This window comes from Cetorhinus maximus, chromosome 8 (assembly GCF_964194155.1).
Source record: "Cetorhinus maximus chromosome 8, sCetMax3.hap1.1, whole genome shotgun sequence".
Lineage (NCBI taxonomy): Eukaryota > Metazoa > Chordata > Chondrichthyes > Lamniformes > Cetorhinidae > Cetorhinus > Cetorhinus maximus.
This window is the reverse complement of record NC_135886.1, coordinates 34,538,839-34,607,475: the sequence shown is the minus strand read 5'-3', so window position 1 is coordinate 34,607,475 and position 68,637 is coordinate 34,538,839. Positions and strand designations below refer to the sequence as shown.

General features: G+C 39.0%; 1 protein-coding gene across 2 annotated transcripts; it reads left to right on the top strand.

Moving 5' to 3' along the window:
• The first annotated feature begins 8,713 nt into the window (after positions 1–8,713).
• Positions 8,714–57,227, top strand: LOC144683549 (ADP-ribosylation factor-like protein 8A). 2 transcript variants are annotated; one of them, XM_078546669.1, is made up of 7 exons: positions 8,714–9,200; positions 25,456–25,536; positions 27,021–27,094; positions 27,733–27,826; positions 41,541–41,608; positions 46,731–46,801; positions 55,279–57,227. In XM_078546669.1, the coding sequence occupies exons 1-7, from the start codon at positions 9,078–9,080 to the stop codon at positions 55,326–55,328; spliced, it is 561 nt and encodes a 186-aa protein (XP_078402795.1). In that variant the 5' UTR covers positions 8,714–9,077; the 3' UTR covers positions 55,329–57,227. The 2 variants fall into 2 exon arrangements, with proteins under 2 accessions (XP_078402795.1, XP_078402796.1); XM_078546670.1 differs by lacking the exon at positions 8,714–9,200 and adding an exon at positions 9,595–9,645.
• The last annotated feature ends 11,410 nt before the right edge of the window (positions 57,228–68,637 follow it).

The window sequence follows — 68,637 nt, the reverse complement described above, 5'->3', positions numbered from 1 at the left end:
CATACCACTCCATGCATCTGAATGGAGAGCCAAACAGCGAGTTGCCATTTTCGCAAAGCTAACAGCGGAAATGGCAAGTTTTCTATTTTCATGTTTAATCACCCTCGCCTAAAATTGCTGTGACACTTGCACTTCAATAACAGCAGCACCATTAGCCTCACAGTTAGCCTGGCAGCAATTCTTGGTGGGGGCCATCGTGATTAGTCTTGCCCATCACAATGGGCAGCCCAGAACCTCTTATTGCCTGAGCTGACAGAAGAAAGTAACATGAAATTCCTTATGATCTTTATGGTAATCTGGTGTGTAATATGCCTTTAAGACAAATGTTGTAATGTAAGATCACATGATCTTGATGCCCAATAGCAGAGCAGCATGGGCTACCTCTGTAGTGAGTAGTCTTCAGTTAGAGTCTGAAGAGTAAAGATGGAGTTTTGAGTTGTAAGCACACAAGCGTAGCTGCTGAGTTCCTTTTGTAAATAAACAAAATGTGTTTCTTCTAAGAATGGTCTACCGGTCTTCTCTGTCCTGGTACCAACTCAGTCACCCCGAAACAAGTGTGCAACCTGGATCCTTTAGCCCCAACGAACCAGGGCACTGGACCCAACAAACTGGTGACAAGAGTAAAAAGCAAGAAAAGACACACAAGGACAAGGTAAAAAAGCAAGAAAGAACAAAGGAAATCAGAAGAACTGAAATCAGGCCGTATCTCGCATGGTAATTGTAAGGAAAGAAAAATTTCCTTCCTGATCTTCGAAGCAATCCCCTCAGAGCATGCTGCAATTTGGAAGAGTGGAGCTTTTTGATCCAACATTGGACGACTGGCCTCATTATGTTGAATGCCCCACGTTCTTCTTCCAGGTGAATGACATTGCAGGGGAGGAAAAGAAGTGCGCAAACCTCTTATCCACGTGTGGGAGTAAGACATATGGATTAATTTGAAATTTGTTGTCACCCAGTGCCCCAGATTCGAAAAGTTTTGATGACTTAGTTAACCTCGTAAAGAATCATTGCCGGCCCAAGCCATTGGTGACTATGCAACAGGTCAAATTTAACTCAAGGAATAGAGCTGCGGGGGAGACATTTGATTCTAATGTGGCAAGTCTGAAAATATTGAATATTGCGAGTTTGGTACATCTATCAATGATATGCTTAGAGATCGTTTGGTGTGCGGCATAAATGAAGATGCAATTCAGAAGATTTAGATTTTCAGAAGGCATTGGAAATCACTCTGGCAATGAAAGGTGTAGTGTGAGACTCGAAAGCCATATAAGGAGTGCAAAATGGTGCCATCCATCACGTTGGGCGGGGAGCCTCAGCCAAAAAGAGCGTGAACGTACAAAGCTTTACTCAGAATCGGGAAGCAGTCATCACTAGCAGTCAAATTAAAAGAGATAACTTAGCAGCAAAAACATGGCATAATAGTGACAGAGGTGGAAGCAGACAACCTTGTAATGAATCACAGTTTAAAAAGATCTAATGTTTTTCTGTCATCGAAATGGACACCTCATGGGACATTGTAAAGGTAGAATCAGGCAGACTTTCAGACAAAAGCAAAAACCCAATAAGATTAACAGCGTTGAAAAGTTTGAAGTAATAGATTCTGATATTTAATTGTTATATAATTTAAACATAGGAAAAACAGAACCTATCTATGTAACCATGAGAGTGCATGAGAGGACTATCAGAATGGAGCTGGATACAGGTGCAGCCACTACGGTGATAGGTAAGCATACTTTTAAATACCTGAATCATGGGGAACGTAAACTAAATTTGGAAGGAACTGAAGCCAAATTGAAAACTTACACGGGAGAAGACATACAAGTCAAGGGCGTATGTAAAGTCACAATTCACGACGGACGTCAGTGAAATTACCCTTAATGGTGGTAGCAGCCAAGAGACCTAGTCTCCTCGGACAAAGCTGGCTGAAAGAAATTAAATTGGATGGACTGAAATCCTCCAACTGAGAACTAATGGGCGATCAGAGCTACTACAAAAATATGCCTTAGTTTTCAAGGGCGAACTTGAAAAGATTGAGGGGCTACAAGCAAAAATTAATGTAGATCCAAAGACACCAAGATTTATGAAGACAAGACCAGTACCTTATGCAATGCGGGAGAAGGTAGACGCCGAACTGGACAGATTAGAAAAGCTGGGAGTGATACAACCAGTGCAGTTTTCAGAGTGGGCAGCACCAATTGTACCTGTTCTCAAACCTGAACGAAGTATTTGAATTTATGGGGACTACAAATTAACAGTCAATAAAGTGGCTAAGTTGGACAGACACCCCATACCAAAAATTGAAGACTTGTACACTAAACTGGCAGGTGGAACTGCCTACACGAAGCTTGATATGAGTCATGCCTATCAACAATTGGAATTAGAGAAGGTCTCATAGAGGTTTGTCACCATTAATACACATAAAGGCTTGTACCAATACACCCATTTACCTTTTGTCGTATCTTCAGCTTGTGCCAAAATCCAAAGAACCATGGAAAGTTTACTACAGGGATTGCCCCACATTGTAGTTTATTTGGATGATGTTCTCGTGATTGGACTCACTGAAAAAGAACATTTGATGAACTTGGAGGAAGTTTTGAAACGTTTTTCGTAAGGTTGGAGTGAGGTTGAAAAAAGAAAAGTGCACATTCCAAGCAAAAGAGGTAACGTACATAGGTCACAATGTAGATTCTCAAGGCCTACATCCAGTTGAATAAAAAGTGAAAGCAATTAAAGAAGCACCAGCGCCAAAGAATACATCCGAACTGAAATCATTCTTGGGGATGATCAATTACAATAGATGCTTCTTGCCTAATTTGTCGACAGAACTGGCACCATTGTATTACTTCACAGAATCACAGAATCACAGTGCAGAAGAGGCCCTTTGGCCCATCGAGTCTGCACCGACACGTGAGAAACACCTGACCTACCTACCTAATCCCACTTACCGGCACTTGACCCATAGCCTTGAATGTTATGACGTGCCAAATACTCATCCAGCTACTTTTTAAAGTATGTGAGGCAACCCGCCTCCACCACCCTCCCAGGCAGTGCATTCCAGACCGTCACCACCCTCTGGGTAAAAAAGTTTTTCCTCACATCCCCCCTAAACCTCCTGCCCCTCACCTTGAACTTATGCCCCCTTGTGACTGACCCTTCAACTAAGGGGAACAGCTGCTCCCTATCCACCCTGTCCATGCCCCTCATAATCTTGTACACCTCGACCAGGTCGCCCCTCAGTCTTCTCTGCTCCAATGAAAACAACCCAAATCTATCCAACCTGTCTTCATAACTTAAATGTTTCATCCCAAGCAACATCCTGGTGAATCTCCTCTGCACCCCCTCCAGTGCAATCACATCCTTCCTATAATGTGGCGACCAGAACTGCACACAGTACTCCAGCTGTGGCCTCACCAAAGTTCTATACAACTCCAACATGACCTCCCTACATTTGTATTCTATGCCTCGCTTGATAAAGGCAAGTGTCCCATATGCATTTTTCACCGCCCCACTAACATGCCCCTCTGCCTTCAGAGATCTATAGATACTCACGCCAAGGTCCCTTTGTTCCTCAGAACTTCCTAGTGCCATGCCATTCATTTAATACTTCCCTGTCAAATTATTCCTTCTAAAGTGTATCACCTCACACTTTTCAGGGTTAAATTCCATCTGCCACTTACCTGCCCATTTGACCGTCCCGTCTATATCTTCTTGTAGCCCAAGACACTCAACCTCACTGTTAACCACCCGGTCAATCTTTGTGTCATCCACAAACTTACTAATCCTACCCCCGACATAGTCATCTATGTCATTTATATAAATGACAAATAATAGGGGACCGAGCACAGATCCCTGTGGTATGCCACTGGACACTGGCTTCCAGTCACTAAAGCATCCTTCTGTCATCACCCTTTGCCTCCTACAACTAAGCCAATTTTGAATCCACCTTATCAAATTACCCTGTATCCCATGTGCCTTTGCCTTCTTTAAAAGTCTCCCATGTGGGACCTTGTCAAAGGCTTTGTTGAAATCCATATAAACTACAAGGCTATGGGTCAAGTGCCGGTAAGTGGGATTAGGTAGGTAGGTCAGGTGTTTCTCACGTGTCGGTGCAGACTCGATGGGCCAAAGGGCCTCTTCTGCACTGTGATTCTGTGATTCTGTGAAGTAATACAATGGTGCCAGTTCTGTCGACAAATTAGGCAAGAAGCATCTATTGTAATTGATCATCCCCAAGAATGATTTCAGTTCGGATGTATTCTTTGGCGCTGGTGCTTCTTTAATTGCTTTCACCTGCACCACCCTCATCTAGACATCTGGTCACGTCCTCAAAAAATTCAATCAAATTTGTTAGGCATGACCTCCCTCTGACAAAGCCATGCCGACTATCCATGATCAAACCTTGCCTCTCCAAATGGAGATAAATATTCTCCTTCAGAAATTTCTCTAATAGTTTCCCTACCACTGACGTGAGACTCACTGGCCTGTAGTTCCCTGGCTTATCTCTACAACCCTTCTTAAATAACGGAACCACATTAGCTGTTCTCTAGTCCTCTGGCACCTCCCCCTGAGAGGAATTAAAAATTTGGGCCAGAGCCCCTGCGATCTCCTCTCTTGCCTCCCTCAGCAGTCTGGGACACAAATCATCTGGACTTGGAAATTTGTCCACTTTTAAGCCTGCCAACACCTCCAATACCTTGTCACTCCCTATATCAATTTGCTTAAGAACCTCACAATCTCTCTCCCAGAGTTCAATACCTTCATCCTCATTCTTTTGGGTGAAGACAGACGTGAAGTATTCATTCAACACTCTAGCGATGTCCTCTGGCTTCACCTATAGATTGCCCCCTTGGTCCCTTATGGGCCCTAGTCTTTCCCTGGTTAGCCTCTTCCCATTGATATACTTATAGAATATCTTGGGATTTTCCCTTCTTTTACCAGCTAAAGCTTTCTCATATACCCTCTTTGCTCTCCTAATTGCTTTCTTAAGCTCCACCCTGCACTTTCTGTACTCCACTAATGCCTCTGCTGATTTGCTTCCCTTGTACCTGCTAAAAGCCTCTCTTTTCCTTCTCATCGTATCCTGAATATCTCTGGTCATCCATGGTTCTCTGGGCTTGTTACGCCTTCCTATCACCCTAGAGGGAACATGTTGAGCCTGTACCCTCCCCATTTCCTTTTTGAACACCTCCCACTGTTCCTCTGTAGATTTCCCCACAAGTAACTGTTCCCAGTCTATCTTGGCCAGATCCTGCCTTATTTTGCTAAAGTCCACTCTCCCCCAGTCCAAGACATTTTTTTGCAACTTGTCGATTTCTTTGTCCATAACAAACTTAAACTGTACCATGTTGTGATCGCTATCACTAAAATGCTCGCCCACCACCACCTCAGCCACCTGTCTGGCTTCATTCCCCAGAAATAGGTCCAGCAATGCACCGTCCCTTGTTGGACCTTCTACATATTGACCTAAAAAGTTCTCCTGTACACATTTCAAGAAATCCACTCCATCCAAGCCCTTAACACTATATCTATCCCAATTAATATTGGGAAAGTTGAAATCACCTAATATAATTACCCTATTGTTATTGTTTTTACATTCCTCCACAAATTGTGCACATATTTGCTCCTCAATTTCCTGCTGACTATCTGGGGGTCTATAATAAATACCTAATAATGTGGTTGCTCCTTTTTTATTCCTAAGATCTACCCACAAAGCTTCATTCGATGCCCCCTCCAAGATATCATCTCTCCTTACTGCAGTAATGGACTCCTTAACTAATAATGCAACACCTCCTCCTCTTTTACCCCCTCCCCTGTCTCACCTGAAGATTCTATATCCCGGAATATTGAGCTGCCAATCCTGCCCTTCCCTCAACCACATCTCAGCAATGGCTACTATATCACAATTCCACAAGTCAATCCTCACCCTTAACTCATCCATTTTACCTGTAATACTCCTGGCATTAAAGTAAAGACTATCCAGCCTTGCCTTACTCCCTTGAAGCTTATTCAGCCGTACTCCCCCTGACTTGATTGTTTTACTGTATTATGATGTGTCCCTATTCTGCTAACTTGCTCAAGAAAAATCAGCGATAGTCTTGGCAAACACCATAGAAAGAAGCTTTCGCAAAAGTGAAACAGTTGTTGCAATTATCTACACTTCTGGTACATTTTGACCCAAAAAAAGAGTTGGTATTAATGTGTGACACATCTCCCTAATGGAGTGGGAACAGTTCTTTCCCAGCGAATGGATGATGGATCAGAACGACCTGTAGAATATGTATCGAGAACACTCAATACTGCAGAAAAAGGGTACTCTCAAATAGAAAAAGAAGGCCTGTCAACCATTTTTGGTGTTAAGAAGTTTCACCAATATGTACATGGTCATCATATCGGACTACAAGCCATTATTAGGAATATTCAGCGAAGACAAGGCTATACCCCCATAGCCTCAGCAAGAGTACAAAGATGGGCATTAATCTTGGCAGCGTATGAGCATACTTTCATTCATAGACCCGGGAGTTGAATTGCAAATGCAGATGCACTCAGTCGTTTGCCTATGCAAGTAAAAGTTGAGGATCTTCCAATTCCTCAAGAATTCGTTTTGTTATTGAACTTCCTGGACTCATCACCGATATGTGCTAGACAGATTAAAGATACAAAAAATCGAGACCCAGTCTTATCCAAAGTGCGAAGTCAAGTTCATGGTTGATCACAAGAACAAGAATTTGATTAACTGAAACATATTTCCCGAGAAGATATGAAATAACAAGCCAGGAAGGTATCTTATTGTGGGGAGCACAAGTGATTATTTCCCCAAAAAGATGAAAGCCATTGTTATCTAACTTCACAGTGCACATCCTGGAATTTCCAAAATGAAGGCCATAGCACACATGGAAAACCTACTGAGAAGTTGTATGCAGTGTCAGCAAGTGCAAAAATTACCTGCAACAGCTCCGTTACACCCCTGGGAGACGGCAGGAAGGCCATGGGTGCGAGTACACATTGACTATGTGGGATCTTTTATGGGAACAATGTTTCTACTTATTGTTGATGCACATTCAAAATGGATGGACATATATGAAGTGAGGTTCCTGACATCTTCTGCTACAATAGACAAGCCATGCCAACATTTTCCAATCAACGGACTACCTGAAGTGGCTGTATCAGAAAATGGAACAGTATTCACAAGTGCTGAATTTCACCAATTTATCAGCCTCAATGGTATTATTCATGTGAAAACTTCACCATACCACCCTTTTTCAAATGGACTGGCTGAGAGAGAAGCACAGATGTTCAAATCTGGTATGAAGAAATTGTCTGGAGATTCTATAGTGACTAAATTAGCACATTTTCTTTTCCATATAGAACCACCCCTCATACAACAGCAGGTGTCACACCTGCGGAATTGTTGATTAAGTGCCATCTCTGATTGAGATTGAGCCTAATTATGCCAAACTTGTGGGGGAAGGTGGAAAGAAGTCAGGGAAGTCAGAAAATTGGTCATGACTATCACAGTCATGACAGGATGTTTAACGCAGAAGAGTAACTATTTGTGAAAAATTTTAGAGAAAGACCAACATGGTTGTTTGGTGAAATAAGTGCAGTAACAGGACATTTTTCTGACCATGTGAAAGAGGAAGATTGAGTCATAAGGAGACATGCGTATCATATAAGAGGAGAAACAAAATAACCAGAAATTATTCCACCAGTGTTCGTGACTGATTCAGTATCTCCTGCTGAAAGAACTCAACTCGTGACTGATTCAGCATCTCCTGCTGAAAGAACTCAGCTAAATATAGATGTGTCCGAAGGGCCGAATGTACCTGAAAGAGTTGAAGAAACAGATTTGCAGGTACCTACTGAAGAACCAGATGCTCAGACGACTACATGGAGGGAAGTTCGGGATCAAACATCAGGAGCTGTAGAGCTGAGACGCTCTACATGCATAAGGAAAGCCCCAGAAAGACTGACTTTGTAAATTATTTAGCTGTGTGAATAATTTGGTATTTTGAGAAAAATTGTAAAATGTATTTCTGAGTAAAAGGGGAGGGATGTAGTAATCTGATGTGTAATAAACGTTTAAGACAAACATTGTAGTGTAAGGTCACATGATTTTGATACCCAATAGCAGAGTAGCGCGAGCTACCTCTGTAGTGAGTAGCCTTCAGTTAGATAAAAACAAAAAACTACTGCGGATGCTGGAAATCCAAAACAAAAACAGAATTACCTGGAAAAACTCAGCAGGTCTGGCAGCATCGGTGGAGAAGAAAAGAGTTGACGTTTCGAGTCCACATGACCCTTCAACAGAACCATAGCCTTCAGTTAGAGCCTGAAGAGTAAAGACAGAGTTTTGAGTTGTAAGCACACAAGTGTAGCTGCTGAGTTCCTTTTGTAAATAAACAAAATGTGTTTCTTCTAAGAATGGTCTACCGATCCTCTCCGATCGCCCCAAAACAACCCGGATCCTTTAGCCCCAACAAACCAGGGCACTGGATCCAACAATCTTGACATTTTCTCATGCAGCAGCTCTTGCTGCGTTGACAGGATAAACCTGACTTACTCTATCACTGGCAAGTGGCAGGAAAGTAAATAATTGAACCCCAGTTGGGACTGGGCTGAGGCTTTGCGCAGTGAATGGCCCTGTCCCACCCTGAGGTGGATGGGCTGTTCCCACTCCTCCAGGACAGGGGGCGCCAGGGATCGCGGGAGGAGGCGGGCGGTGTGTTTACAGGAGTCGGGCTCGGGGAGCCAGGTTCCCTCTTGCTGGTGTGTGTGTGTGTGTTGTGTTCTGTGTGGGTGGAGGGGGAAGGAAGCCTCTTTGATTTCTCTCCCTGTCTCCCCGTGCCCCAGCTTCTTGTGAAGCTCCGGATTGAGGAAGCAGCGAGTGCGGGAGGAAGCGGCCTTCTGGCTGGAGCTCCTTTTTCAAATAACAGAGTCGTCAAGACAGCCTCTCCTCCCTCCACCACCCCCCCCCCCCTCCCCACCTTCCTCCTCCTCACACCCTCCCCCCCAACCCCTAACCCCTTCCCCTCCCTCAGCCCCCCCCCAGCAACAGGAAAACGCAGGGAGAAGGGAAGATGTTGGCCCTTTTCAACAAGCTGCTGGACTGGTTCAAGTCCCTCTTCTGGAAGGAGGAGATGGAGCTGACCCTGGTGGGGCTGCAGTACTCGGGCAAGACGACGTTTGTCAATGTGATAGCGGTAAGAGTGTCAGCAAAATAATACATGTTCGCAGAGGGCAGGGAGGTGCTGCCGGAAAACCCGATAGAAATCAGCCCAGTTCAATTGTATTATGTTTGAGCAATCACTTATTTATACTAGTCTTTTTTTTAAAAAAAAGAAACGAACGTTAAAAATAAAAACGATTCCCAGCAGTTTTTGAAGATTTTTTTGCAATGTTGGCAACACTTGCCTTGTTTTATTTCAGCGATTGAAAATGTGCATTTGCATTTAGTTTTTTTTTTGTTAGAAAAGATGGTGCTTTATTTGAGGAAAAAAAAACACATACACAATTCTGCGCATGATCCGCACCTCCAGCTTTAACTTCCTGACTAGTTTCTTAACCCTCTGCGGCCTGTCCGTACGTTCAGCTAACATTGCCTTGTTGTACATGCCCTGTGGTTTTAATTTCCTTCTCATTCCCTGGGTGAGTGTTATGAAGATGTTTGCTGGTTCGCAGTGAACATGTAATGCTTGTAATCTCTCTAAACAATGCACACAACGAAAATATGGAACGTTTAACATATTTGAAAAACAAATAAAGGTAATTCATAGAGGGCTTTGAGAGAGCGAGAGAGAGAATTAGCTCCTTTTAGGGTTACACCCTGGTTGTGAGTATTCATGGATCATCTGATGATAATAATATATCCAAACAGAGGTTTGTTTTACTAAAATGAAAACACCCTGCAATGTTTTACATAGTCTAATTGTTGAGTATCTTTTAGTGCAGATTTGATTGGCATGTTGTATAAATGAATTTCATTTCAATAGATATATGATATATAGATATCCGATATAGATATACATAATAGATATATAGATGCAATTTAGTTGCATCATATGACAAGTCAATAAGGGTTATATGACCCTGAGCCTACTTTATCTAAGTACTGTGTTTGTACAGCTCTTTGTGGTGACAAAACAATCCTATTTGGAATAGAAAAAGAGAACATGAGCCACGTCATTATTATAACAGTGATCTTTAATCTGTTTAGATTTCTCTCTCATTCCAGCGATACAACTTCATAGAACGTTCATTATAAAGAACTGGATTTCCTGTGACAGGAGCCAATGGAGAATACATTATTTTGTAACCTGGGTTCTCTGAGTCTTGACACCAACTGTCTCTCCCAATCCCAGAGGAGCCACATGTACTCCTTGCACAGGATATTTTTTCTGTCTGTCTTGCTTCCTCCTTGAGTAGAGTTGTGGTCTTCTACTGTTCTGACTGCAACTCTGTCTTTGCTTTCTTTCTCTCCTCCCATCCTACCCTTGCACATTGAGGAACAGGGAAGAGGAAAAAAATGGCCTGTAGTGCTGTTGAAATGGTTTTGCAATATCTTCAGGATATTTTTAGCCCAAGGCTAATCACTTTTAAAACTCAATGTAAGAAATAACTGAATCAAAAGGGGAAAACTCACTCAATTGCTGGGTTACTAATTTCAAACTATAACAAATATCTTTGTGCCTCCCCTTATGCTAAATCCCAGTTTTCTTTTCAAATAGATCATTAGTTGCTACTTGAAAAAAAATGCCCCTCTCCACGAGCACTAATTGCCCTTCAGTATATCATTCAAGTTTCATGTAAAGCTCAATTTGTGAATAGCTTGCAGACTCTCAGAGCTTTGGTAGGGGTAATTACAGTCTATCCTAATTCTGATTTTGCCTGATGTCTGGTATTTTCCCTATCCCTTAACATAGCTGAGATCTACCAGCTCAGCACAGATTGTGTGTGGAACATAGCATCTTCCTGTCTAATGACTCAATTCCACACTGGTATAGTTGTACATTTGAACCCACAGGAAAGCTGGCTGTTGGGCCTGTCTGTCAAGTTTAGAGATGAGGAGGGGTGGCGTTGGGAGGGTAGTTAAATCAAAGAGGTTGGAGTGGATGCTCTTTGCTAACAGAACTCGCTGATATTGGAATAAGTTTACTTTCTGCCTGTGATTTTACTTATAAAAATAAAATATATCACACTAATCAGAGTGCCCCCACTCATATTTTGATATAAACAGAGTATAGATGGAGGATTGTCCTTAAGATCATATGGTCTAGTTTGTAAAGAGAAAGACTATATTAAAATTGTTGATTCATGTCAGTATGTTATTTTCACTTTCTCTTAATTGAAAGGTACTCTCTTTAGAACCCTTCAGCTAAGCTTTTACTAGCAAAAGGAAGTTTTCACATAACTTATATGGATAATCATCTTGAGTAGATGGAAGGATACTGTTGACGAAGAATAAATTATATGTTGAAAATACTTATGTTATTACCCACCCATGAGGCCACCTTTCACTTAACAGCTGCGTTGTTAATCAGTAAAATTTGTTTGTAATCTTACACTAATGAAATGTTTTTACATTATTGGCTGTTGATATGTAAATTAGCCAGTAGAATATGCTGCAATGTTAATTATGAAAGTTAACCAAATATTTGATTTAATATAGTTTTCCTATTGTGCAAATTGTTTTTGGCCGCAGTCATGTTGGTTTTGTCCTTGTACAACTTGTATTTGGTGTTTATACTTAATTCAGAGCTTTTTGTGGAGGATAAACCCACATTTTACTAATTTATGTACTGTCATTGACATCACTATGAAGCTGTGTTTCTGATATCAAAACCTTTTAATTTTATAGTTTTTGAAGTTGTTCTTCATTTGGATGGTCCTTTTTTAGTAAACATGTTGCCTGATTATGATACTGAATTATGTATACCTGGAAGATTCTACCTTTCATCCCTAATCTCCATGGTGCTACAGTTGTATATTGGCTTTGCTTTCCTACAGCCAGGTAGCTTTTAAGAATTATGATCTAGTTTCGTACACACTGTGGCCACTTGGATGATGCACCAGATGGCTGTCTGCTCTTATAAAACCATACCCTAATGTGAGCAACTGATTTCAGGAAGTGAGGAGTGAAGGTTAGAAGAAGCACAACCATTTTATTATTTGTGGGATGTTTCAAACCACCTGACTGTTCTTTACTGCTCTGTTATACAGAGAGGTATTTAGCCCTGTTGCACTAAATAGAAGAGTGAGAGTTCCTTTTGTAATTCATCTTTTGAATGCTGATATCCTGCGATGTTTTGTACACTTTATACCACAAAACTCATTTACTGTAAGGCCTGTACAATTTTGCAAGGCTAACAAATAGCTGTAGTAAATACAGAGCTACAGCACAGAAGCAGGCTGAGAAAGTGGGGTGACCTCATGGATGACTTCATCCGTACCGGGAATTAAGGGAATTGAACCCATGCTGTTGGCGTCACTCTGCATCACAGACCAGCCGTCCAGCCAGCTGAGCTAACCAACCCCCAAAATATAAAATATAAAATACTAGATCAGTAGCTGAAGCAGCTATATATCGTGCTTTTTACATTCATGCTGCATTCCAAAGAGCATCACAGAAAACAATTTATTTTGCAAGTGCAGACAGTATGTGCACAGCAAGGTCCCAATATCAATTGAGATGAAGGACAAGTAAATCTCTCTTTACAGTTTGTGTGATGGATAAATGTCTGCCAAGGCACCAGGGCAACTTCCCTGCTTCTATTTAAATGGTGCTGTGGGATATTTTGCACTGCTTGAGCAGGTAAGCTGGGCTTCTCAACCAAACTTTTGAATGCTGATATTCACCAATGCAGCATTCTTTGAGTGCTGTAATGAAGTGTTTGGCTGGGTTATATGCTAAAGTATGTGAGTGAGGCAGGAGCCGACAATCTTTAAAGTCAAGTCGATCCTTTGGCCTTGAATTGTAGCTAACAGACAGCCTGCTTAACTTTTGTGGAAAACAGCATGATGTCGTTTGAGCTCTTTGATTGGATTGCTAGCTCTTTTTAAACCTACTCCCACCACCCCTTAACCATATTACTGAACACTTAATGGGGAATCAGGTTAGAGCTGGGTGCAAGATTACTTCCCACAATCAAAGCATCTATTCAGTTGCACTTAGAATATACAGTATCTTGATACTTAAACTGGTTAATTAGTGTCTATTGTTGTGGTAGCCTTTTTAACTGAAATTCCCAGCTGAAAAGTCAAAGCTCAAAGTGCAAGGTTGAACAAAAGAAGAGAGAAGACGAGATAAATTGAATAGATGTAATTAGATGACATCAAGCTTGATGTAGGTTAACTGGTTGAATGGGTGATATTTTTTCACATCCCACAGCTTGAACAGTTTGCAATGTAATTTGACTGTTCAGGCATTCTGCAAATTATTGCTGCTGGTACAGGAGCTATTGCTGCTGGTACAGGAGCTATTTTATATTAGAGCTTAGCATTAGCTGAAATAAGTCCATATTTTTTCAAGCAATATTTACCACAATTGTTTTCTAAATGATTTACTTCACATGACTCAAATGTCTTGACGGAACATGTCATGTGAGCTGACATAAAGCAGAAGTAGAATCTCCTTCACCAGAAAACAACAGTTGCTAAGTTTCTGCACACTTAGTTTTTAAAATGTTAGAGATTGTATTCATCAAATTATATTTGATAGATAATTATATTTGACACTGGTTTTATAATTTGTATTACATTTGTACAAATTACCAAATATTTTAGGTTTCTGAGAATGGGCGCTCCAACTCCCAACTATTGGGTTGGAAGGTCACTTTGGGTGTGTGCGCAAGAAAGAATAATCTTCACCTCGCGTGTGTATCGTTCTTCCTTGCCCCATTGCTTTTTCTATTCAACATTGTGACGTTTTGTTTGAGTTTTGGCCACCTTTCCACAGGTAGGGAAAACAGTGTTAATAAATAAATGGACAAGTGTGTCATAGGGAGGTCAACACAATATAGCCCCTTGTACAAAATTAAGGAAATAATTATATGGCTGGTGAAAGAAGTTGCAGATTCAGATTTGATTGCAATACAAATACTAAAGTGACAGGAAAATACCAGCTTGCCTCATATGAAACTCAGTTGCAATATGTGATCCCCTATGCTCCCTACTTACCAACCACTGTATAATCTTTTGAGGCAAAACAAAACAGATTTTAAAAGTGCACCGTTTCAGAAAAAGAGAATTGTGACAAATTCCCCTCTAGCACTTTTAAGACAATTGAAACTAGGCCCAGGACACCAAAGTGAGTGATGCATGTAGAAACAGAAGTAGACCATTCAGCCCTTCAGCCTGTTGAATTAAATCGTGGCTGACCCATATCTTAACTCCATCTATGTGCCTTGGTTCCGTAACCTTTAATACCCTTGCCTAACAAAAGGCAGTTGACCTCAGTTTTGAAGTTTCCAATTCACCACAACAGCTTTATGGGGGAGAGTTCCAAATTTTCACTACCTTTTGTGTGAAGTGCTTTGTGCCATTGTCCCTGAACAACCTAACTTAATTTTAAGGTTATGTATTCATAAGGTTATGTGTTCTAGGCTTCTACCACCTGCTGAAACTGGTGAAAAATTACAGCCTCAGTAGAGATCACTGCTTGGGGTCGCATCCTACCAATTTGAGTACCCATTATCCGTATTCTTTGTTTCCTGCCTTCTAAGTAATTTCCTATCCAAGCCAATAGGTTGCCTCCAACTCCATGCTACTCAGTTTTTGCTAAGCCTCTTAAATCTTGTCAAATGTTAATTATATGGACTTCAAAATGCCATGCATAATCACTCCCTTATTCACCATGTTAGTTACTTCCTTCCGCAAACTATTGTGTTGCTATGCTGCTCTTCCAGTGTTTCAGACCTATTTGTTGATTGTAGAAATTAGCTTGCAAGACGCATAAATAAATGATCAAGTATTACACAACTGGGTGACTCGTTTTCCTGTCCCCTCCTAGCAGCGAAAAACTTCACCCCTAAGGTGCCAGCACTGAACACAGCCTGGCTAAAGACAGGCTCTTGCCATGTTGGAAATCGTAGGCCAACAGAATCCCCTTGCTACAAGGTTTGGAAACTGATTGTTTTTAGACTGTGCCACTGGTTCTCTATCAACTAAGCTGTATTATGCAATAGTGCACTGCAGATTCTTGGTTTATCTGGTGTTGAAGCATGTGGCAGCGAAGATGCTGCTGATGGACTATCCGGAAAAAGGTGTAGGGCTCTGCATGTATTCCAGACTCACCCCAATCTATGAGGGGCCCTAAAGAATGGTAACTTATTTTTGGATGCCTTTTTTATATTGTGAAAAACGTCCGGTATTGTGTCCGGTCAGAAGGAGAAATCCTTGGTTAGTGAAGAACAAGTATGCGACTTGCATAAATCAATCCCTTTGATTAGATTTTGTATCTTCATTTGCAGTAATCTGCATGCCTGACAGATTTCCCCCCGAATAATATGCTAATCAGGACAATCTGGAGTAGTTAAGGCATCATGCTTTAAGCCCTGAATTGGCTCGGAATATAAAAGCGAGTTAAATGTGCAGCCAGTTTATTAATGAGTAAATCATCCAGCACTTTGTGTTGAGGTAGCGAGATGGCATGAGTTGCGAGTAGCCACAAATTGTTGGACTATTTGAGCTATTGCATTATCACTTCCCAATGAGTTTCAAGAAATTGTTACATTTGCACTGTTAGAATGCAATAACTAGGTTCGTTAGACATGACTTTGATGATAAATGTTTTGCATCACTGAACATCCCACCTACCTTTTGTATGCAGCAAGTAGTTAGTACTGGTATTTAATGGCACGATTTTGATGACAATAGTTATGTTATTATAATGAAGCCTAACCTTGGTGCCCAGAAAGGGTACAATTGAAACTTTGGAGTCTCACTCCAGGTAGTAAATTGTTCCTAGAGGTTTTTAAATTTAATTGTTTTTCTTTTTTCTCTCCATGCAGTCTTTCTTTACCTCTTTATTTCCTTTTATCTAATTCACCCTTTTCCCTTATCCATCATTCCTCTTTCTTTCTCTATCCTTAAACTTCATTGGCGAAGGAGAGATAGACTCTTCCTGTCGTTTAGTCTTGCCACCCTGTTATCTGTTCAAACTTCCAGTAATTTGTGGCACAAACATTTTCCTAGTTGGAGAGCAAGGAAAAACATCTCTCAAACTGGGCGTGCTGTGAGGTACCTTTTTCTCGTAAATTCTGTATTTCTTAATTGAACACTTGGTTTACTTCAAAAACAAATGCAGCTACATTTAATTATAGCATGCAATTCTGAGATACTGCATTGCTACGGTTTCCCTTGATGACTACATTCAGCACATGGCAATCAAGATTATTCCAGGTGGAAGTAAATGACCTTATTAAAAATTATTGCTTGGGTTTGGACTTTTAGAATTGCCATGTAATTAAGATATTAAATATCAAAATCAACATGTATAGAAATCAAAAGTTGAGTGTCCAAAGGCACCTGCAGGCATACAAACACATTAATTAGGAGCAGGATTAGGCCACTTGGCACAAGAAGCATTAATGTATTTGTATATTGTGGAATATATATAATTGGGTATAGTTAATATGGCAGTCTTGTCTGCTGTGTTTATTAGAAGCAAGAAAGCACAACATTCTGTGACCTCTAATTTTCCAAACTCCATAAATCCCGATTCTGTTCTTTCTGCTTTGTTGGCTGAAAATCTCTTGCCTCAAGTTTTTACTTGACCTTCCTTTCCTACTCTTTCCCCTGCATCCCTCTTGGTTGCAAAGGAGCTTTTCCCAAATGGCATATGAGTCTTAAATTACTATGTATCATATGTTTTAATAAAATATCTCAACGTAAAGCTGCTGCAAGTTGATATTAAAATATAGGCCCAAGATCTCTAAGGTCCATTTTTTCTTAATAAAAATTAGTGTTTCTGCATTAGGTTTTGAGCAGAAGAGCTCATTTTGTTTAAGTAGTCATATAAAATGAAAAATTAGAGGTTACAACCTGAGAATTCTGTTAATACTTTAATAAACTGTATCATTGTAGCGTTACCACTTGAGTTATTGACTGTGGGTATCAAAATACTACAGCAAAATGCCACGAGCCAGTATGCTTTAATACTGTGCAATAAGTTTTTTGCAAGCTGCTCTTAATTCATCATAAATTGCTTCCACCACTGACAGATCCATAACCACCAGTACCTCTCCAGTGTGAGACAACTCCAAACTCTCTGCAGACACCAGTCCTGAAGGACAAAATCTATAATGTGCTGCTGAGTAGCTTTTCTTGAGCAGATTTGTTGTAAAAATTTCACATGCTCATCATTGTGATTTACTAATTTCCTAATTACAACACAAAAAAGGATTAGTACATTGACTGGACAAAGTGCCAAATTTTTGAATTGTACTTAAATCTATCCTCTGGTAGAGATAATCAAATATTGTGCTTGTTTTGGGGGTTTTCTTTTGTAATGATCAGGAACCCAATCTTAGCATCAAGCACTTGCAGGTCACCTATAGGATAACTAGCTGCCGAGTAAAACTCCCCCTACCCTGTCCATAACTACGTTCCAGCCTGCTACACTAATATATTGTTTTTCATTTGCTACATTGACGATCTAGAGATAAGGCAGCCAGATAGTACCAAGTTAGGCATTTAGGGGCTGGCCCATGCCCATGAGGAACTGGATTCAAACCACTGAAAAATGTTTATAGGCTGTAGACAGCGAAGACCTTTTCAGGTCTCAGCTGGATTTGAATTCAGTCCGAGATCAAAGTATCTTCCCCTCTGCATCACTTCGTTCCCTGTTTTGCTTTCTAAATTGTATAATATTTCAGTACCCTGATTTGCATTTTAGTAAAGATGGTATTGGAAACAGTGAAGCTGAGTGATGACTCCTTGAATATGTAATTTGTTCACATTAGCATTAAATATTAACACCATCTCGTTAAATGCAACTTTTCCAATTCTCTATACACTAGAGTATAATGTATCCAGCTTTCTTTCTGGTGCTAAATAAATGGTTCAGACAATTTATAAAACCATCAGTTTATGAAATTTCATAAGGCATTGCTCATATTGTGCATTTAAATGTAATAAAGTGTGAGAAGAAATTCCAGTGTTTGAATTAGTTGATGCTGCATTTGTAGTAAAATTTCTCCTGGAACTAATTGTTCAGTTAATCTTTTAAAATAGATTTCAGGACCACACTCCCTACCCCCAATGCTTCTACCTCCCAGGAATTTGTAACATGAGTTTTAGTATCCTTCCATCTAGATAGGTTGAAATGGATACAGTACATTTGCATTGCAGCCCTTCACACATACTCCCTTCCCAGACCACCAGAGATTGGACAGATGGATTTATCATCTGCTCCCTCCCTTTTCCAGTTAGTTGGATGTATGCCCTGCCAAGGAATATATATGCTTCTTCCTCTCTCTTCGACTCTACTCTTTCTTCCCCCTAATTGTCAAGGATTAAACATATAAAATGAAATGCTTAAAATGTATAACTGTTGTTTGGTGTAGTAGTAGTAAGAGTCTTAATGGCGTGGAAAGCCAGGCCACTAGATATGTGAAAATAGCTTTCCTTTTCTCTGCATATAGAGGCACCAGCTTAATGCAAATGAGACTAACTGGACCTTTTCAAAGCAATGCAAAAAACTCAATTCAGTTGCGTTCGAGCCTAACCTTTTCTTTAATCACGATCGACTTGTAATTAAGGCCTGTGCAGCAATTTTCCAACATTAGTTCCAAAGTAATTGTGGAAATTTGTAGAAAGTGGAAAGAATGTATGATAACAGGAAAAACCATAAGACATAGGAGCAGAAATTAGGCCATTCGGCCTGTCGGGTCTGCTCCGCCATTCAATCATGGCTGATAAGTTTCTCAACCCCATTCTCCCACCTTCTCCTGGTAACCTTTGATCCCCTTACCAGTCAAGAACCTATCTATCTTGGTCTTAAATACACTCAATGACCTGGCCTCCACAGCCTTCTGTGGCAATGAATTCCATAGATTCACCACTCTCTGGCTAAAGAAGTTTCTCCTCATCTCTGTTCTAAAAGGTCTTCCCTTTACTCTGAGGCTGTGCCCTCGGGTCCTAGCCTCTCCTACTAATGGAAACATCTTCCCCACGTCCACTCTATCCAGGCCTTTCAGTATTCTGTAAGTTTCAATCAGATCCCCCCTCATCCTTCTAAACTCCATCGAGTATAGACCCAGAGTCCTCAAACGTTCCTCTTATGTTAAGCCTTTCATTCCTGGGATCATTCTCGTGAACCTCCTCTTGACCCCCTCCAGGGCCAGCACATCCTTCCTGAGATACGGGGACAAAATTGCTCACAATATTCTAAATGTGGCCTGACCAGAGCCTTATAAAGCCTCAGCAGCATATCCCTGCTTTTATATTCTAGTCCTCGAAATAAATGCCAACATTGCATTTGCTTTCCTAACTACCGACTCAACCTGCAAGTTAACCTTAAGAGGATCCTGGACTAGGACTCCCAAGTTCCTTTTGCAGTCCAGATTTCTGAATTCTCTCCCCATTTAGAAAATAGTCTATGCCTCTATTCTTCCTACCAAAGTGCATGACCTCACACTTCCCCACGTTGTATTCCATCTACCACTTCTTTGCCCATTCTCCTAACCTGTCTAAATCCTTCTGCAGCCTCCCGCCTCCTCAATACTACCTATCCCTCCACCTATCTTTGTATCATCTGCAAACTTAGCCAGAATGCCCTCAATTCCTTCATCTAGATCATTAATGTATAAAGTGAAGTTGTGGTCCCAACACTGACCATCATCCATACCCAGTTGACCATGTTGTGTATCTTGACAGCTTGTGTTTATGTAGCACCATTTTTAATATAGCAAAGATGCTTTACGACGAGGAGAGGGAGGAAAAAATAAAGAAGCAGTATGGAAATAGACAGAGAATCATTATGTAGGAGTTAGGACAGGTGATCCAAAGTTTGAGTTCTAAGAAGGTTTATATAGGTGGAGGCAGAAGTAGAAAAGCAATGGAGATTAAGGAGAGAATTCTGGATGGTAGGCCTAGAACTGGAAATTCTGCCACCAAAAATCATGCGCGGGGGGAAATCTATGAAACTTCAAGAATTGGAAGACCAGAAGATGTAGACTCAGCACGAATCTGGATGCGATTCTGATACAGGTTTGGAAGAGGCCATGGAGAGATTTGAAGCATGCATGAGCATTCTGAATTTTGTGTCAGTGAATACAAGTGTGATGGATGAGCAGAACTTACTATAGTACAGGATATGTATGGTCGTGGTTTAGACAAAATTAATTTTACGAAAGTGGAATTTGGGAGGTGAACAAGTTGAACATTGGAGAATTTGAGTCTCGATAAGCGGGAGTGAGGCAGACCTGGGTGTTGGCTAATGTTATCTTAACTAAACCAGCACCTTTAGGCATAAAGCATCTTTGTGGTACTACCAAGTAAAACAAATTTGACGCTTTTTGGTATGCTATTTTGAAAAGTATAATTTCCCATTAGATCATTGTTAAAATTGCATTTTACTTTACTCATATTGGTAGAACCCAATTTTTTTAAAATAAAAATTTCAGGCAATGGTGTATTTTTTTTCTTCAAAAAATACATTCCCATATGAGGTGAGTTAACTTGGACTTGTTTGACTTTAACCATTGAAATGCAGTATCTAATTTTTAAAATTCAAACAGAAGTAGGCAGTTCAGTCCCTCAAGCTTGTTCGGCCATTCCAGAAGAGTTCTGATCAGTACCCCAATCTTGTTTACCCTTGATACCATTGCCTAATACAAATCCATTGATCCTGAAAATTTCAATTAATTTGGAATCAGCCTTTCAGAGACTACCTTTTGTGTAGAAGTGTTTCCTGATTCCACTCCTGGATAGCGTAGCATTAATTTTAAGATAATGTCTCTTGTTCTGGATCCCACCCAGTGGAAGTAGCTTCTCTCTACCCTATCAAATCCCTTTATCATTTTGTACGCTTCAGTTAGATCACCACTCAGCCTTCTAAACTCAAGGGGATACAAGCCAATGTATGCAATCTGTCGTCATAATTTAACCTTTTTAGTCCTGTTATCATTCTGGCGAATCTAAGTTATGCATCCTCCAAGACTAGTATATCATTCTGTTCCATAACATCGCCCATATCAGCACTTGCCTCAGCTCTTTGGCTGCTGAAATCTTATCCATGTTTTTGTTACCTCCTGACGTGTCTATTCTAATGCAGACCTGGCAGGCCTCCCACATTCTACCCTCTGTAAACTTGAGGTCATCCAAAACACTGCTGCCCGTATTCTAACTCAAACCAAATTCCAGTTAAACAACAACTCTAGTTTAAGATTTCCATCCTTGTTTACAAATCCGTCCATGGCCTGCCTTCTTCCCCAATCTCTGTAATCACCACCAGCACTACAACTCTCAGATCTCTATGCTGTTCTAATTCTGGCCTTTTGTGTGCCCCTGATTTTAATTACTATTGCATTGGTAACCATACTTCCAGCTGCCCAGGCCTTGAACTCTGGACTCCCCTTACTAAACCTTTCTCTGCCCCCCACCAGATTTCTGTGGCTCAGTGTCATATTTTGTTTTATAATGCCTCTGTGAAGCACCTTGTGCGTTTTAATACATTTTTGGTGGTATTTAAATACAAGTTGTTGAGGTGCAGTTGCCAAAACTGAACTCCAGATGGGGTCTAATCAAGGCTCACCAGTTGAAGCTTTCCCTTTTATTCCAGGCCACTTGAGATAAAGGTCAACATTCATTAGCATTTTAAATTTTGTACCTGTGCATTAGTTTTAAATGATTCCTCAAAGACTTCCGATGCAACAGTTTTTAATGCAAAAAAAAAATTCACTGTGGAGGCATCCTACACAATTATAGTGTACATTGTGTTTAAAACCAAGCGAAGCAAATAAACAGTATGTGACTTCTGTTTATTCTCATCCAAGCAATATCAAGCTCCCTAATCTATATACATTGTTAATAATGCTTCACCTTGTTGTACAAAAGATGCTTTTATAATTTATTTGATTTAGTTTGTCTCCATTTCCACATACAGGATTTGAGATTGTCATGTTTTTATTTTGTATGCTGACCGCTACAAGTTAATATCCCCAGCATGTTGATGTCTGAAGGGGTCTCTGGGAAGTAGCATTTAACAAAAATAAACCTATTAACATAATGTTCATAAGTAATGTACATCTTTCTATTGCGTAGTCATTTTTCTACTAGCAATCAAATTTGGGGACCCTCATAGCACAGCTGCCTTCCAGAGAAACTCAATTGACTGGATTCTAAAAAAAGCCCCTTTTCATAATAGTGTTATTCAATAAAATCAGTTAATTTGAATGTTTAGATTTTTGAGCAATAAATGATCTGAGTTATTTCCATTGCTTGATTCTAACTTCAAATTATCAGTAACTTAGAATTTATTAGAATGATACAAGTTATTCATTCACAATGCAAAATGTATTTTTTTAATATTGAATCAATTCTATACTAAGTTGACTTGAAGCTTAAATTGCCTTTAGTGACTTTTGGAACAGTTTTTAAGCAACGGCAATTTGCATCCACACTTTTGTGTATCATGTGCATTTGCGAGTGAGATATGTTCCCTATACTATCCTTAGATAGGTGCAATTGCGACTCTTCTTTCTGAGATACTGTAGCAACATTAAAATGGAACAGTGCCTTCCTGTCCAGTTTCCCATAGCCAAAAATAGGTGCAGAACAAAATCTGGTTGCCTGTTCTCAGGAAGTGAAGAGAAAATTTTTAACGCAAGATGCTTTCATTCTCTGCTGGAAATAGTCGACGGTATTGGTAAAAAGATGAAAATAAATCTTCCGCTTCACTAAGTCTGTGTGCTGAAGTTTTCAGTACCCTTTCAGAGCATCAATCATGTAAATTGTCGCATAGGGGAGGTGAAATATCAGTAATTCTTATGACTGGCACAAATAAAATGATACAATTTCTGTGGTACCCCACAGTAGTTCCATTAGTGTTGTAGGTCAGATCAGCCTTGGGTTTTATCACGTATTTATTATTCATTGCTTGTGCTAGTATCTCTTGAAGGAAAGCTAGAGTTGTAAAATAATTTGTATGGGTGTACTTTATTCAGATGTACATTTTATATTAATTTTAGGAGACAATTTGGCAAAACACATTACCTAGCCTCGTCTGCGATATTTATTTACACAATACTCTTGTATTGCATAGTCTTTTTAGTATTTGCTGCCCAACTTGTAGGGGACTGTGAAAATCTTCAGTATCAAGATGACAGACTAGTGACCTTTTGCCTCCTTTTCTCTCAGTAAATATGTTGCCAATAAAGGTAGTAACTAAACTGACTCAGCATGATTTTGTTGTTCCCAGTACTGTAGTAATGCCAGCAGTTGATGACTTCAGCATTCTGATGGTTTTTTCATTTCCCAGATGATCTTTTTGAGAATTTTAAAGTTCTATATAACATGACAAGTGCTCCTGTAATAATATATTGTCTTGTAAAACTCAGTATAAATTCTACTTTATGATACTACTGTGATCTTTGTGAACCTGGTTAATGAAGTAAAATGGTGATGACACATGAAACTTAGAAATTATTTAAAGCTTCATTGGTTTTGAGAGATCTATTACAAAAGGGAGTGTCAAGCACGAAAGTGTTGCCAATTTGCTTGGATTCATGGAATGTTACAGTGCCGAGGCAGGCTATTCGGCTTCTCAAGACGGCAAATGTTTTTTCCTCCATATGTCACCTTGCTGAATCCCAATCTCCTACTCGCTCCCATATTCTTTAGCCCTTATTTTCAAGCAGCTAATAATTCCCTTAAAGAAGTTATGGCCTGTACTTCAATAAGGATTGTGGCAAAAAATGCATATTGTAACCATCCTCTGTGTAAAGACATTGTTCTAGTATCTCCTTTCAATGTTTTCATGATTTATCTTGCTTTTATGCCCTCTTGTTACTGTGTTGCTGATCAGTAGAAACAACCTATTATTGTTAGGCCTTCATGACCTCTTATCAGATCACCCTCTAATCATCTCTGCTCTTGAGAAAAGACTTCTGGTTTGCATACTTTTCATAACTGTAACCCTTCATCTCTGGCAACATCCTGATGAAACTATATTTTCCATTGCTTTTACATTGTTCCCACAAGAGAATGTCCAGGAGTCTGCTCAGTACTTCATTTAAAATATTCTAATTTAATGTATATTTCCTTTCCCTATCATTATCTCCACTTTGCATTTTCAGTATTGAATTGCATCAGCTACCTGCCTGCCCTTTATGCTATCCTATCTATGTCCTCTTTCAATCTTTCACAATTCACAATCAGAAAATGTCAGTGTTGTTCCAATAGTTCTTAAGACCAAATCATTTATGTGCATTGTAGATAAGAGTAACTCCAACCCACTGCTGTGAACAGAAGACCAATGAATTGAAAGCAGTCCACTGAAGATATTTTGCCCTTCATGTGTATATAAGTCTCAATGTCAGAATTCAGATAAGTATTGGTGTTGCAGGTTTCATATGGTGAATATGGTGCAGCCAACCTGGGGCCTCAGTACAAACCTTTTATGCATTTGTAGAGGGACACAGTGCTGCACATTACTAAGGAGTGTCCTTTCTACAGACTAATCATCTTAAACTCAGCAAATGAGAAGGCTATTGCTAGGTTTTGGGGATTTGCATTCACTAAATAATACTAATATGGTGAATATTAAATGTGAGGATAGGTTCTTTGTTTATATCTTTCCTCCTCCACCTCATGTGTGCGTGCCCCCCCCCCCCCCCCCCCAAGTACACACACAGACAACCATCTCTTTTCTGGAAAATGAGTCTGATCACAGTGTTTGATGCAGAATTAGTTCTCCACTGCTGTTTTCCCTAGACATCAATAACTTGACAAATCCAGTGAATATCGTCAATGCACAGTAAAAATTGTTGCAAAAAGAATTGTCTTCAGTGCACATTAGGAAAACCCTTCCACTGAGAAGGGCCCTTATGGTGATCTTAGTCTTTCATTCTTTTTTCCTTTGGAAACTTTTAGAAGCTAAATTCCATATGCCCTTTATTTCTAATATTTTTCTTTGGATTGCACCTGCAAGTCTGAAATACGCAGATACCTATACTCATATAATTGTACTTTGGTGACCCTCTGATGTAATCATTTTTAAAAAAAGTTGTCACCTAGTTTTTTTTGTAAATACAGTTGAATAACATTGTGACTTTCCATTTGGTGCTTTGACAAATGCCACCCACCATGTGATAAGAGAGGTAAATATAAAGCAGTGTTGCTGTTTGAGGAGAGCTGTAACATATTGAAATACAGTTAATTTGTTCTATAGTAAGGTTGTGTTTCTACTACAGTCAATTCTGTTTTTGTTAAATATTTTGTTATCTTTTGTGCCAACAGTCTGGACAGTTCAGTGAAGACATGATACCAACAGTTGGATTCAACATGAGAAAAATCACCAAAGGAAATGTTACCATCAAGGTACTTAGCCGCTCCTGATTTTTCCAGTATACTCTCCTTGCAGTGGCATGATTTTTAGATAAGTCAAATATGCAATACGTAAATTACCTGATATATCCTGAATTTATCACCATGCAATGGTCCAAGTTGTTTCGTGCATTTCTCAATTGTAATATTTAATAATTAAGTTTTTCTTAAATAGATTTCTCACTTCAGATTTCTAAAACTTGTTTCCTTAAAATAGTAAATGTTGGCATTATTTTGTACTGCAGATCTTCTATCAAAATTGTTGTAAATCAGCCTGGCACACTTAATCAATGATATGTCTGCATGTACTCTATTTGGGGGCTGAGGGTGGTGAGCTGGTTGATGATTTTAACCTGCTATCCTTTCCTTTCATGTGCATACAGTATCCTCCCATTTCCTGCTACATCATCTCCATGAGCACGATCTTGTTACTAAATGCCTGTAGATGAAACCGCCAAGTTTCTTTCAGTTTGCGTTGCGATTGCCAGTTCAAGCTAGTAATAGTCTGGTGTAGATGCAGCATGCTGATGAAAACTGTCCTCCAGTTGTAATGATGGCTACTGATTGATTTGGAAGTGGATCAAATACACAACATTGCTGGGAAGTGTAAGCACTCTTTTGCTGGAAAAGCACTGTTTATATAGCACATCTGTTCTGATACGGATTGCCACTAGAGGTGCTGCTTTTCAAAATAATGTACTTAATCTAACCTAATCTAATCCAGTGAGTCATGATGACACAAATTAAAATTGCTTCAGAGTTCTACGCACTTGCTATTTCTAAAATGTAGGCCCACTGCATGTGTGTTCTGGGTTGTGTCTAATATAACTTAAGTTTCATCTGATATTAGAGCGCAGAGTGAATACTGGCCATGCTATTGTGTTTGAGTAGTTTAGTTTGGCTCAGTAGATGTAAACTTCAGCTACAGTATGTGTTGGTAAAACATAATACACATCGGGTTATTTGGTGTTTTAGTTGCAAATATTCAGATGGAAGTGGTAACTACTCCACTGTCAGACCACCATATTGGTTGTCATACTTTGGACTATTTTGGATTCAAGGCTGTAGGATCTTGAAAACATAGAAACTTGGGTAGTAGCGTGATGTACCTTTGATTCTTTTGCAAAAAGCCCATAAAGGCCTTAATGTTAAATGCTTAGATCTGTCCTTCAGTATTTGATAGCCTATGGAAAAGTATTTTTATTTTTGTCGTGCTGCAAGTTAGAACATTGTATAATAAAACAGTCCATGAGAGAAGGAAGAATCAGTAGCCAATTTATTGCATGGTGGTCAGTAAGGGCAGACCTATTGTCTGAGTAGAAGGTGGTAGAGAAAGTTAGAAAATTAAACGAAAGAACGTATGGTAGGAAGCAAAGGATAAAACAAAGGCTAAGCAGAATCAAACTTGGACTACATTTATTATATAAATGTCACTATTTTAAAGAATACTTTATATTAATTGCCTACCTTAATTTTAGCTTTGGGACATTGGTGGGCAGCCTCGATTTAGAAGCATGTGGGAACGATACTGCAGAGGAGTCAGTGCAATTGTGTAAGTACCTTAAATTGGTTTATTAATGGGGAAAATTAATTACAGTACGCATTTCATTTAATGGCCTGTTCTGTAGTTTAGACTGTTTGGTGATATCGCAACACAATTGTCTAATTAGGTCATTTTTCTTCCTTGTCTCTCCTTGGTCAGAAGTTTACCATGTCACGTTTTTTAAACACTTCTTTCTACACCTTGTCCTTTGAAACAATTTTCTTCACTTTCCCTCCTCTCATCCCTTCTTCTCTTCTGAAAATGTTGTCCTACTTAAGTTTCTACGGGACCTTGCCCGCTGATTGATGTATTGAATGACTTGGTCTTTGGTGAGTATTGGGCTAGGCATTAAAGCCAGACCCAGTCCTGTGCTTATATGGCACCCACATGCTTGCTGAGTGGTGATTGCTGTTTCAGTGGTTGCTGAGCAGTAATTGGGAATGGAATCACTGGCCATTTTTTCAATTTCTAACCTAGGGCACCAGAACCAATTAATAGTACCCCTACTATTTTACTGTCTGAAATGAGCTACCTTGGCACAAACCAGATATCCAACCTGATTTTTCTGGTCAGCTACTCATTGGAGCTACTGTGGAATGCCATTCAAACAGAATTTTTAATATGTCTCCGATTTGTGCATTTTTCAGGTACATGGTGGATGCTGCAGACCGTGAGAAGACAGAAGCTTCAAAGAATGAATTGCATAATTTATTAGAGAAACCGCAGTTGCAGGGAATCCCGGTATGTCTATTCCTTTTAAATTTGTAATGAGTATTTAACAAGAAAAACAGTAATCTTCAAAGCCTTGGAATTGGAAGAGAATGCTTCTAGAGTTCATTTGTTTCACTCTGATTTGGTGACTTGGGGTTCTAACATTATGATGGTACAAAACTTGCATTGTGTAACAATTGCACTTAAAGATTTCGAATTCTGTAAAAGCAACAATGAAAATTCTAATATATTTATTATAAATATTTTTAAACTATAAGAGGAAAGGGTGATGCAATGGTTAACAGAAGCTTTAGCAAAAGCACTTCAGTATATAGACAAAAGACAAATGTTGTGTATGCAGTTGGTATTTAGCTGTTACTGGAATAGTATCATCTGCTCTTCCCCACAGTGTGAGGCAATGGTATTTTTTATTTGCTCATGGGATGTGGGGGTTGCTGGCTATGCCAGCATTTATTGCCCATCCCCAATTGCCCTTGCTCAGAGGGCATTTAAGAGTCAACTACATTGCTGTGGGCCTGGCGTCACATGTGGGCCAATCCAGGTGAGGATGGCAGATTCCCTTCCCTAAAGGACATTAGTGAACCAGATGGGTTTTTACGGCAGTTGGCAATGGTTTCGTGGTCATCATCAAACTTTTAATTCCAGATTTTTATTGGATTTAAATTTCACCATCTGCCTAGGTCCCCAGCGCATTACCTTGGGTCTCTGGAATACTCATCCAGTGATAGTACCACTATGCCACCGCCTCCACTGGTATTGGTATAGCTTCTGATTTAGCTTCAATGCAGACATAAAAGGCACCTTAATCATTGAACATAAACATGTTTGCCAGCAAGGCTCTAATAAAATGGTTAAAAGCATGAAATCAAGAAAATTTCACAGTATCCAGAGCAATGGCATATAATCCACTAGAACGTGCTATTCATGACTATTATACTGTAACATAGGAAGAGAAGTGCCAATTCAGTGATTACAATGGTGACTCTGTTGCTGTTGACATTCACACTATTATAAGTGAACTATTTCCTAAGTTCTTTTAGGAAAGAGATTTGCATGATTTCTTTACAATTTTGATTTTGAGCTGATTGACACCCAATAAGGAAATCTGTAGTTGGGTAGTGTGAAACATTCAAAGGTTATGCACTATTTTTCTGACCCATGCACTTGGCAATTTTCCTCTTGTTAAACAAAAACATTGAAAATGCTCAACTATCAAAAATTGCTAAAGTACATGCATCATGTAAGTTGAAGATCCATTTAAAATTAAACACAATGTCGGAAATGGTCAGCAGCATCTATGAAGAAAGAGTTAAAGTTTCGGGTTAGTAAAATTTCACTGACTTAAAACATTAATTATTGTCCCTCTATTTCCCTGTGCTACCTGACCTGCTGAGTATTTTCTATTTATATTTCAGATTTCCAGTATTTTGCCTTTTTGTGTCCATTAAAATTAATTGGTTCAATAAAAAAGAAGTTTTGATTACACATTTGAACCTAAGTAAATATAAAGACTATAGTTAAAAACATTTTGTGGACCTGTTTTGACATTGGAAAGACATATTGCAGAAGGTGGACATAAATCATAAGATGGAATCTGTACTATACTGTTTGACTCTTCTTACATAGCCATTAAGAAATAGTGACATGGTCTCCATAAATTGCTTTTACTATTGTACTACTTATACTAAATGTTTCATTGTAATACTGTTAAGGACAGTGCACTGTTTATGATAACATACAAACATTTCTACTATTATGCTATTATTGTGATTAATGTATGCATGTCAGTGATGACAGACTTATAGAACTTTAATCAGATACGGATGGTTCTATATGTGGCTAAGGTTTAGGAAATTATCATTTTTAAAAACTCTAGATTAAAGGAATGCAACCTTGATTGCTGTCAAGGAAAATAATATATCCTATTAATAGTCCCATTTTGCATTCATTTTCCACATGCAAAGCACTGCTTTCATTTTATTTGCTGATCACGTTTTCCTTGGGATTTTGCTGCTACACATATTTAAATCATGAATATAAGGCAAAATAACTATTTAGTTCTTGTTCCTTAAGTATCCGAAAATGTGGATGTTCACTCTTCTAAGTGTGTTCATCTTTAATCATTTAAGATCTATATGAAAACAATAACATTTAATTGTGTTATTAAAACCGCACTCCTTTGTTAAGAATTATTTCATCCTCATTGCATTCATGTTATATTGTTGGGAACTGTCTTCATTGAAAGGATGGAAAGTTACATTTTGGCAGCAAATCCACCTGAAAAGGTTTGCTACAATGGTAGGCTAGCAAAGGGGCAGGATTGGATGCGGGGTCTTAATTCCTTCAAGCACACAAACTATTGTACCAACACTTGAAGAAATCAGCAATAGTTTCAGAGCAGGGTATCTAATAGGTAGCAGTTTGGAGTGTGTTACAACACTGACTCAAATGTTCTGACTTATGATGCTATACTGTGAGGTAGGTTTGTAACTTTATCCAATCATCCCAACCAAAGCCTGGCTGAAATCTAACTAGCTGATAAAAACACAGAACTTAGATTCAGTCCTGGACTGCAGCCTGAATCTGATAACTGTGGAGTATGAAGTGCAGCAAGCAAGACATGTATTCCATCCGCCACCGGGGAGCTTTGCGTACGTGTCCTTACAGGTATGTGCAGAGCTGTGACCCCCTGATGGTGATGTTTTAAAAAAATCGATGCTAAGTTTGAGGAATTAATGTTTGCAGAGGCACTGGGGGAGCTCCTTGCTTCTCTTCAAAAAAAAAAAGTCTCGCAGGATCTTCTGCATCTACCTATACAGGAAGAGGACCACTGTCTAATGTCTTATAGAAAGATGGCACCTCCAACAGTGCAGTACTCCCTCAATGTCATTCTAGGTCATTGTTGTTCAATAGGATTTTGATGCCATAAGTTTGGTGAGCAATCGGATCCACATATTCGCCATATGATACAGAATATATACAAGGGTGTGGCGAATCTTGTGACAATCTTCCAGAATTGAACTGGGATTGAGAGACAGGACTAAAGGTGAGCAATAGTGCATTGCACTATGACAGCAGCTCTGTCAAAGAATATTTTTAATGGCAGCAATTAATCACAACACAGCATTCAGCTATAGTGTAATAACTAAAATATTTCAGCATGCTTTCTCCCTTCAATTGGGACCTCTTTACCACATACCTAATGGAGCTAGGCTACAGTTATTAATGTTAAGGATCGGTTTACCTGCAGGATTTTCTACTTGCTTTTGATGTGACCATGGATTGTGTTGGAGTCCAGATCTGCATCCTCAGCTGCAAGGCCCAAACCGGCATTTGATTAAAATCGTTCACCTGATGAAAAGCATCAATTGGCCACATGTGGCGAGTGTATTGGACAACACTGATTTGGATAATGTGCTTAGTCCTGGAGTGTAGAAAACCTCTGAATCACAGCCTTTTGACTCAAAAGGAAGAATGGTACCACAAATTCAGGCTGACAACATTATTTACAATGACATTTGCATAACTGTGTACTTTCAAAAAAAAATTCTGCTTGTTTGAAAATTAATTACAACCTTCTATCTCTAGATTATGCTGATTTACGTGAGCACTGAAAATCAGTTAGAGGTTTCTAATATCACAGCAAGTAGAATTCAGTGAGAAACTGAACCATACAGAGCTGGAAGATCTAGGGTTTATTCCTCAGATTGGGTTAGTGGCTCTCAGCCAGGACAGCAATAGAACTGCTATATTTATTTGGTGTACCTTAGCAAGGCGAAAATCAACTAAGGTTTTCATTTCTGATCGTCACCAAGGGTGCCAGCTGTGTGTATGTAGACACATAGTGAGCTTCTATTAGCCTCTATTGCCCCAGTGGCCATGTAATCGGGTAACAGTTGAAGCTTTCATATGAATAATGCCCACCTGGGCATGGTATGCTACTGCTTTCTGTGAAACTGTGTCCCAGTAAAGAATAACATCTTTGGGGTGAGGAGACTGTGAAAGAAAATTTGGTCATCAATACTCTGATTTTGCTTAAAAACTAGGATTGCAATTTTAACCCAAGAATGTCAGCAGCTCCAGGGAATAGTCTGTGCTCTTGCTTCATTTTGGCAATGAAAGAGTTCATTACATGTAGTGTGATGCATAAAAGTTCTCTTAATGTAGTAATAATTTTACTAATATATCAAGTAGTTTTTTATTGCAATAAAATATGCAGCTCAATCAAATTCTGGTTTAAAAATATTTATACACTGTATTTCTAATATTCTTGAAAGAAAAATATTTTATATTTAGAATACTGTGTTATAATGTTAACAGTTAGACTTTGCATTTGATTTCTAAGTCTGCCATCTAATCACAGTGGAAAGTTATAGACAGAAAATGCTGGAAAAACTCAGCAGGCCTGGCAGCATCTGTGGAGAGCGAAATGGTTAACATTACGAGTCCGTATGACTCTTCAGAGCTAAAGGGAAGTAGAAATGTGTTAGTTTCATACTGTTTAAGAGGGGGTGCAGCAAAATAGAAGGCCAAGGGTTGGTAGGAGCGCAGTAGAGATTGAGAAAGATGTCATGGACACAAGACAAAGGTAGTGTCAATGGTAATATTAAAGACTAAAGAAGGAGCTGACAGTGGTAAGTGACATAAAGGTAAGATAGCAGAACAAGGGTCAGTGCTCTCAGACCTGGCAGTATCTGTGGAGAGAGAAACACAGTTTTGGATCTTTTGACCTTTCACCAACAGCTGATGAAAGGTCACAGAGCTGAAATGTTAACTCTGTTTCTCTCTCCAAAAATGCGACCAGACCTGTGTAGTTCCAGAATTCTGTTTTTAATTAACAATATTTGCACTAATACAGTTACTACCATTGAAAGATTAAGATGAATGTTGATTATTAACTCCAATCAATTGAAGAACATCTAATAGATTCATTGTATCACACTAGCTCAGTAGTGGTTGTATTTCACTTGTTGCTAAGATTATAGTATGGGTTTGGCAACATTACATAAGATATAAATGGAAGTTGGAAGGTTTCCTGTGTTGAAATTGTCTCTTGACATAAGCATGAAATCTTTTCAATAGGAGGTTGGGTGAAGCATAGCTCCACCTTCCTCTGGGGAGATCCACATTGAGTTTGTCGTGCGGGGCTTTCTCTGCTCATCGCTTTCTAGCTTTTGCTAATTTTGTATGCATAGATTTTCTTGGTTGCCCTGTCCTTTTCTCTACCTGGAACTTATTCTGCAAGATTAACTGTAATATTGTGCTTCTATTTTGATGTTAAACAATTTGTCCTTTCTTCATTCTCCCAATTTTACATTCAATTTTCATAACTTCCAAAGATAACCTTCTGAAACCTTCTGAGGTGCTTAATGTATGAGCTTAAATACCTTGCATTGTTATAAGTGAATCTTGCTCAGTTGCATGACTAATCAATCATTCATTGGACACTGCAATTGACAGATTTTATTTTGTTTTAAAAAAAAAGCACACTTCCAATTATTTCTATTCTCTGCTTTCTCCCCAGCATCTAAAACACTAGTAGCAAATAACACTTGGAACCAACAAGGGTCTCAAATTTCATTAAGGCTAATCAATCCAAGAACCATGATTACTCAGTTAGCCTTATACCATCAGTACTGACAAGCTCGTGATACTATGATGCTGTACTAAATAATTGCATATGCCTATATCACCATTGTGTATGTCCTGCAGGGATTAACAATTTAACTTCAGCATTGCACCATCCATGCACAATGTGTCAAAGGCCTGTCAAACCACATCTCCCACCAGCAAAAATGTGAGAACACCTTGTTTGTAAATGGAGCGCAATAAAGAAATGTACTTTGAAGAAAACAAAGTGGTTTCATTTATATAGCATATTACCATGCCCACATTTGTCCCAAGGCATGTCATGTAGAACATATTGCATTCATAGACGTGAACTTTTGTGCAATTTGTTTGGGCCACCAGTGTTTTTAATAGTGTTATCTACGTGTAAGGTCCTGCTGAAGAAAGATTGCTTTTTTAACTGCTTGTGGAGAGTTGACTCAAATGCCAAAAACGTATTTTGTGTCAAGGAGTCACGAGTATTCATGAGTTTCCTATCAGCAGCTATCTGAAATTAACTGACAAAGAAAATTCCGATGTGTGACAACTGCACATTCGTTATTTGACCATATGAATACAAATTTACACAATTCTGCAAAAAAGCAATGTGACGTGGGAAGACTGGCATTGCTGCCAAAAAAGCGAAATCATTAAGTTCTGTACATGCCAACCAGCATTCTTACATGCTGTTAACATTCCTTGATTTGCATTGTATAATGAGCAATTTATGTCACAATTAACGTGGGCACATTTTGCTTTGCTGCTCCCCTGAAATTGTCCCACAAAGCTGCAGGATTATCAGGGCATGAGCAGAATGAGACCCTGCATATGCAACTTGTGTACAGCACCCATTCAGCTGATTTTCTACATTGGTTTGTGATAAAATAGCACCAGGCGGTATCCATGTACTTCAGGTCGTCAGGGGAGATGTAATTTAGAGATTGGCTGCATAAATTGTACTTGAAAGTCAATCTGATTATCAGTGGGAAGTTTGCATCAAAGTTTGAAATAAAATAAGTGAATGAGGAAAATATTTTGGAGACATGCAAAATTAATAATTGGGAAATTGACACTTGACAACCATCAGTGGCTCACGAATATTCTAATTGAGGAAGGTGGGAATGGTATGATTTTTCGAGAACTGTTCCAGGAATCAGTGCGTCAGCTTTGAGGTGCCTTTTCCTGAGGATTATCTGTGTCCAAAATGAATATCGCTCATCTACTAGAGTGCAATTGTGATTTTTAGTCCAGTTATTACAGGTTTTTAAGGTGGCCCTTTGACCTTGGTATGGTGTACATCAAATGCTACAGTGATTTGCAGAATAATCGGAAAGGCGCAAACTGGATTTTGCTCTAATGTAAACATGAGCAGGTTGTTGTTTTGAGTTAGTAAATTGTTGCAAGGCTAGAGAGAAATCCATTTACATTTCTGTCATTGATTTTCATAATTCCTTCCTTCGAGGACCAAGTATAGCCTTTTGCTTAGAAGCTACTCACTGTGTAAGACTAAGTGTTGGACGTCATCCAATATGTTTAATCCATTTCCAAAATCCAAAGGGATTGATCAGAAACTTGCTGAGTCTGCCTGTCTGTCTTGAAAGTATAAGGAAAAGATTGTCCACTATTTCCGTCCTAGCTATTATTTTTGTCATTTGCATTGGATGGTGGTGTAACAATGGCCTCCTGGTGACTGTTCTTAGCATCAAACATGCATCAATGTTTATGGGGCATGCCCCAGATTACCCTCAAATATATTTTGCACCCTCAAAGCTCACTTTGAACTCTGGGTATACCTGCAACCAAAATTCTGCCCTATTGCACATCTGTGCAACTAATTTTTGTTTCAACATGTCACAGGTGTGGATTTTCGATTTCAGTTTTCATAGAAAAGCAAGCTGAATTGTAGAATGTAAACTCTAAAACATTGATAAAATTCAGAAATCTGTAGTAATGAAAAAAACAATTTTACTTAGTTATTTGAAAGCAGTGGCCTCCATTTTGGGTCCATGTTTAAAATTTCATTTGAGTTCTTGTTTGAGCTGCCAGTTTTTTTAAGTTGTTGCTCACCTTTTGTGAGTTTACTAGATTGGCACATAAGTACTGTGAGTCATAGTCACTGTTATGTAGGTGAATTTAGCAGCTATTTTTATTGTGCCACAAATTGTGGAGATGAATGACCAGTTAATTATCATTACTCTCTACTGAAAACCAAAGCTTTAGTAGCAGTGAGTGCAAAACTGCCTCCATGAATTCTATAATTATAATTAATAAATCAGGTTGGATGCATTTCAACGTTAATTTTGTGTTTGGAAAACTGTATCTATGCTTTAAGATCTTTGACTAGCTTTCAATATTTTGTGTTTTAACAGTCTCCAGGCTACTTGCTGTCCCAAGTATTCACTGGTATACTTTGGAACATCATCCCATGATAGGATAGCATGTTTCTAGAAATTTTAAGAGAATTTTAAACTTTTTCCTTTTTCATCTTTTTTCTGGCTGGCACAGACATGATGGGCTGAATGGCCTCTTTTCTGCTCCGTAACTTTTCTATGGCTTCTGTGACTATTCTCTCAAAGACTTGGCATGCAACAACTTGGCATGCTTTTGAAAATAGTTTGTTTTTAATTGCTGAAATGGACAGTCATGTTTTAATCCGCAAGAAAATCATTCCTCTGTCTTTTCTCCAAGTATAATGAAGTACACCATCACATCTATTGTGCCATGTGACTGTGAAAGCAAGTTTAACTCTTAAGTAATCAGCCTAACTCAGTGGTAGCTTTCTTGTCTCTGAATCAGAGGTTGTAGTTTCAAGTTCCACCTTAAAGATTTTAGCATAAACTTTAGGCTGACTGTGCAGTACTGAGGATATGCTGCTCTGTCAGAGGTGCTATCTTTAGATTGAAACAGTGCCTCCTGTAGATGTATAAGGTCCCATGACACTATTAGAAGAGCAAGGGTGTTCTCCTGGTGCCATGACAAACATGCACCCTTAAACTAACATCACAAACAGGTTATCTTTTCATTTACCAGACTAATGTTTATGAGACCTTGCTACATGCATATTGGCTGCTGTGTTTCCAGTATTACAACAGTGACAACTTCAAAATTAGATCACTGGCTAAGAAACATTTTTAGAATGTCTGGAGTTTGTGAAAATCACTGGTCGTCCCTTGCATCACTGCATCTGGCGACCCTGAAGGATCTATCCTTGGCCCCTGCCTCTTTATTTACAAGCTGCACCTTAAGTTCATAATTCAAAGATGTTGCATCACAGTGTACAGCCTCTATTTACCCATTCCAGGCTTCTATATTCTCCTGGCTGGCCTTTCCTTGCACATGCTCTGTAAGCTTCAGCTCCAAACCTCTGCTGCTCAACTCTTATCCTGCACTAAGTCAGATCGTACACCGCTCCTGTCTGTGAGATCCACATTGGTTATTACAAACCCCTGAACCATTGCCAGTGGTACCTTCAGCCATCTAGGCTCTATGCTCTGCAATTTGCTTCCAAAATCTTACCACCACCTCTAGAGAGACTCCTTAAAACCCATGTGTTTGACCAAGCTTTTAGGGATACCTCGACTCCATTTTTTTTTGCGATTATCAAGTGCCTTGAAATATTTTTGCTACGTTAAAAGTGCACTATGAATGTTAATTTTGTTGCAAAAGGAATGCTCATCCATATTCATTGACATCAGAGGGGAAGAAAGTAATTTTGAAATATATTGGGTAGATTCTTAAATTATATATGGAATTAAATATTTATACAGAATGCATGCATACTGCTCCCTTAAACTTGTGAAGCTGCAATATTTTGATCTGTAAAATATTGTTTATTTCAGTGATTAAATTTGTAGTTAACTGAGAAGGCATACACAATTCATTTCTGTTGCATACACATGAGTTGACTTGAGCCTTGGGCAGTTTCTTATCTTGCTCCCTGGTGGTTTTAGTGCTGGAACTGGTTCAACCTGGAATTCCTTACGATGCTTCACAGTAATACCACCCCTTCACTTCAGTGCTGATGTCATCAAGAGGCTGAGAGAGCCTAAGAGGGAGACACCTGGTTAGAGGCTAAAAGAGCGCTATAGGGAGGTAGAGACCTGGCAAGAGATTAAAGGAGCACAAGAGGGAGTGAGAGAGAGAGAGAGAGAGACCCAGCCAGAGGCTAAAAAAGCGCTAGAGCGAGTGAGAGGGAGAGACCCGGTGAGAGACTAAAAGAGCATGGGACGGAGGTAGAGATCCGACAAGAGGCTAAAAGAGTTGGTCTGTAGACAGATTGCGTTTGGAGAAAATTAAAATGAGTAACGTCACAGGGAAGCCAGTAGATTGGCTGGTGAGTGCTTTGCTCACTTCTCTTTTAAAACTTGAATAATTTTTTGTAATTGCAAGTTTTATTGGTATTTATTAACTGTACTAGAGGTAATAAAACTAATTGGGAATAAATAGGGCTTATTAATTATAAATTAAGAAAAATTAATTAACATAAAGGAGGCAGGGCAGGTGATGTGTTGCGACTGCAGAATGTGCGAGCTCCTGGACACCACTGTGATCCAGAGCAAACATAAGACAGAAAGAAGTAAGGGCAAGAGTAGTCCACGTGGCCCATCGAGCCTGCTTGGCCATTCAATGCAATCATGGCTGATCTTGGGCTTCAACTCCATTTTCCAAACTGCTCCCCATATCCCTTTAATTCCTTGAGAGACCAAAGCCTGTCTATCCCAACCTTAAATGTATTCAACAATGGAGCATCCACAACACTCTGGGGCAGAGAATTCCAAAGATTCACAGCCCTTTGAGTGAATAAATTTCTCCTTATCTCGTGCATCCTTGGAACACTCTTCCTTAGAGTGTGGTGGAGGCAGAGTCATTGAATATTTTTAAGGCAGAGGTGGATAGATTTTTGACTAACAAGGGAGTCAGAGTTTATTGTGGGTAGGTGGGAATGTGGAGTTGAGACTATAATTGGATCAGCCATGACCTTATTGAATGGCGGAACAGGCTTGAGCGGCTGAATGGCCTATTCCTGTTCCTAATTCATATGTTCGTATGTAAAAGGGTTAGAAAAAATTATCTAATAAACGCATAACATTGACGTTGTTAAACCAAAGGATAGTTAGTCTAAACCAATGCCTTAAAGAAGGATAATCGCCAATAATTGTATTGCTAACCTGCCATCCATGATTTGTGATGGATGTTATTGTGATCAAAATTACGAGACTCTTCTGGGTGTTCTTCAAGATAACCAAGACAATACTTGCTTAACTTCCTACACAATTCTGCCTTCCAATGTAACATTCTAATCTTAAATACTAGAGATATCAATCTTGTGCTGATTTTTCCTAATATGGGTTGGAAGAAGGAATGACATTTTTGCTAGAGGTAGAAAGCAAGTATATTTTTCCTTTTTCTCTTGTGTGAACAATTGTAGTAATAGACTTAGATTTAGACCTGTCTGCAACTTGTCAATTTTCCTTTGTGCACAGAAGGGCAGAAATAAACATACAGTACAAAACTGTGACACAGCTATTGTAGCTGGGATTAACATGAGATCCATAACTCTGCTCAAAATCAGAGTTCTTGGGTTGCAAGCAGTCTGGTTCAACCTGTGACAGTGACCAGACAGGATTTGGAATCGACAAGGGATGCAGAGTTGGGGGCGGGGGAGTACAAGGATGCTGACTTTGCAGCATATAGATGAGGAAGAGTAGGAAGCAAAACATAGATCCAAGGGGGACTCGGTAGGAAATTGGAGGAGCTAAGACCATGGTGCAGGAGACTGATCTTGTGGATTTGTGTGGAAATGGGTGTGAAACGAGAGGGAGACTGAACACCTGTGACAAAACCACCACCTCCTCCTTTGATGATGATGGACTTCCATTGAATTGGTCCATGATTATGCTTGGCAAAGTACTGCAGTGGTTTGCTGTTGCCTTCTGCAGTATGGCTGACCAGGAAACTCTCCATCTCTTACTGCCTGCCATCAGGCATATTGGAAGGATTTACAGGCTGATGATAACCTGTTTGGCCATGTTATGATGCACCTTCCATGGCCATCAAGTCCTGAAGTGGGACTTGAACCTGCAGCTTCTGGCCAGAAGTAGGGACGTCACCACTGTGCCACAAGACCTCCTGCTGACAAGCCTAAGAATTTAAATCTGTAATTAAAAACTGACTTTAATGAATGCTTGTGAAGTAGTAGTGATTTTCTTTTATAAGACTGTGCGCTTATTTTTTTACTGCATCATTGTAAAGAAACATAGGTGATTGTTCAATTCTTTACTGTTGCACTAATTAACAAAAGATACAAAATTCTGTTACTGTCTGATATATGCTTTTTGAGTTCATGAATCTAACATTTAAACCAATGTTTTAAACCTATAGACAGATGGGAGTCTAGTAAATTTAGATTCCATTGAATATGTAAATCTTACATACATCATACTAGTAAGTACCATGGATGTGCTATGTACTTAACACCAGATTAGAATAAGTAATCTTGGTGACGCAGTGGATATGGTGATTTGCCCTATGCCCAACTCAGTGTACCTTGAGATGCATAAATCGGCTTGAATTACCTGTTTTTGCAAACTCAATTTTAATGTTGGTTAAGTACAGTTTGAAAGTACATGAGCAGATAAATTTTGACGTTTGATTATAAATGGAATATGGCTTAATTCTAATTGGAAGTTAAATCAATATGATGATTCCAATTCCTGAAATATGCAATTGCTCTGATACAATTTTTAATAAAAGTTGAAGAATTAGCACCCTGATCTCCGTTAAATACAACACAATTAAAAGTAGCTCTGAAGAAGGTTCATACAGACTCGAAATGTTAACTGTTTTTCCCTCCACAGATGCTGTCAGACCTGCTGAGTTTCTCCAGCATTTTCTAGTTTTCTTACAAGTAAAAACAACCTTTTGAAGTTAAAACGAAAACAGGCTGTTTACCTTCAAATCCTTACATTCAATGACTGACACAAAACATTTTTCTCTTTTTTTTGCTGAAGAAAACATCTCTAGTATTATATGATTTTTACAGGCAATTTTTAGCTCCGTTTTAAGTAGTTGAGCATTGACGTCACTAATATACCTTGAGCGTTTAAGACCAGATATTGCAGAAAGACTATGGTGAAGATAGTGTCCTAGACCATAAAGGCCACTGGATTACATGATGCTGGTATTAACAACTAGCTTCTGAATTCTGACTTGCGAAAGATGGATAGAATGGGTTGAAAATAAGAAATGTCGTTTGTAAGATGTCGTAGGTTGGGACATTGTCCTTCCATTCTTTAGATCGCAGACGGGGATCACAGTTAATGCCTGCAGAGATTCCATTAATTGCTGTCTCATACAATTTGATTCTGACAGTCTCCTCACATCACTTGCCCTTGATTATTAAATGCAAATGTTGCACTAATATCCTCTAAGTAGTTTGGTTGTATTCTTGAAAGTTGCATCAAATAACTAGCTTCCTGTGGAGGCACCTTAGTTATGGTCACCAGAATCGCCAAGAAACTGCTTTGCTGATGTCAGTTGGCTGCCCAGGGAGGAGTAATACATCTTGACATATTTTATAATTGACACCAAATTGAGAGACTTGCAAGGCTGAAAATGTTATTGAAGTTTGTAAGAGCCGTATGCCTCTTAATTAGCATTTAGAATGAAAGCAGAAGGCAATTGATGTTTTCTGTGTTGCCATAGACTTTAGCTGAGCATTTCCTTTCTGAACTCGAAGAAGTAAAGGACTGGATGACTGGAGAAACGGGCTAAATTTAAAATTGTGAATATACATTTTTCTTTTGTATTTGCCTATAGGTAGTTGGAATAGGTGAGAATCTTCATTTACAATTTAAAAAAAAAACTCCACTCCCACAATGCACTTACTTTAAATGACCCATCATAGTAATGCTGAGGATCATTTAATTGGTGGGTGTTTATTTGGAGACATGTTTTATTACTGCCAGTATTTTAAATTTACCTTTCCTTGCATTGATGGGCTGTTGGTGGAGTCACAGCACTTGTATAAACTCTGCTATTACACAATTTATGTTATTAAATATTGTAGAGTGTACTACATTTTGAATAATCTGGTGATTCTCTTGTTTTCTGTTAGGTGCTAGTTCTCGGGAACAAGCGAGACCTACCTGATGCATTGGATGAAAAAGAACTTATTGAAAAAATGTGAGTAGCTTTTGCGCTTTGTCACATTTTCTGTTTAACCTTCAAATACAACAGCAATTACTTGTACTCATATCGTGTCTTTAACATAGAAAACACCCCACCAAAGTACTGAACACAGCTAAAATGGATGTCAGACTATAGTAACTATGTTGTGAGATGGCAGGAAGCATGGTCAACACGGTAGGTCTTAGGAAAGCTTTTAAAGTCAGAGAAGTTTAGGAGAACACTCTAGATAGTAAGCCTATTATGCCTGAAAACCATCAAATGGTGATGGGGCAGGGTGGGATGCATTGGAAGTAATAAAAGACTGATTGGTACGGGCTAGGATGTAGGAAGAGCTGCACATCTAGACTGAAATGGGGCCGTGAAGAGATTGTAGATAAGGATTTTTAATTGTGCATTAGTTAGCAGTGAGCCAGCGAAATAATGCGTGACCAGCATTTTGTGAAGTGTAGTATAAATTGCAGTGTTGTGCAATGAAGGTGAGAGGCCACTGAAGCAGGTGTGGTAACAGTCAAGTCTGAAGTTAATGAAAGTGTGGATACTGATTTCAGTGGTATTAGATAAGAGCAAAGGCACGTGATGTAGAGGTGGCAGTAAATGCAGGCCATTGAACATACACACTAAATGTTTCAATCTGAGTGAGTAATAGGGAGGGGAGAGAATAGAATCATAATGGTCCAGTTGGAAGGAGTAAAGTAGTAGCTCTGACTCCTGTACGTTTGTTATTGATCAAATAACCTGATGACTGAAGTTGTACAGTCAAGTTTGGTGGAGAGGTATATCTATTAAATTGATAGAACTAAGGACTGTGTCAGGCATGTAAATCAGGAGAAGGAGATGGTGATCATGTTGAATGTCCGATGCTGAAGATCTGATTATGTTGGAACCATGAAAGTGAATGTTGGAGGAGAACAGAGTGCTCTTTGATTTGAATGCCATAGAAAGATTAAAGTGGGTCAATGTACTACAATCTGAATCACAGAAGTTGATGACTTTGATCAGGATGGTATCGGTGGAAATTAGATTTAAAGGTTTTCTACAGAAAATTGTCTTTGAAATGAGTATGAAGCTAGATAATCTTATGCATTTATGGATCTTAGATAATATGGTTAGCGATGGGGCAGTAGTTAAGGGACTAAGGGCTTGATAGGTTCAAAGGTGGATGATTTGGGGAGGGTTGATGGTAGTTTTGATTGGGAGTGGGAAGAGTGTGATTAACTGCTTCAAACTAGGTGAAGGCAAGGGAGTCAAGTGCTGAGAATTTGGATGGGGATGATTTGAGTTTGCAGTGTAGGTATCAAGAGGGCTGTTGAGGGCAGAAACTGCAAAATGATTTGTGGCTAGGTTAGAGGCTAATGGGGAAAATTACAAAGGAGGAGATATTGGCTGAGGCAGCTGTGGGGATGGTTTGAGTCTTTGAGAAGACTTTTTTTGTACATTGATGAACAACAATAGTGGGGTTTTTGTTGGCCAAGGAGGTAATGAAGTAATTCAAGGTGGCCTTGTCAATGTTTGTATTAGAGATGCTGATGTCTCATGATGTTACAGGCAAAGAAATGGAAATAGGTCAAGGGGTTGGTTGCATAAGATGTGCGTGTGCAAAAAGAAAGGAAGGAGACTTTGGGTAAGTATTGAAGTATCAAAGTGAACAGATCTAGGGGAAGGATTACTGTGGGCTTGGGAGTCTCCTGGGATTGAAGGGGCATTGAATGCAAAATTGTCCAATTGACTGAGAGCAGTGATACATGGTGAAGTTGTATTTCAGATTGGTGGAAGTATACATTGGTGTCCCCCAGGCCACTCTCTTTTTGATGTTTATTAATGACCTATATTTGCATATACATGGAACGTGCAAAAGTAATACTGGTTCGACCCAACTGGGGTATTGTGGCCAATTCTGGGCACCAACTCAAGGCCTTGGTGAGGGAGCAAAAGAAATTTATTAGAATGGTATGTGGAGAGACTAGAGAAGCTTAGATTGCTCTCTTAGAGGTAGTTAAGAATATTAAGGAGAGTTTTAATAGACGTGTTCAAAATTATAAGTGTTTTGATAAAGAAAATAAGGATATACTAGCAGAAAGGTTGGTAACCAGAGGACACAGATTTAAGATAATTGGCATAAAAACTTTTTAAAGTTATAAATGAAAGCACAGTTAAAAAATTTTAATGAATCTTGTCCGATGTCCATTTTAAAAGCATTTTCAAATTGCAACAGGCATTTGGAAAACTAAACACAATGAACTTTTTTTTAAGGAAATATGGTCATATAAGCCATTTTGACCAAACCTATAATTTGTATAATCACTGATAGTGACCATACAAACATTTTTATCCTATTCCTTGTGCAAGGATTATTCTGATCAGTTAACTTCCTCAATCTCGGTGATGAACTTTCTCATTGAAGCTGTTTCGTTCTTTGTTAGTTATAAACTGTTTAATTACATGGTATTTTTGTAAATAAAAAAGCATTTAACAATTTGCTTTTTGGCAGTTTTCTGTACTTCTGTGGGAATATTATGAAATGCACAACTCCAAAATGCTAGGTTTTTGAAATTTTCGTTTTCTAGGCCAGCAAGCTGTTCAAGTAGTTCTGCCATCAGAGATGTATTGTAGCAGAGGCAGACCATTACGGGTTAGGCGCCTCCTGGTGGTATCTCAAACTTAATACTCAATTCAGAATTTAGTGAACTGACTTGTCTTGATTTAAGAGCATATGGCTCAAACAGTTTGAGAGTGTATTCTGATATTTGGGTTTGATATATTTTGCAAAGCTGTGCATTGAATTTTAAGTAAAGTTTTAAAAGTTAAAAAAAAAAGTGTGTAAAATTAGCAATGAAAGTATTTACACAAAAACATTCCATTTTGTTAGGTGCCACTTGTTGCAAATAAGCATTACCCCTCAATTTAAAAAAGATGTCAACAGTGCCCATGAAAACAACGAGCTGTTCATAGACTTAGGGCACTTGTGTAGTGAACAATTCCAGATTTCTAAGTTTGTGATATTGTCCTTTTTCTCTGGTATTTGCAATTATTTGAATAGTATTTCTCTAAAGTGATCATTTGTAAAAGTGTAGTTCTTTATACCTTGTAGTGGTTGACAAACATCTTTACCGGAAAGCCATACCATTCCTGGTTTCTCCTTTGGCTTAGCATCTGTTTTTCTCAGACTTTGAGACATTTTCCTATGTTAAAGCTGCTAATAAAAACACTGTTGCGCTGATCAATAGTCAGGTAGATATTCCTAATTTAGTATCATCATTGCTCACCCTTCAGTAGTTTGCACTCCTAACATTGCCTGACTTTGCCATGCCTCAGCTCACCTGCTGAAACTCTCATCCATGCCTCTGTTACCTTTAGAGCTGACTATGCCAACCCACTCCTGGCTAGCCTCCCCCTTCCACCATCTATTAGCTTGAGCTCATCCAAAATTCTGTTGTCTCTGTGCTGGCTTGCTGTGTGCTTCTTGTGCACCCACCCCTGTGCTCAGTGACCTGATATTGGCTTCCAGTTGAGCAAAGCCTTGATTTTAAAATTCTCGTTCATGTTTTCAAATCTCCACGTGCCCCCCCTCCCACCCCCAACCATGGCCCCAGTCCTACAACCCTCAGATATCTGCGCTCCTCCAATTCTGGAGTCTCACGCATCCCTGACTTTTAATCCCTGCAGTATTGATGGCTGTGCTTTCAGTTGTCAAAGTTGTAAGCTTTGGAATTCCCGTCCTAAATCACTATGCATCTCTGCCTCTCTTTCCTCCTTTAAGACATGCCCTAAAACCTACCTTTTGATCAAGCTTTTGGCCATCTGCCCTAATATCTCCTTGTATGGTTCAGTGTCAAATGCTGTTTGATAATGCTCCTGTGAAGCACCTTGGAACATTTCACTCTGTTAAAGGGGCTTATGTAGATGCTAATTGTTGTTGCAATGCATGTCTGAAACTTGTCGTCATTTTTATTTTCTGTGATAGCTAATTTGTGACATTATTTTAAATTTATCTATTCGCCTTACTACAACTCAACTAATGCGCATTAATTAATGCTGCTGGGCTGAGGTTTTCTCTTCATCCTGAAGTGACTCTCAACCAAAACAAATTCCTATCCATCCCATCCATCCCCCTTCTAAGAACTGATTACTTTAATGAGAATTCTTAAAATGCATCTTGTGGAGTCATGCATATACAATGAGCTTTGGAATTGAAAACATTTACAAATACGAAACAGAATATGCCCCATGGTGGATAGAGCAAAAATAATTGTACTGCTGTTTTGAACTTTTAGCTTCATTTATTATTTAATTTCATAACGCAGTAAAGAAAACCAAGATCAGATCTTTTTACACAAAATAAAAATGTTAACTTTTGCATATCTAGCTATATAGGAACCTTTTAAAGAAACCTTGTTTTCATCCACATTTTTACTAAAGGATTGTTTAACTATTATAAAAGCAAAGTTATTTACCTATTAAAATGCAGTAAGATTGGAAATTTTCTGAAATTTTCATGCATTTCACATGTGTGCTATTAGTATATAGCCATTCATGTTGAATTTTTCATGTGCATATTTTTTTCCTTTATTCATTCACGGGATGTGGGCGTTGCTGGCTAGGCCAGAATTTATTTTCCATCCCTAATTGTCCTCGAGAAGGTTTTGACCCAGTGACAGTGAAGGATCAGCAGTATATTTCCAAGTCAGAATGGCGAGTGGCTTGGAGGGGAACTTCCAGGTGTTCCCATGTGTTGACTGCCATTGTCCTTCTAGATGGTAGTGGTCGTGGGTTTGGAAGGTGCTGCATAAGGAGCCTTTTAGATCTGCTACAGTGCATCTTGTAGATGGTACACACTGCTGCCACTGTGCGTCGGTGTTGGAGTGAATGAATGTTTGTGGATGGGGTGCCAATCAAGTGGGCTGCCTTGTCCTGGATGATGTCAAGCTTCTTGAGTATTGTTGGAGCTGCACTTGCCCAGGCAAGTGGAGAGTATTCCATCACACTCCTGACTTGTGCCTTGTAGATGGTGGAAAGGCTTTGGGGAGTCAGGAGGTGAGTTACTGATTATTGATAGTTGCATTATTAGTACATAGATTTTTTAAAAATATTAAATTTACTCTTTATTTCATTGTACTAGGAACCTGTCTGCTATCCAAGACCGAGAAATCTGTTGCTACTCCATCTCCTGTAAGGAAAAGGATAACATAGGTAAGGGCTTGTGGGCAAATTAAAGAAAATGGACAGTCTTGCATCAGGGAACTGAAAATAGATACGTCAATTGAAAATAAAGCATTCGATTGAGTCCTTTGATCAGCCTGGCTATTCTCCATTCAGTGTTGCAAGGCAGCTGGAGTCCAGTTTTGCTCTTCGGTCAGGCCATGGCTGCATTTTGTTGGAGGATTTTTTTTTCCCCTCTGCTTTCATATACCAACAGTTTTGGGCCTATACACTCGGCACAAATTTGGAAAAGAGAGAGGGCCTGGTAAAATGGAATGAAAGGTGAGATAGACAGTACGAAGGGACAGTTATTTTGTTGCACACTATAAAAACCCACAAAAGCTAATCGTAAAGTGTATAAAAAGAAAATTGGTTCTCGGAAGCCATTTGATTGGGTCAGGATCCTGTTCTGTCTAATCATCCACCAGTTTTGTTACAGTTCCTGTAAGTAAATGGATCTGAAGTTGTGCCCTTTTAAATAATCTGCCATAGTTGCATGACCCTTAGAGGTAACAATTACCCTATTTGCAGTATTAAATTAAATGTACTTTTGTGCTATCCTGTGTGCACATTTCAGTTATTTCATATTAAGTGGAAGGTTGAAGCATAAAGTAACTCAAAATATTATCATTACAATTCTCAGAAGTACAATAAGCAGCTTGTAACGCATTGCAACATAGGAGCAGGAGTAGGCCATTCAGCCCATCGAGTCTGCTTTACCATTCAATATGACCATGACTTTTCCTACACTATCCCCATATGCCTTTGTCATTGGTATTTAGAAATCTGCCAATCTTTGCTTTAAACATGCTCAGTAACTGAGCCCCACATCCCTTTGGGGTAAAAATTTTTAAAGACCCACAACCCTCTGAATAAAAGAAATTCTCCTCGTCTTAGTCCTAAGTGGCTTCCCCCTTATTTTGAAATTGTGCCCCCTGGTTCTAGACTCTTCAACCAGGGGAAACACCAGCACCTACCCTACCTATTCCTTTAACTATTTTGTAGGTTTCAATGAGACCACCTCCCATTCTTCGAAACTCTAGAGAATACAGGCCCAGTTTCCCCAGTCTCTCTTCATAGAACATACCTGCAATCCCAGGAACAAGTCTAGTGAATTTTTGTTGCACCCCCTCTAAGGCAGTAATATCCTTGCTATGGTAACTCTTTCGAGTTATCAACAGATCGCATGTAACTCTTTCGAGTACATTCACAGTTCTTGGTTTCCGGGAGTGGGACATGAACCCACAACCTTAGGGGACCAAAATTACGCACAGTACACCAAGTGTGGCCTAACTAAGCTTCTAATTGAAGCATGACTTCGCTACTCTTGTACTCAAATCCTCTTGTGATAAAGGCTAACATACCATTAGCCTCCCTGATTGCTTGATGCACCCGCATGTTAGCTTTCAGTGACTTATTGACGAGGTCCCTTTGTACACCTACGCTTTCTAATCTCTACCATTTAAGGAACACTCTGCATATCTGTTCCTCCTGCCAAAGTGGATAACCTCACATTTTTCCACATTATATTCCATCTGCCATGTTCTTGCCCACTCACCAAATCTGTCCAAATCCCCTTGAAGCTTCTTTGCATCTTCCTCACAACACACATTCCCATTTAGCTTTGTCATCCATGAACTTGGAAATGTTACATTTGCTCCCCACATCCAAATCATTGATATATATGTTGTGAACGCACTTAGTCTCAGCCTGTCAACACGAGAGTGACCCGTTTATTCCTACTGTTTTCTGCCTGTTAACCAATCCTTAATCCATGCCAGTATATTACCTCCTGTCCCATGTGCTTTAATTTTGCTGACCGACCTCCTGTGGGGCATTTTATCAAAAGCCTTCTGAAAATCCAAGCATACTATGTCCACTGACTCTTTTTTTCAATTCTGTTAGTAACATCCTCAAAAAACTCCAAAAGATTCGTCAAACGTGATTTCCCATTCATAAATACATGTTGGCTATGCCCAATCAGATCATAATTATCCAAGTGTCCATTTACCGCACCCTTTAGAATAGTTTCTAGCATTTTCCTACTACTGATGTAAGGCTAACAGGTTTGTAGTTTCCTGCTTTTTCTCTTTCTCCCCCCCACCCCCCTTAAAAAAGTGGGGTGACATTTGTTACCTTCCAACCTGCAGGAACCATTCCAGAATCTATAGAATTTTGGAAGATGATCACTAATGCATCCACTATCTCCATAGCTACTTCTTTCAACACTCTGGGATGTAGAATATAAGGTCCTGGGGCCTTATCAATCTTCAGTCCCATTAATTTCTCCAAAACATCCTTCATACTAATACTAATTTCGTTCAATTCCTCATTCTCCCTAGTTCCTTGGACCTCCAGTTCTGGGAGATTTCTTGTATCTTCCTCAGTGACGACAGACACAAAGTAATCATTTAGCTTCTCTGCCATTTCTCTATTCCCCATTATAAATTCTCCTGAGTCTGCCTGTATTAACCCACATTTGTCGTAGCCAGACGCCTCCTTTTAACATACCTATAGAAGCTTTTACAGTCTATTTATGTTTTTTGCTAGTTTATGTTCATATCCTATTCTCCCTTTCTCCATCAATTTCTTGGTCCTCCTATGCTACATTCTAAAATGCTCCTAATCCTCAGGTTCACTACTATTTCTGGCAACTTTATAGGCCTTTTCTTTTAATCTTATGCAATCCTTAACTTTATTAGCTAATGTTGGCTGACTTTTTTCTTTTTGGTTTGATGGAATGTATAGTTACTGCAAACTATGTAATAATTCTTTAAAGACTGTCCATTGCTGTCATACTGTCATACCTTTTAATGTATTTTCCCAATCTACCTCTGCCAATTTGCCCCTCCATATCTCTATAATTTCCTTTGTTCAAATTTAACACCTGGCTTCAGATTGAACTACCTCACTTTCAAACATAATGTAAAATTCTATTATATTATGGTCACTCATCCCTAAGGTTCTTTTACAACTAGATTATTTATTAGCCCTTTCTCGTTACATAATACTAGATCTATAGATCTTCTCTAGTCAACATACTGCTTCCTCAACATACTGCTCTAGAAAACCATCCCTCACACACTCCAGAAACTTGTCCTCCACAGCATTAGTGCTCATTAGATTTACCCGGTCTACATGCAGAATCAAGCCACCCATGATTACTGTATTGCCCATGCTACATGCTTCTTTAATCTCCTGATTAATAGCATGCCCCACACTACTACAACTGTTTGGTGGCCTATAAACAACTCCTACTAATGTTTGCTGTCCCTTGCTGTTTCTTTGCTCCACCCAAATAGATTCCACATTTTGTTCTTCTGACCTGAGATCCTCCCTTGCTAATGTACTGATCCCACCCTGTATTATCAGCGCAACACCATCTCCTTTTCCTTTTTGCCTGTCCTTCCTAAATGTTGAATATCCTTGAATATTCAGTTCCCAATCTTGGACATCCTGTAGCCACGTTTTCATAATGGAAATTAGATCATACCCATCCACCTCTATTTGTGCCTTTAAATCATCTACCTTGTTGCGAATGTTGCATACATTCAGGTAGAGTGCCCTTAACTTTGTCTTTTTGACAAAGGGTAAGGGCCTTTGGGCAATTGGGGATGGGCAATAAATGCTGGCCTAGCCAGCGACACCCACATCCCATGAACGCATATATATATTTTAAAAAGTTATTCCACACTCTAAGCCTAGTTGATGCTCACCTTTATTTTGCCTGCCTTCTAATTTTGCTTACTACTTTTCTACTTCCTGTAACCAGCTTTATTTCCTTCCAATTTGAGCTACCCCTCAGGTTCCCATCCCCCTGACAAGCTAGTTTAAACCCTCCCCAACAGCACAAGCAAATTTCCCTGCGAGGACATTAGTCCCGGTCCTGTTAAGGCACATCATTTTCAAGAAATGTCTTTGGATAGTGAAGCCTCTACTTTTGCTCATCTTTGACTTCTTTCCAAATTTTGGTGCCTATTGGTTGAAATCGAATCAAAATGCAAGTCCCACATTGGAGTCCTCCTGGAAAATCACTGTCTTAAAATAATCGCCTATTTTTATATAATATATAGTGTCTTTAATGTAGAAAACATTGAGATGCTTTAAACAGGTTTAAGCCTATACCAAGCAGTAGTGGAAAGTAAGAGGTAACTAATGGAATGTAAAACTGAAGGAGGTTGTAGAAGGTGAATCTGTTTGAGTGAAAGCACTGAAGAGCGGTCCTGGGAAGGTTGACTATAGAGGAGATGCAGTGGAACAGGAAGATGAGGTCAACCCTATTGAAAAGCCGAGGTCATGGAGGAATAGTTTACAACAAAGAATGTCATTGGTATCTTTGACCAGTCTTGCTGCAATTAGTAGGATGAAAATGAATGAAGGGATTTGAATGCTGAAGTAGGGGACTGATGAATGTATATCTGAAGTGATAACTGGCTTAAAGATCTTAGAGGTTGCACAGGTCAAAGGTGGGTTATTCGAGGCAAGGTTGATAGTTTTTGAAGGAAAGAAGCAAAGGCTGAAAATTGGTCAGAGGTTGGAGCTTAAGTGGTTGGGGGATTGGGAAGTGGATGAGCCTGGAGAGTATGAGGGGAAGAAAAGCAACTTCAATTTTTGGCAGTGTGTTGTTCAAGCCTTCTATTCTCGGGTGCCTTGAATATCTTCTTTTCTGCATCAGAAAATAATAATGTTTGTCTTTAGATTCTTGTAGGTACATTCCTGGGTAGACAATGTGCTTTATTCAATCCTGTAGTATTAGAGTATCGTAATGTTTGCTTGCTCAAAGCTTCACTTGGTTTACATATTATGCAATCCCTTAGTGTGATGGAATCCATGGTTTCAAAGCTTGTATTTTTTGAGATGTACCCTAACTGAAAAGGGAAACTGAACTTTTGTTTTCTAAAGGAAATCAAGGCTGAAACTGAGATTGGAAACCAAAACTCCCAAGGAGACACAGTTGTCGAACCATAACAAAGGTCATAGAACCATCCAAGCTCAGTAGCAAAAATAAAAAAGTCCAGTGGTGCAGCACAGGCAGACTGAAGAAGAAAGAGGCTAGTTCCAGAAGTTGGGAATAAGTAAAGACATGGTTGGTGCAGCTGTTTCTTTTACTTGAAGATAACATTGGATCTACACCATCCAGACAGTTGAGGAGGTCCTGTGGCCATGTGCCATTTTAAGTTAAGACCATGCCCATGGAACTTGGTTTGTTGTGCACTGCTGTCAGATGAGGACCAGGCTGGCTCCTAGGAGAGGAGCTCAAATTCTTCATGATGAAGGCAGAGTTTTGAAGGACTTTGTGCCTGAGATTGTTGACCTCTGTGCTGTGTGGACTGCTGAGCCAATTCCTAAGATCTGTCTTAGTTGTACCATAATTTGCCAGTTAATTCATGTTTAACTCCTGTTGATTCTGGGTTTGAAAATATAGGTGATTACCCTAAGATAGTATTTAGTGTTTACTTTGACTTTTGCATGATAAAACTTCTCCTGTTTTAAAGAGTGGAATATTGTGGCTTCATTCTTTCAGTAAATAACTGGGATTTCAGATTTCTTCGCTTTTTAAAAAAAGTTACTGGCTTCGACTGAGATAATAGTTTGTTTGCAACTGATGCAAGACATTTTGCTCTCACCAGTGTAATGCTCTAAAACTAGCAAAGTTTGCACATTTATAACAAATTCCACTGCTGGAATTAATTTGTGATTTGAATCATGGAAGCACCAATCTAATTTGTTTCATCAATTTGGAGTTTTAGTTTAAGCATAAACAATTGTACTATTTGTAGTCTTGTAGAGGGCTGATGTCCAGCAGCATCTTTCTGATAAAGAGTGGATGCTGGTAATCAGAGAGCCTGATATTCATATACTGTCTTTTCTCCAAAGTTCTCAGTGATTTATTGGCAATAAGTTATGAAATGCAGCCCCTGTTAACAGGTATATACTGCACCCATTTTATTCAAGATCCTGCAAACAGCAATGAGGTGAATGACTGACTGACTGAATAAATTAACGTTTGACAGAAGAATATTAGCTAAAACAAAAGTCCCCGCCCCCCCTTCAAATAATGCCAATTCTTTAACGTTCACTTAAATCAACAGAGCAACCAATTGGGGCCTAGTTTTAGTATTTAATTCAAAGCATGCGCCTTTGATAATGCAACCATTGCCTCGACATAGCACTGTGATGTCAATCTAGAATATGTGCTTTAATGCTGGAACCAGGATTAATCTTGCAACTTTGACTTGGGCAAGAGTGCAATCAACAAAGTTAATTTGACATGAGTCAATATACTATTGTTTACCCAGTCCATTTCTCAATATGGGTTTTCCTTTAGTCTGTTGAGAAAGAGATCAGATTTCTGTGTCCCTGGCATGTAGGGTTACGATATTCCACCATCAAGCAAAAATAAGATTTGTCAAAGACCTGAAGTCTTGATGATAAAAGAAGCTTCAGCTCTCTTGCAGATTGCCACACTTCTGGCAGTACTTCCAGTTATTTTCACTAGTTACTTTCCTAGGGTAGGCCAGATGAGATCTTCAAGCCCAGGAACATGTAAACTGAGTGTTTGCTACCTTAACGGTACGTTGGCGACACCATTGTTAGTTTTTCATGGCCATTATTGTTATGGTCATTGCTAAAAGTAATGAACCGTTTGTCTTCCCATTGTCTAATCTATTGATCTTTCTTTATCGTGATTTTGCACCACTTATCTTTCAGATGAGGAATTAACTGCTGTTTAGAGGATGGCCTAGTCAGCAGTGAGATACAGGTCATTGATGGATGTGAGAAGCACAATTAGGATCATGTCTCTCTGAGATTACGTGGACCCTTGCAGCGACAGCATTGGGGTCATGATGCTGATTTGCATCAAATGATTGTATGGGACAGGCTTGATTGACCACCTTTTGATTTTCCCTGTTCGTCAGTGTCCATCCAGTGGTCTTGAAAGGAAGTGGGAAATAGTGCCAAAAGGGAGAAGGTTATTTTCAAAGTCAGCAAGTCAAGTACAGCTTCAGCGTTTACAATGATCAATTACAAGTCCTATATAAGTCCCTTTCACTACATAAAACTTACTCAAAACATTTTGTGGGTATTGCAGTATTTCAATTTTGTTTTAAAAATCCTGCTTGAAACCTGTCTATTTGGCTTTTCATTTCTGCAGTTGTATGGTGAACTAAAAAAATAGAACTTCTATGACACTCCTTTACTGCATTATGTGGGATACCCCTACAAAGTAGGCAATCCAGTATTCCGTGGTTTTGGCCCAATTAAATTTTTATTTTTCTTGGAAATTCAGGCTGGTGTCTTTGAAGATAAAATGTTTTTTTTTAATATGTTGTCTTCGTTTTACTATTACTGTTTTTCTACTCCTGAAGTAGATAAGCTGCAAACTTCAAACTTGTGGTTGTTTCTTCATTTGCATTTAGTAGCTGATGTGGTATACAATAAAGGCAGATTCCACTGTAATATGCCAAACTCCTCAAGGTGGGATGCATTAAGCAGTAAATATATTGAGGGCCTGAGGAAACCAAAACTAATGAATGCCAAATTCTGAATCATCAACTGCATTTTGATCCTGTGATGGAACTCTAGTAGCAATGTTGTATTCACTAATAAAGTATGGTAGCATAGTTATTGTCACTCTAATAGTAATCAGAGCCCTGGACGAATGATCCGGAAGCATGAATTTAAATTCTATCGTGGCTGCTGGGGGAATTTGAGTTCAATTAATTAAGTACATCTGGAATAAAAGAAGCTAGTAATCTTAATGATGACCATGAAACTAGTGGATTATTGTAAAAACCCAGCTGGTTCACTAAGCGAAAGAAATCTGCCACCCTTAATCATTCTTGGCTATGTATGGCTCCAGATACTGGAATGTGGTTGATTTTTAACTGTCCTTTGAAATGGCCAAAAAAACCAATAGAGATGGGCAATAAATGCAAGTGATGCTCAAATCCCCTGAATGCATAATTTTTAAAAAAAGTCAAGTTCTTTCCAGATCTTGTCATTTCAGTTATGTATGTTATTGCACTAGGAATAAATTAGATTCTTTGATCCTATGCAACCTATTATATATATATATATATATATATATAAAAAATTAAAAAGTGGCAGTGAAATGCTTTTTAAAAATCAGTAGATAGTTTATAAATATATTTGGTTTTATTTGTACTGTTAAGTATGTATATGCACTGATCAATGGATTGAATCCTGGTTAATATATTAGACTTCAACCCAAAATACATTGGCAGGTCTGTTGGAAGAGGCTACCAAATTTGAACAGTGGGTACTGAAGAAATTTGTAGTTCATAAATAAACTTTAAGTGCAGAAAGCAATTCATGTTTGGGATTTGCTTCTTGTGTTTTTAAAATTGCACTTGGCTTTCAGTGACGTTTTGTATTACAAATCACTTATTATAGACCTTTATGCCACTTGCACTTCTAATTCTTTTTCTACAAATTAATTTCAGATATAACACTACAGTGGCTCATTCAACACTCAAAGACCAAACGCAGCTGAAAGCAAGGATGTTGATTTCTTACTCGCCCAGGACCTGCCATAGTTAATCCCGACCTCCTTCCCTGGAAAGAAAGTTTAGAAAGCTGTCCAACAACAGAGGTCAAATTAAAGTTTTTATCATGAGAGAGTGTACAATATTATTTTGCACTTTTTTTATGTTTTTATATAATTAAGCTGAGTTACTAAATCTGATCTTGTGAAACTTACCCACTGTCAGTTTGAAAGGGGTTTTGTTATTGAATAAATGGGATGTTTTTATTTTTAATATGCATGCTTATGAAGCCCCATTGCAGGATGGAACTCCTATCAGAATGCCACAGTTGTTGCCATTGAGGAAGCACATTTACATTCCATTGCATCAGCTGAGCACGCTCAGGGGATTCATGCAGTGGCCCAATTGTTACGCTGAGCAAATATACATTTGTTTCATTGCTCCACCTAACAAGGCTAGTCTTGTTATTTGCACCTCAAAAATAATTGTGGGTAGTCTGGAGCTACTTGGCACAGTGACTAACATATTTTTATATATATATATGTATATATATATATATATATATATATATAGAAAAAGTCAATGCAGGTCATCTACAGAGAAGCCATATCTCTTGTACCTTTAATTGTGGGACGTTTTAGATGTCAATATAAAAGACTCCAGTCGATGAATGCCTGTTAATGGTAAATGATGGAGAGAGAAGATACGTGGTCATTATATAATCTGCCATATACAGTAAGGTGATGAATGTTTTACTGATTCATTACAAGAAAACTTTCAACACCCCTCCAATTATTTGGGGATTCGCATTAGCAAATGCCAGATATCTGGCTTTGAATTTGCACTCAACAAACATCTGAAGTTGGTAAGTGATTGTCATTTACAAGACTTGCAACCCTAATTGGGGAAAACATTAGAGGGAATAAATATAGCCTTGAGTTCATGTATGTATGTATGTTTAATTTTACCCTTCAAGTGTGGATATTTTGTTACTGAAAGCCTGTTATTCAGTTTGTCATTTCTAACAATGGCAAATGGTGGACTACAGAGGGACTCCATATATAAAGTTTCAGTTTGGTATCTCTCTCTGTTATTTGACATGTAAAATGTGCATTGTGACCTTGTAAAAGTTAGCACTATCACTAGTCCAGTGAAGTGGCTTGAACTAGTTTTCACTGATCCTTGCCACATACAATAAATTGTGTTCATGCTTAATAGCTGATTTGAAGATTTTTTTTTGATATGCATGTAATTTTTTTAAAGCATCATTAAAGCATAGAAATCTACTCAGGATGGGGAAATGAGACAAGCTCCTATTATCCACTTTTTAATTTTTCTTGCTTTTTTGCCTGCATGCTTCCCTAAGTGTTTAAACTGCTGCTATATTAATAGCACATCCCTATAGTTGCACATTGAAGTATCTTTACTTTTGACAGATAATATGACAGGTGACAAGCTTGTTTTTTTTGTTGTGACTTGCCTTTTTTAAATAAGTTTACAATCTGTTTTCAATTGCAGTTTTGTACATACAGATTTAAACCAAATCGTTGAAATTTTTAAAACATACAGATTTGTGATAAATATTGTACTAGATAGTAATTTGCTTACATACAGGTACTTGGCTGTAAAAGCTAATGGTTAGCAGTGTTTGCTATTGTATAAGGAGAATGACGGACTAATAGCTTGTAGTGTGTTTTTCTTGAACTGTAACTGGTTTTAAGTGAATCCTTTATTCTGCAGTTTTAAGAAGCCAATAAATAATTGAAGTTGATGCATACCGTGTCATATATAATAGCTTGTTGACTTGTACAATCGACTTGTCAAATAATTGTCCTGTGGGTGATTGATGTACTGTTGCTCTTGTCATATGATGAAGCTAATGCTGTAATAAATACATCCACACACAAGTTGTGCCTTTTCTTGTACTTTCTCACACACAGCATTGTTTTTACTTCCCTTGCATTGTGCACAACATTTTTAGATGCATAGTTTTATTCTTAACAGAAATTAGTCTAAATTTAAACACTTCAGATGCATTGATAAGGTTGGCCTTGGCTCGGACTTGGTTGAAAATTTAGGATCATGTACTTTTGCTGATCGGGTTAAAGGTTGTGCAAGCACTTCACGTGGTCTGATTTGATGCGATTAAATGTATTTTTACTTTTATTAGCTTCTATTATTCCATATTTGCTGCATCTCCAAAGGTCTATATCAGTAACTAGTTCATACTACCTGTCTGTCACCAGCTGCGTATATCCCCAGCAGCATAGGAAAGCTGCTTAAACATTCAAATTATGTTTCTTTCAAATTTGAGAAATTGAAGTGAAAGGCTGAGGCCATAGCAAAGAACATTTGAAGAGCAACTTGGATTTATATGGCATCTGTAGCATAGAAAAATGTTGCAAGTCATTATGCTGTTGCCCAAGCACAATTGTGGACATTGAGCTAAAAGAAGAGATACGAGGAGGGATTACCATTCACGTGATCCAAAAAGTGGGTTTCAACAGGAACCTTAAAGGTGGGATGGAGATAGAGAAACAGCAGAACTTGGGTGTGGCTCTTAGTGACTGAAGTAGGGTTGCCAGCCCTCCAGGATTGGCCTGGAGTCTCCAGGAATTGAAAATCAATCCCCAGGGCACTGCTGTGTACAACCCTAGAGAAAAATTATCGGGAATTTAAAAAAATGCTCTTAGTCGTTTTCTTTGAACATTTCTCTTTACCAGGTGGAAATATATTGAAAATGGGAAAAAGGGCTGTTTAACTGACAGTCAAGCATCATCCAATTAGGTAATGAGTTGTTTTGCTTTCCCATTGGTGTAGGAAGGCAATGCATCACAAGGATGGATATGTTGGCAACTAATGGCTGGAGTGTGGCGGCTAGTCATGTGATTAAACCTCCATGGATACATTTAATTGAAGTTGGAAACCCTAGACTGAAGGCCTGTTGCCAATGTTGGGGTAAACGGCAGGCAATTTCACAAGTAGGAGTTGTTCTATTGCCCCTGTAGATAGAATAAATAGTGGAGGTCAATTTAAACTAGCAAGAGGGCCCCGAAAGCGGACAAGCTTAAACAAAAAGAAATACTGAATGCTGGAGCTAGAAAAGATTGAAGCTAGATATTGTGGAGCAGTGAGGCATGATAGATGGCAGTTTGAGTGTAGGCAGTGATATTAAAATAAGATATAGCTATTTCAAAGTAATGAAAAGAATTGGGCCAGGAAGTGGAATAATATGCCTCAGGATTGTGCACAAATGCTAGGAATCTTAAATATGATAAACCTCTAGATTCTTTTTTTATCAAGGGAAACTTGACTTCCTAGGCACCATTTAAGATTTGGCTCAGTAATGTAAATTGGGTACATTTTCAGGATTTAATTTGTTTTCTAGAGATCAATGTGGCTCTTAAATGTGATACAGAAATATATAACTAATGTTGACAAAGTGTTGATTTTGGATCAAAGTAAATTAATTAATACGAAACAAATGGGAGCAAATTGGATTCTACTATAAGCCGCCAAGTGGGGGAATCACTCCTAGTTTTTAATCAATGACAAGTTTGTTTAGGATGTCTATATTGGGGAAATGGGGTGTTTCTAGATTTCTGCATGCCTCAAATGGCTAAGGAATGAACATTAATAAACCTGGGGGACAGGAATGACAATGTGACATGATGACTAAAAGCAGATTCTAACACACTACAGAAGTGATCATGGGTTGCTCATTGAAACAGTCAGTGCACTCTGAAGGCAGTAAAACAGATAAGATCTAAAAAGATAGTTGTTTGGTAGTACAGAACTTAAGTATGTTTCTTTTTCAGCAATACTTGTGAAGTTTTTCGTCGCTTTACTGCTGGTTTATCTTACGTAGCTGTTCCGATGAGTGCGAGATGAAAAGCTTTGATAAAATGTCTTTCTTCCGCAATTTTAAAAGATGTTTACCCAGTGGTGTAATGGAATGGGCTTGTATAATCCACTGGTTCATTTACGCCATACTGTGTACAGTTGTGGCTTCTTATGGCAAGGATGTTCTCGCTTCAAGGGGTTATAGCAGAGGACAATTTAACTGATGGGGATTAAGCACTTGAACTTCAGAGAAAGCTCAGAATGCTAATGGGTGGGCAGTAGCATTGTGGTACTGTCACCACCTGTAATCCAGAGGCCCAGGCTAATGCTCTGGGGACATGGGTTAAAATCCCACCAAGGAATTTAAATTCAATTAATAAATCTGGAATTAAAACAACTAATCTCAGTAATGGTGACCATGAAACCATTGTTGTTTATCATAAAAACCTATCTAGTTCATTCATGTCCTATATGTGACTCCAGATCCACAGCAATCTGGTTGACACTCAATTATGTCACTGTTTCAAATCCTAAAAGGAACAAAACCGGACAACCACCCAGCATTGACCAAGGCACCAGAAGCAACACCCTGCAAAGCCCTCCTTACTAACATCTGGGAGAGTTGTCTCACAGACAAGTCAAGCAACGGGCTGACATTGTCTTAAGGTATGATACCATGAGTATGACTATGTCCCAGACACCACCATTACCATCCCTGGGTATATCCTGTTCCACCGATGGAACAGACCCACCAGAGGTGATAGCATGGTGGTGGACGGTTGGGTCTGGGAGCACTGGGAGTCCTCAACATTTACTCTGGGTCCCATGAAGTCTTGACAGGTCAAACATGAGCAAGGAAACCTCCTGCTGATTACCACCTAGAACCCCCACCCCACCTCTGCTGATGAAATAGTACCTCCTCCATGAGGTACTAAAAAGAAGCACTGAGGGTGACAAGAGCATGGAATGTACTCTGGCTGGGGTGGGGGGGTGGGGACATCAATATCCATCACCAGGAGTGGTTTGGTAGCACCACTACAGACCAAGCTGGCCGAGTGCTAAAGGGTAGACTGGTCTGCGGCAGGTGGTGAGGGGACCAGCAACTATTTGACCTCGTCCACACCAATCTACCTGTCGCAGATGCATCGATCCATGACAATTGTGGTAGGAGTGACCACCACTCAGTCTTTGTGGAGATGAATCCTGCCTTCACATTGAGAAGTACCTTCCGTCGTGTTGTGTGGCATTCGCTGGGCTGGTTGGGATAGATTTCGAAAAGATCTAGCAAATCAAACATGGTCCTCCAGGAAGTGCTATGAGCTATCAGCAGCAGTAGAATTGTTTACAACCATAATCCTTAGCCTCATGGCCCAGAATATCTCCCACTCCACCATGCCATTAAACCAGGGGATCAACCCTGCTTCAGTAAAGAGTGCAGGTGTGTATGCCAGGACCAGACATACCTAAAAATGAGGTGTCAACATGGTGAAGCTACAACACAGGACTACTTGTGTTACAAGCAGCAGAAGCAGCATGTGATAGAGCTAAGTGATCATACAACCAACGGATCAGATCTAAACTCTGTAGTCCCATCACATCCAGTTGTGAATGGTGTTGGACAGTTAAACAAGGAACTAGAGGAGGAGGAGGGTCCACAAATATCCTCATCAATGATGGAGGAGCCCAGCACATCAGTGCCTCATCCTGAGCTCCCCAGCATCTTGGATGCCAGCCTTCAGCCAATTCTATTCACTCCACATGTTACAAAGAAATGGCTGAAGGAATTGGATACTGCAAAAGCTATGGACCCTGACAACATTCCAGCAATAGCACTGAAGACTTGTGTTTCAGAACTAGCCGCATCCCTAGCCAAACTGTTCCAATGTAGCTACAACACTGGCATCTACCCACAATGTGGAAAATTGCCCAAGTATGTCCTGTCCAAAGAAAGCAGGGCAAATCCAACCCAACCAATTACTGCCCCATCAGTCTATTCTCGATCATCAGCAAATTGAAGGAAGGTGTCATCAACAGTGTTTTCAAGTGGCACTTACACAGCAATAACCTGCTCACTGATGCTCAGTTTGGGTTCTGCCAGAACCACTCAGCTGCTGACCTCATTAAAACCTTGGTCCAAACTTGGACAAAAGAGGTGAAGTGAGTGTGACTGCCTTTAATATTAAGGCTGCATTTGACTGTGTGGCATCAAGGAGCCCTAGCAAAACTAGACTCAATGGGAACCGGGGAAACTCTCCACTGGTTGGAGTCATACCTAGCATAAAGGAAGATGGTTGTGGTTGATGGAGGTCAATCACCTACCCCCAGAACATAACTGCAGGAGTTCCTCAGGGTAGTATCCTAGGCCCAACTATCTTCAGCTGCTTCATCAGTGACCTTCCCTCCATCATAAGATTGAGGTTGTTCGCTGCTGATTGCACAATTTTCAGCACCACTCGCGACACCTCAGGTACTGAAGCAATTGGTGTCCATATACAGCAAGATCTGGATAATATTCAGGCTCTGGCTGATCAGTGGCAAGTAACATTTGTTCTACACAAGTTCCAGGCAATGACCATCTCCAACAAGAGACAATCTAACCAGTGCCCCTTGACATTCAATAGTATTACCATCACCAAATTCCCCCACTATCAACATCCTGGGGGTTACCGGTGATCAGAAACTGAACTGGACCACCATATAAATACTGTGGCTACAACAGCAGGTCAGAGGCTGGGAATTCTGCTGTGAGTAACTCACCTCCTGACTCCCCAAAGCCTGTCCACCACCACCATCTACCAGGCACAAGTCTGGAGTGTGATGGAATACTCTCCACTTGCCTGGATGAGTACAGCTCCAACAACACTTGAGAAGCTGGACACTATTGAGGACAAAGCACCCTGTTTGATACCCAATCCATCACCTTCAGCATTTACTCCCTCTACCACCAACTCACAGTAGCAGTAGTGTTTACGATCTACAAAATACACTACAGCAACTCACCAAGGCTCCTTCGACAGCACCTTCCAATCCTGCGACCTCTACCACCTAGAAAGACAAAGGCAGCAGATAGATGGGAACACCACCACCTGGAAGTTACCTTTCAAGCCACACGTTATTCTGACTTGGAAATATATCACTATTCATTCACTGTCACTGGATCAAAATCCTGGAACTCCCTTCCTAACAGCACCTTGGGTGTACCTACGTCACATGGGCTGCAGTGGTTCAAGAAGACAGCTCACCTCCACCTCAAGAGCAATAAATTGCTGGTCTAATCAGTGCCCACATCCTATGAATGAATAAATAAAAATAAATTTTTCCAATGGAGAAACAAGTGGGAGACTTCATTGAAACGTTCAAGACTTTGAGGTACAGATAAACTGAATTCTGATTAATTATTTTGCATAATGCCAAATTCTGTAACATGGGGCACAGACCTGTGCTCAACGTAAAGGTGAACAAAATTGAGATTTAACTAAAGAGTTTGGTCAGTGCGTGGAGTATATTACTCATCTGGGTAATGGAGGCAGATAAGTTAAAGAGAGCTGCATTTGTTTAATAAGTGAAGAAAGTAAGGATGTGGCTTTTTTGGGGGTTTTGCAACTAGATGATCTTGCTTTACCACATAGCACGTTTAAAACAGTGAGATGTTTCAGAAGGTGTTGTAGATGAGGGCAGTGTAAATGAATGGGCATGGAGCAGGAACTGAATGAAATGTTGAGGAGGTGACTGAAGGTGTGGTAGAGCATAGGCTTTGAGGAGGCATTTCAATTGGAGGAAAGTTGTAGGAAGGCAGATGAGAATTCTAGAGTTCAGGGGCATGATATTTGAAGGCTCTGTCACAACTAGCAAAGTGGAGAGAGAGGTGGAATGCACAGTAGGCCAGAATCAGAAGAGCCAACTGCGATGGATAAAGTTGCAAAGGTAGAATGGAACAAAGCTATGGAGGGATTTGTAATAAGTATGCATATTTAAAAATACATGTCTTGGGAGATTTTTTTCACTGCACCTTCACCATAATAATATCGCTTAACTACGACAACCAGTAAACAAGCATTGGGTCTAAAGTTGAAAGTTCCAGTCATGCATTATGCATTGCACATAACAGTTAACTAATACTGAGCGTCAAAGCTATAATATTTTGGCATTCATGTCTCCTTTGGAATAAGCTTTGCTCTTGTTGCTAACATTTGAATTCCTTCATTGTGATACAGCATCGCAGTACATGTAGCCATTTTGGAGTTGTAATAATCTACATTGTTCCTCCAGTATTGATTCCAAACAAAGTTGAGTCCTCTTATGCTCAGTTTGCCAGAAAATTTGTTTATTAGGTTTCCTTACAATATTTTGAGAATTGGGAGATTTTGCACAATTAGTCATGATTTCAGAAGTGCGAACATTGAGAGGGTAAAAAATATATAAATAAATAAGCTGCACTTATGAAAAATGAGAATTGAAGTGATTTGCTGGAAATTAGAACATAGAAACAGAATTAAGGTAATTAGCCCCTCGAGCCTGTTCTGCCAATTAATAAGATTGTTGCTGATCTGTGACCTAATTTCACATAACTGCCTTTGTCTCATGTCCCTTAATATCTATCAGTTAACAAAAATCTATCAGCCTCAGATTGAAAATTAATAGTTGATCTGACATCAATTGCCATTTGCAGAAGAAAGTCCCAAATGTCTGCCACTCTTTATGTGTAGAAGTGTTCCTTAATTTTATACTGAATTTTTAGAATATGCCCTATTACCTTGGGCTTGCCAACCAGCAGAAATATTTTCTCTCTATCTACATTATCTATTCTACTTAATATCATGAACACTTTAATCAAACCATCTCTTAAATTCCACGGACCACATTCCTAGTTTGTGTAATCTCACCTTGTAATTTAACCCATAGATTCCAGGTATCATATGGGGTAGGGTAGCATAGTGTTTATTACTGGACTAGCAATCCAGAGGTCTGAACTACTGACCAGAAGACATGCGTTCAAATCCCATTAGTGAAGTTTAAGAAATTAAATCATCCTGGAATAAAAACCTTCTAGCAGTAATGATGACTGAGGAACTACCAGGATATATAAAAGTTAAATAAAGTAGATAGTTTGCAGAAAGAACTTGAAGGATTAACTTGCTAACTTGAAAGATCTAAGTTAAGATCCTTGTGTGTAAATAATACCACTGGCCCTGTTTATACACTTGACTTGGGGAAAAAGCAGAAGTGTGATCTGAATGCAGTAGTCTTGATATCCAGGCTTAGTGGAAGAGAGCATTGAAGGTGGCTCTGAGATTACTGAGCACTCAGTGGCTATGCCACTGGTTTCTATGGAGCCACAAGAAGTATGAATGTTCTCACAGGGTGGAGGGACACGTACTTCAAATCCTGTTGCATAGATTACATACTGGGAAATTCTGTAAACCGCAAATATGTGGTTGAAACCTCCCTCCAAGTGTGGAATCAAAGCCCAGGCTTTTGCGAGTCTTGTCACCTTGAAGAAAAGGCTTAAAGAATAAGAAGGCACAAAAGATAGCATAATGGGCAAACGTACTGTGAAAGATGTACCTTTTTTAAAAAATTGTAATTGGCTAATTTAGACAATTTTTATTTTGCAAATCATCTGGTAATTAATTTGCTTCATCAAACTTTGAACAAGTATTAATATATGGTTTTTCCCAATTTAAATGTTGACATGAAAATGTTGTATGGAGTAATGCTTTGGCTGTAAATGTGTTATGCATGATTTTAAAAGTATTGCTTCTCTCTATTTTAATTTTCTTAATATCATGCATGAATCTGTTTCTATCGACTTCAAAGGAAGAGTGTCTACAATTCTATCTAAGCAATTTCATTCTAAATTGTAGTTTGTCCTTGGCCTAAATGATGATTGATAGTGTAATTGTGGGTATAACTGATTACAATTGTATAAAGTCTACTTCAGATATATGTATAAAGTGCTCAGCATACTTATTTAAAATTTTATATAAAAAATAAGTCCCCTATTTAAAAATTGTCTTTATAACTTTATAACTTTGTGAAGACAAAAAGGGTCAATGTGCATTTTTTTAATGTGTGATTAGAGCATATACAAATTGTCATATAACAAATAGTTATTGCAACTAAAAAATACCAAAAGTTCAGGAAAATTTTCCAGCCAAATTTTGACAAAAATGCAGTGTTGGCTTTAAAACTTATAAGATATAGCAATTTAATATGTTCATGTCAAGGCAGTGCCAAAAACATTGTTATGAATAAGATGTAGATTTCCTTTGCATTTGTGCTGAATGAAGCTGTTAATTGGGAGAAAATAGCCACTGTTCATAAACTGCTGCATTAAAATAAGTGAATTTCATTACTGTTTAGTTTTTGTTCACCACCTTGTTTTGCCTGGGAGCTTATTACATGTTCACATTCATATAACACTCGCCAGGTTTCTAAAAACTACAAAGTAAGACCTTTCGCTTTAAGCTGCGCACAGATTGTTCTTGACCTTGCCTCCAGCAAATGTTTTTCTCGAGTATCTTAGCTGGTAGATCCATTAATTCAGATTGCTGCTTTCATTCTTTTTTCTTTTTTATACTCTTGAACATTGTGCCTATTGTTCTCCTTCAGTACGCAGAACAAAGGACTCTTATGCTGCTTTGGTGTAGGTAACCATTGATTGCTGGCTGTATAACAAGTCTGAATTCCCTGGGAAAATCTTTCTTTTAATTCAAAAGCACTGTGTTAAAAGAAAGTTTACTTGTGCATATTGGAAAGGATTAACTTCAGCCTTGTTCCTGAGATTGTCCATTCAAAACTGCGCACCTTGAATTCTAAACAAGATTCTGGTAAAAAATATTTGTGCCCATGTTCAAATGGGAATGGGCTGGTATTATGCCAAAAATCGCTGGGGCATTACTTGCCACCGTATTCCCTTCTAAATCCAGTCCATTGTGGTTTTTGACCAGGCCAGGAAGCAGGCATGCCACACTCCCACTTTAAAGAGGTGGGACCAGCATACATATGCAAATTAGAGTCCTCCTTCACCTGCAGGTTCCTGATGTAATTTTGGCATTCAATTAGAGCCAAGCATCATTCAATGGAACTGTATGTGGCCAAACCAACAGTCCTTAGAATGACCGCTTCAGGCTGCTTGAAAAGCGTTTTTTTAAAAAAAATAAGCTGTGCCACTGATTTCTTTGGAGCCAAAAGGAACATGAACGTTTAACATATTCAACAAAAATCTTCCCACCTGCTGCCAGGCACTTGGCAGCCATTTTCCCCTTGGATCGCCTCCTCCTTTAAGGGCCTACTACCTGCTCGACTGTACAGAGGAGCAAGCCCTCCCAGATTGGCATACTGTCCATTAGCACTCATTGAGTGCTGGCAGCTGGCCCATATGAATTCTCTTGAGGCTCAACTATGAAGTGGTTCAAACATTTTGCCAGTGCCATCGGGTGGGCAGTGTGATCATTTCACCCAGCTTTGCCTGCTGTGATCCCAACACAAAAAAAACCCCTTTAGTTATTATACTAATGGCTTTGCAATAATATTGAGCAATTTTGCCAGTTATGAAAGGTCTTCCTAAGCTTAATTTTAAATCTTTCTAATGCCTTCCAATGGCTCTTAACATTAAAAGCTAGTTAACTCTCAGGAGCAGATGGAGGTTAATTATCATTTGAGTAGAGTGTGATACAGGAGCTGGAAGTGTAATTCTAGTCTAAAATTACTGTTTGTAATGTAACTGGTTCCTTAGTTATTTCCTTTGTAATTTAGAATATTCCTACACAAAAGGGAATCTTTTATCAGTTTTTGATAATCACTTTGTTAAATTATTGGCTGCTTTGCAGCAATGTCCCTTCTTTTATTTTTGGATTCCAAGGGTGATTAAATTTGCAGCCTCTCTTTAAATTTTATTTTTGAGTGGCCATACATAAAGGGGCCAACTTTTGTGTGACCTGTGCTGGGACTTTCGGACTGCTGCGCAGCTTAGAGGGAACATCGCTTTGCAGTGTTCTATACAAAGGATAAAGTTAATTAATACCATAGGTGGAGTATTTGAAGGTAGAGGAATACTTCTATAATAATAATTAGAAAGCCATTAGGTCTCACAATGTAACATGGGTAATGGAGACAAGAGACAATAAAATTATCATGCTACATTTTAAGAAAGCTGATTTTAAAGTACAGGAGTTTAAAATGGGAGGTGTGAGTTTGGAAGATACAAGGGTGAAGCACTGGGGGAAAATATGGAGGACAAAAGCGTGAAATAAGTAAAGAATATTTTTGGCATATTCGAGGGAAGGTGCACACTAAAACTACACCATTTTGGACAGTATCAGAGCCTGAACTCTCAAGGTTAAGTGAGAAAAAAATACCAGTTCTGAAACAAAACAAGAAGATTGGAATGTATCTGAAGGCTTCGAGAAGGATAATCCAAAGGTTGAGAAAAAAGATTGAAAAAATATTTAGAGGCACATTAAAATGAATAAATAGATATTGTCAAAATATTAGACAAAGTAGTAAAGGAAAAAATGGAGTCCCTTAAACAAAGTGAAAGAATAAGTGAAGAAACCTTTGTGGTAGTGTCTTTAGAATTAATTTTCTCCATTAAAATGGTGTTATGTTTATAGTAATGGGGAAGGATATAAATGCAAATTCATGCAGAAAATAGAGATTAGTAATGAAATGCTCATTAAGGTAATGAAGTGTTTGAATATTCATTCAGTAATGGGAACAGATGAATTATCAGCCAAGAATACTTGAAATGGGGGTAGAACTAGGAGGAATTGTAACTGAAGTTTTTTAGTTGCTCGTTAATCACAGAATGTATGACCAGAAAAAAACTCACTGTTCCTTTTTTTAAAAAAGTAAAGGTTGGTAGCATGATCCTGGGAACTGTAGGCCTTTGAGCGTAATTATCTTCAAGGAAATTTTTGGCACATATTGTAAAGGATTCAAATGCATCTAACAAAAACAAAGGCAATACCTCAGAACCTGACTTGTTTTATCAAAGCTAGAAATTTACTAGAATTCTTTAACCATTTATCAATTAGTGAATAATGATAGTGATGGTTGTTGCACAACCATCACTTTACCATCATACACCTTATCAACATTACACCTTTAGTGAATCGGAAAGAACTCATGAATCTTCTTAATGTGGATGAGAATGTAGCATATTGAATAAATGTGTTAAATTATAAGATAGAAAGGACAGTAATCAATGATAATAGATGTAAATGGATGGTTCTGTGCCCCAGGAATGAGGTTTTGGATGTGTTTAAGTATTTAATGTCTGATCTTAAGATCACTGAAAATAAACGGCTTTTGCAGGGCTTTTCCTGAGCTTCCCACTGTAACTTTGAAAGATTAGCAGAAGGCCTAGAGTAAATGGCTACTTCAGACATGCAATTGTCATGGTTTTATGCAAGAGATGTTATTTGCTAGTAAAGTTAAACCTCTCTCATGAAAGGTCTCTGAAGTCACATG

Coding starts and splice junctions, on each gene's coding strand:
- LOC144683549 (XM_078546669.1), top strand. CDS start 9,078: ATGTTGGCCCTTTTCAACAAGCTGCTGGACTGGTTCAAGTCCCTCTTC. Junction 27,827..41,540: donor CGCAGTTGCAGGGAATCCCG/GTATGTCTATTC, acceptor GTTTTCTGTTAG/GTGCTAGTTCTCGGGAACAA. Junction 41,609..46,730: donor AAAGAACTTATTGAAAAAAT/GTGAGTAGCTTT, acceptor TCATTGTACTAG/GAACCTGTCTGCTATCCAAG.